General features: G+C 34.7%; 4 protein-coding genes, 2 long non-coding RNA genes and 1 pseudogene across 7 annotated transcripts; 4 read left to right on the forward strand and 3 right to left on the reverse strand.

Annotated features, from left to right (window-relative positions):
- Positions 1–4,758: 4,758 nt before the first annotated feature.
- LOC132062581 (protein TIFY 5A-like) lies at positions 4,759–6,599 on the forward strand. The gene is made up of 3 exons (XM_059455122.1): positions 4,759–5,067; positions 5,761–5,827; positions 6,050–6,599. The coding sequence occupies exons 1-3, from the start codon at positions 4,964–4,966 to the stop codon at positions 6,248–6,250; spliced, it is 372 nt and encodes a 123-aa protein (XP_059311105.1). The 5' UTR covers positions 4,759–4,963; the 3' UTR covers positions 6,251–6,599.
- A 3,529-nt stretch (positions 6,600–10,128) lies between these two features.
- Positions 10,129–13,400, forward strand: LOC132063659 (uncharacterized protein At2g34160-like). The gene is made up of 5 exons (XM_059456318.1): positions 10,129–10,382; positions 10,984–11,032; positions 11,339–11,401; positions 11,911–11,975; positions 12,465–13,400. Exons 1-5 carry the CDS (start codon positions 10,197–10,199, stop codon positions 12,612–12,614), a joined length of 513 nt encoding a protein of 170 aa, XP_059312301.1. The 5' UTR covers positions 10,129–10,196; the 3' UTR covers positions 12,615–13,400.
- Positions 13,244–19,115, reverse strand: LOC132063658 (myosin-binding protein 1-like). Of its 2 annotated transcripts, none has more exons than XM_059456317.1 (4): positions 19,020–19,115; positions 17,088–18,218; positions 15,247–16,603; positions 13,244–13,555 (listed from the first exon to the last, which is right to left on the reverse strand). In XM_059456317.1, the coding sequence occupies exons 2-3, from the start codon at positions 18,133–18,135 to the stop codon at positions 15,249–15,251; spliced, it is 2,403 nt and encodes an 800-aa protein (XP_059312300.1). In that variant the 5' UTR covers positions 18,136–18,218; positions 19,020–19,115; the 3' UTR covers positions 13,244–13,555; positions 15,247–15,248. The 2 variants fall into 2 exon arrangements, with proteins under 2 accessions (XP_059312300.1, XP_059312299.1); XM_059456316.1 differs by having other exon boundaries at positions 15,247–16,606.
- Positions 19,116–24,804: 5,689 nt separating this feature from the next.
- On the reverse strand, positions 24,805–26,292 carry LOC132062582 (uncharacterized). Its single transcript, XR_009416212.1, has 2 exons — positions 25,981–26,292; positions 24,805–25,066 (listed from the first exon to the last, which is right to left on the reverse strand). It is a non-coding gene; the product is annotated as an uncharacterized LOC132062582 (long non-coding RNA).
- A 9,360-nt stretch (positions 26,293–35,652) lies between these two features.
- LOC132063660 (uncharacterized) lies at positions 35,653–39,237 on the forward strand (annotated as a pseudogene).
- A 6,288-nt stretch (positions 39,238–45,525) lies between these two features.
- On the forward strand, positions 45,526–48,592 carry LOC132063661 (uncharacterized). Its single transcript, XR_009416438.1, has 2 exons — positions 45,526–45,646; positions 48,337–48,592. It is a non-coding gene; the product is annotated as an uncharacterized LOC132063661 (long non-coding RNA).
- A 1,188-nt stretch (positions 48,593–49,780) lies between these two features.
- LOC132063664 (flowering locus K homology domain-like) lies at positions 49,781–59,156 on the reverse strand. The gene is given in 7 exon segments (XM_059456321.1): positions 49,781–50,124; positions 50,127–50,145; positions 51,498–51,692; positions 52,865–53,152; positions 53,226–53,374; positions 57,163–57,415; positions 58,743–59,156. Coding segments are annotated over 7 exon segments (1,473 nt in total). The 3' UTR covers positions 49,781–49,969.
- Positions 59,157–72,089: the final 12,933 nt, after the last annotated feature.

Here is a 72,089-nt window from a genome sequence, read left to right on the forward strand (position 1 = left end):
ATATATTAATGTTTTATGCATTATGCTCGAAAACAAAAAAATGTAAATAATTTGAATTTTGGCGATTCACATTGATCACTCATACAAACTACTTTATATTTTTCATTTATATTTATTAATCTTTTTTTGTTTTAACAATTGATATTATTTCATAAAATTATATTACATGATTCAGAATACACGTGCAGGGCACGTGTCGAAAATCTAGTTAAATACGGAAAAGGGTTAAAAATGTCTCTAATGTATTGAAATGGTCTAAGTTTAGCATCATTCTATCCATTAGACCACAATTCAATTCCCTTTAGCCTTAACATTAAAAATGCACCTCCTTCCACTTAGCGGACCACAATTACTCTAACATTAATTTTCAGATTAAAAATGCTCATCCCTTTAACCGAAGACGACACATATGAGACCTAAATTAAATAGGCTATGCTGATTTATAATTGTGGCTTATAACCATAAATAACCCGACCTGCTATTCGATTTAACCCAAACAGCTAGAATCATTTGTTCGTATCCAATTCCTTTGATCGATGTTTCACGTTTTGTGACCGAATGGATTAAAAAAACAGTAATGTCTTCTTCATTTGAAAATGTAATTTTTCGTTAAAAACATGTGCAAACGAGCTTCAATCGAATCCACATATAGGTTCAGCTCAGCTTCTTCATCCTTTAATAATGGTAGATACTAAGAAATTCAGCCCCAATAATTCGGATTAGTCAAGTTATTTATGGTCGGGTCTAATACCACATGGACCAATATATATATGCCCATAACCTATTAAATAGGTTAAATTTGTCCTCATCTCAAAATTCCGTTAAAAGAAGGGGCATTTTTAGCCGTAAAGAGCAATTGGAGTCCAATAGGTGGGAGGAAGGGCATTTTTACCCTAAATATAACGTTAGAACAATTGTAATCTAATAGGTGAAATAAGGACAAATTTAACCTATTTCTAATAGGTTATGGGAATTTTTGACCTTTTATCGTATTAACTATACAACTAACTACAAATATAACCCTAAAACTGATCGACAAATTAAGTCGAACAATGTTAATAACACAATCTCAGAATATGCCGAATGAAAGTTCGGCAACCAGCAGTTACTAGCCATATATAACATGTTTAAAATGCATTCCACATACCTCCAGTTTTCTAAAAAAGGAAACTCAACATATCCCATCAAAAATTTGATGTTGTTTGCATGGTTGCTTATAAAAGGAAGCTTCAAGATGGGGGGATAAAAGAGTAGTTGACATCACAAAATTTTTGACATAAGTTTTGTTTGGTAAGCTTAGCACATGGTCTTTGTTACGTACTTAGCTAGAATTAAAGTGGAAGCATGTACCATGTTATATGCCACCACATGATTCACGTGCGTTTGTTACACAATACTAGCATAAAGGAACCTACACTGTGAAAAATATTTAAAGTCTTTTATTAAAATTTGATTTTAGACCACTAATTTTATTAAAAACGCTATAATTTAGCTTAAGACAAGCAATGATGGATCTAGAATTAGGCCTCATTTATTTTCATTAAGATTAAGACGTCTGAATCTGAATGCACATCTGAATGATTAGGATGTTGTGTTTAGATCTAAACACTGAATGATTAAGACTGTTTGTTTTTCAACATCTGAACATGCATAATGTATTTATTTAAACATAATAAATATACAATTCAAATAAAAAGTAACTAAATATTAGAAAATAAATACAAATTTAATAAAATAAAAATAATATTTGATAAAAAAATGAATCATTTATGTTTGCTAGTAATGATGGAGATGTTTGTAGTGGTGGTAGGTGGGTTTTTTGGGGGTGGGGTGGGGGGTTGATAGGTTGGGGTGGGTGGTCGTGGTGCGGTGGGTTTGAGGGTAGGGTGAGGGTTTTTGGAGGTTAAGGTAGGTGGGTGAGACGGGGGTATGGGGTAGGGGTAGTGAATGGGGTGGGGTTGGGTGGGTAGGTGGGGGTTCGGGTGGAGTTGGTAGTGGTGGTGGTGAGTTGGGGGGGTAGTGTTGGGGGTGGGTTGGTGATGGTGGGTTGGTTGGTTGTGTGGTTGGGATAAGGTGGGTAGTGTTGGGTAGGTGGGGGTGAGGGTTGGGGTGGTGGCGAGTGGGAGGGAGGGGGTAGGGTTGGGGGTGGGTGGTGGGAGGGGTGGAGCTGGTGATAAAATTATCCGTACAAAATACCTCTTAATGATATTAAGACTTTGTTCTAGATCTTAATGATTAAGACCTATTCAGATCAAATAAGTGCTTAGATCTTAATGTAAATAAATGCACTTAATGACCTAAGGTCTGAACCATTCAGATTCAGACCTCCATTAAGTGCAAACAAATGAGGCCTTAGCTTTTATAGAATATATATTTTTTCATGAGATAAAACTTTATGTTGGTTTATTATACTTTTTCGTTCAATGTTTAAAGCCTATGAGGGCGTTTATTGTAGATTTATGATATTGGAACCAATAGAGAAATAAAACAAGAAAATTTAGTCCTCAGAAATAACCTTGAACTGCTATTGAGTTCACCTTCAGATAATCAAACTTCTCAACTAGTAAAATCTAAAAGAAAAAATTCAAGCCAAGTAAGTTTTTAAGGTGGTCTGAGAATACCATATGATAGTGATTTTTTACTCTTATTTACTTTCTTAGTTGTCTTTAGTTTATTTTTCACTGGAGAGTAGTAATTAAAGCATCTTTTTGAAAGATTATCATAAAGTAGGAAACACAAGTTATAATTAGCGCTAAGTAGGCGTTTGAACATGCAATTTGTAGCTCAAATTAGAAGTTTTGATTTGAAATCATGTACTGTTTGTTTACGACATTCGAATTAAATTTCAATCTTAATTTGAAATTATGATTTCAAATCCCAAATTTACCTAAAAGGTAGAATTTAAATTCCAAGTTTGTGATTATTTTTTAAAAACTTAAAAGTTGATCTCTAAGTTTATATTTTGCCTAAAAAGACCCATAATTTTAAATTTTGCAAGAAAAGATTGCTCTACATGAAGAGATTGTATGTACCATGTGGAGAATATCTAGTTACTAGGTAGTACCATTGTTGATTTATTGGACCTATGGATCTTTATAAAATAATACTATGTGTTTGAAAGTTTGTAATTATATGTAATTGCAAGTATTTATTTATAAAAAGGAACATGAAGATATGCGATTTATTAATGTGACGCCTTAGGATATTCTCATACCCTGTTTATGAACTATGGTTTACTCTAAGACTAAATAACAGTTGGAGAATTTTTTATAATTTTCACAAATTTTAGGGTTTTCATACTTAAAAGAAAAAGTACAATCTTTGAGATCCAAATTGCATGTCCAAATAAATTTCAATTTCAAATCAACCTGATTTCATCAATGATTTCAAATCAACGGGCCCTAAGAACTATTTTTGAAATTCAAATATGTCATGTTTGTCAAGATTAAGATATTTTAGAAACGTTAAATGAGTTGGCCATAAAGGTAGTTACCAAGTAAGCTTAAGATTGTCAACATCGAATTAAAGTGAAAATGAAAGAATTCAATTCCTTTTTTTCTTTGCAACTGAAAGCCCTAACAGACCTCTTAATTCTTTGCACTTCAAACAACTAGCTTTCCATAATAGGAAAGTCTTTCAAGAGTGGTTGAACTTGACAACTCAATGCTTATCCAAGAAGCATTATTGGGAAAGTGGGAAATATGATACATGTGATGAAATGCCCAATCCCTTTAAAGTAATTAATAGCCTTTATCAATACAATTAACAACTTGTGTTAAATGTGACCTTATGTCTGTTTTTGGCAAGTTTTGCCCTAATTAATCCACAAAATGGGGATAATATATGTCATCAAAAGAATAAAATCAACTAAAAAAGAACAGCCCTCCCTATTCTTGGAAAGGAATCATTTGTCCCAAGTTGATGAGAAAATTAATAGAGATTTTTTTAGATCCTTATCGAGTTTAAGAGGTTGTGGAATTATATAAGTAGTTAAAATGTTATACTAATAATGACAAAACTCATTAGGGACTTAGGGTGATCATTTTGTGGGATATGAGAGAGAGACTAATATTGGAACCTTAGGGGTTAATTAGTGTACTAATCATTAGGTTTATCAATTAATTCCTCAGGCCCAAGATATATGACTTTTTAGCTTAGGCACACCTCATAAGAAATTTACTTAACTCTAGAAAATAAGTGGTATTTTTACTCAATTACCCTTAATTAAACAGTGAATATTTAACATGGTTTCTGGTTTAATTATGTAAAAACCACTTCTCTAAATATGGATATATTTAAAATCTTCCGGATTATGTAAAAAATCATTTATTTTGGAGAGCTAAAAACATCATATAATATGAACCGGAGGGAGTAATGTCTTTAATAGAGATTTACCTATAATAAGAGGTGGACGGATCAAAATTTCAAATTAATTTATTAATAAGTTCAATTTTTAGCATTAAGCTCATTATACATTTGAAATTATGGGTTCTCCGAAGTTAATATTCATTGTAATTTCAGTGGTTTTTATATATATATATATTTATGCTCACTGTCAAAAATATATACTATATGTTACATCAGCCATTACTAATATTACAACATAACCTACTAGTTTATACCAATGTGCGAGAATGACGTGATGTAGGTGAGTGAGTGGGCAGGGGGAATTAGGCATGTGGGCAACATGTTCTACATGACATATATTTATATAGTGATGTATCTTGACTTTGTTTGTAACAATTTTTCATGGATTCTGAACCTAACAATCTCTATTTAGATAGTACTATTCTCTAGCTGTCTCTTCCTCTACTTGTTTTTCATTGCAAGTAAATGCTGCCATCCACCACCAAAAGCTGAGCTTTCCCACACATTATAAAGCTCTGGAAAAAGGCCTTTAATTCCTTCTTCAACTTATAGGCAAATGAAGACTTAAGAATTGAAGTAGAAAGGAAAATTAACAATGGGCATGAAGAGGAAGCCCAGACTTAGCCTTCAACTTTTCCCTCTATTGGCTTCCTCATCCTCCTCTTCTTCTTCTTCTGAGTTGTGCACTGATCACTCTTTGTAAGTCTATTGATTGCATCTTAATATTTTCACTTACCCATCCCCAAATCCTTCCAACTCACATAAACGCATATAGACAATCAAAAGGTTATAGTGTTAATACGATTGAAGTTGTTTTTTCATGAAAAATATTTTTCAGAGAATAATTATATGCTTTGCGGTACTGTTTGGTCTGAGAAAATTTTGAAAGAATATATATTGAAAATAGATAATGATATCTAAAATGGAAGAGCGTGTAATGTCTAGGTATTAGTTGGAGCGAATAATATAAAAGTTAACACTTAAGAAGTTAAGATAGTGGTAAGAAACAAAAAGAATTGCCCATAACTCAGAGAAGTCAATTTTCACGGGAAAAGTTTTCCTCAAAAAGTATATTTTGGTAACTAAACATAAGACCTCCTCATACAAAACATTTTCTTGAAAAATGACTCCTTCCGTCATATATGAATTAAACACACCGCTATATATATATGGTCTTTATTCTTTTCAACTTAAGTGATTAATTATTAGTTTTTCAACTATTAAGAGTAGCTAAGTACATTCCTTTTCTTAAAGAGTAGAGTACTATTTTTGATGTTGTTGTTATTGTTATTATTATTATTCAATGGTAGTTCTTTGGTAGAACACCTAGCATATATTAAGACAATAACTTTTGGTTTCACATAAATGCATGGCAATCTACTGGTCCACAAGAAACAAGCAGATCACAATTCTCTGCAACACACAAGCTGCGGTTTCATGTGATACATCTGAACTCCAGGTAAGCTATCTTATCTTTCTAGAACATTACTCATCAATTATCTAAATTTTATGCTCAATCAAACATGCCAAGTAAAATCAAATGGAGGGAATACTTTTTAGTTATCCTTTAATTTTCATTGTTATTAATGGATTTCTTTCTAATCTTCTGTTGATTATTATTAATTCTAAAATGTAGTTCTGATCTCTGTTTAATTTGTTGTTGGATTTTTTTGAAGCATAGGCCTTGGCCATATTATGGCATGCAAGAAGAGAAATGGAAGAAAAATATAATATTAGTGGATCAAATTCGAGAACACCATCTCTGCAATTTCAATTGCATAGACCTTATGGATTGTCTCTGAGAAAGTCTCTTCAAAGGTTTCTGCAAAAAAGAAGAGGCAGGATTCAAACAGCCACTCCCTACCAAAACCAAGGAAAATGATCAAGGAGATCGTGACAAAGTTTGTCCTGATTTTCTTATCTTATTTGAATTTTTTATTCCGGAAGGAGGCGCAAATATTTACCACAATTGGTTTTTATTTTTCCTAAAAGGAAAATTGTTTTTTTTTGTTTTTTGTTTTTTTGAGGAAATGAATTTGGAATTCTATACATTGAGGATCTTTCCTTTTCACTTTATAATAACATTCACAATGTAGTCATTTATGGTTGGAGAGTCATGTTTAGGGTGAGAATTTATTCGTTTGATAATTTTGTAGTATCTTCTACTCTGTAATTGTTTATCTCCTCCCATATGGATGTAGATAAATTGAAGAAACCACGTTATATTATTATCATTTGATATATTTCGTTTTTGTTTCTGATTTTTATTGTTATTGAAAGTTTTCTTTGCTAACTTCCGCATGACACCTGATTATTTCGATTCCAAGGGAGCGATGACCTCTATGCATTTCATGAGATAAAAAATAAAAATAAAAAGCCTAACCATCAATAAGGATTATAAGGAAGAATAAGAAGAAAAGGGGAAGATAAAGATGATTAATAGACAAATTCAAAATTTAGAGTTTAATGATTTAAAATGAGTGTCAATCTTATTATGTGTATATTTTAAATATTTTTTATGTGTATCAATAATTTGAGCCGAAAGCATATTGAGTTCAATTGAATCTACCGAATTCAGCCTCTCCAAATGATGATGTCAATTCCTAATCAAAATTCTTTTGTCGTAATTATCCGCAGATGATTATGATGTTGAAGTTAAGTTAACAAAATGATTTTTTTTTAGCTTTCTGAACATAGTACTTAGTAGTCCTTTTCTTTTTTGTCCTTTCAATATTTGACTCATTTTATTTTACATTTATATAAACCTCCATTTATAATATCTACATCATATAATAGGTCACTTGGAGGTGTAACAATAATAGTGAAGTGCATGATCATCAACAGATAATAATCGTTTCCCTACTTTAAGGATTTGAACAAGTAAATTTGAGAATTCGTGCCACAGATCTAGTTGTGGAGTTAATATACATATTTGTACTGCAAACAAAATTTTAATCTTTTATATCTTGATCAAATTTATACAAGATCATATCTAAAATTCACTACCTTCTCGTAAACATTACATAGTTTGTTCATAATATGGCACATGATAGTTCCAAATTAACCCGTATTGACTATGATTGTTTACTACAACTGACATAAGACCATATCCACCGAATAATAATATTAATACGGCCAAGGAGGTTGAAAAACAGGAGTTTGATATTGATCCCAAAAATTATCGAGCAAAGTCCTCATGATTAGCAGTTGTATAAGAACCACAGGCCCCAAACCACTTCGTGCATGAATTATTATGAACGATGTGATGGCGTCTAGAAGACTGATAATTGAGGCGCCTTGGAGTGTTTTGCCGATTATAGCCTTGTTGTAGTCTACCTAGAAATAAGAATTTTTAATTAAAGCAAACATTAGGAAGAATTTTTAAACTTTGAGCTGAAAATATTCAAACTTTTAGGCCATTGAGAACTCAATTGAACTATTGTCATTCTAATAAACAAAAATTAATCCCAGCGGTTTAATTACTAAGCGGTTGAACCTACAAAACTAAAAATCCAAAAAGGGAAACAAAATGGACGGCAACATAACAAATTGAAATCACAAATTAAATGACCATAAAAATGAAGTTAAAAGTTCGAATAACGAGATGTCAAATGGATCTGAAGCACGCCTAGTTTCACATTTCACTTTCGTGGAGAAGACAACAGGGTTAGTTGGGTTTCTTTTTATTACAGGGTTGGATTTAATGGGTGGGTCGGGTTTAACGTATGAAAATAAATATGGCCCGAAAATACAGTAAATGGACAAATATGACCCTAAAGTTGAATGTTCTTTGAGTTTGAGTAGAAAATAACGTAAGGAGGATACTTTTGAAACAAAAATTGCAAAAATGCTTTTTTTTTTTTAATTGAAAGAGCAAAAAGGCACAGAAAATACCACTCCATATTCAAGACCAAAAACACAAAGTTCTTGTTAATTGAAAGAAAAATAACTTCTCCTATTTATGAGCACACTCATTTTCATATAGTTTAAAAAATACACCATATGTATTTGAAAACAAAATTGTTTAATTTTTGCTACAAAATGAAAGTCGTGTCACAAGACGTGAGTATACCACTTTCATGCATGCTATCAAGAACTTTTAACTAATTAACCGATGGACATTCTTCTCGATCCAAATATTTTTATTCATTACGGTTATGCAAGGGCGGCTAAATAAAATTAGCGGCATAAAGACAACTTTTAATAAAAAGCCTTAAATATTTTAAATAGAATTTATGTATAAATAAATATATGAAAAGAAATTAGTGGCGTTGTTGTTTATGTACTTATTGTTTATAGTGTACTTTTACAAAATATAACCTTTAAGCTTACAACAAACATCTGATAGTAATATTATTACTTATGTTGGTCATGTTAATCTAAGTTGATAAGATGATAGTCATGTGTTTACAATACATTGCGTTGGATCTTGTTCTAAGAAACTGTATTTACTAAAATGAAGATTTCATTATTAGATAAAATATTCTATTGTTAAAGGAAGAAAAAATCTTTCTTTCCTTTAGATTTTGTACCTTTTTTCCTACAATTTTGAATATTTCTTTAAACAAAATAAAAATCATAAGTTCATTAAAAAAACTGGGACTTAGAGCAAAACTTTTACTAGCCTCTCCCTTGAACCGTCTCAGGTGATGAGGCATTCCTTATCATCTTTTTGGCACTGAAAAATTCATCTAAATGACTTTCTAAAAAAGTTGGGCTAAGCTGAATGAGACTTTGCAGCATTATTTTCATAACTTAAATGATCGTTTAAGCATTTAAATTTATTTGAATTAATTGAAAATGAAAAAACAATGGAATGGGAAATATTAAAGACCAAAAGCATGATGTTTTCCCGATATTTAAGAGAGGGCTAAAGTCATAAGCAGCCCCCTAAATTTGTCCACATCTTTTAACTTGACACTCAAACTTGTTCCTATTGAACACTTCAATCTTAACAAACCTGTATCTATTAGACATAAAATGATATATGTTAAAAAATGGTCTGTGTAACTCCGCAAATATTATAGCAAATGGACGAATGAAATGATGACACGTGGCCAAAAAGAGTGAAAAAAAAAAAAGTAAAACTATTTAAATAATCTAAAAAGATATTCCAAGAGAAAAGGGAAAAGAAAAACTTATTTTTGAATTGAACCTCACCTGAACACTCCTCTAAAAATAATTAATGAGTAATTATTATTTGGACTTATTTTACGCACTTAAAGAGAGTGAAGAACACTTTTTTGTCATATGAGCATTTTGTGTCTAATAGGTATACATTTGTTAAAATTGAAATGTTTAATAGGAATATATCCGAGTTCGAGGGTCAAAGTGAAAAATGCCAACAAGTTAGAGGGCGCTTATGACTTTAGCCTAAACAATGTAATATATACCACTTGCTGTCAAGAGTTTTAAATTAATCAATGGACAGTCTTCACCCGTTTATATTCTCCAAAATGCAACTGAAACTTTTTTCTCAAGTAAAATAAGGTTGTTTTGGATGATAAATTAATAATCTTAAATAGTCCCGAAGTAGAAGCAAGACCAGAAAAATCACTAGTAGGTCTAGTAACATGCATAACCACTGTTCTTATTTTTTTCAAATGCTTTAACAACCAACCATTAGTACTTGTTTGTCCTAATTAACTACCAATGGATGTTTACTTGGTCAAAAGACACGTACGGTATGGAATTGTTTCCTATTGAATCGGGCCTCTCTATTCCTATCTTTATTTAACTGTCTCTTATACTAGTTTTCCAAGCTAGATTAGAATAAGTGACAAATTAATTAAGGGGTAAAGAGAAAGTGTGTCATTAAGAGAGAACTAATGACAATTGAAACAATGGCACCTGTAGCAGCACCAACACCAGCAGCCACAGCAGTAGCACCAGCATCAGCACCAGCAGCTGCACCAGCAACCAACAACAATAACAATGAGGCTCAGAAAAAGAGTAACAGAATTCAAGTGTCGAACACCAAGAAACCCCTCTTCTTTTATGTCAACCTTGCTAAGGTATACAACCTCATTTATTTTTTCGTCGAGCACTGGCAGATCTAGAATATAGATGCAATGAGTTTGACAGAACTCACTGACTCTAAACTATGAATTTGTTGATGCTAGTCTTATGTAACTAAAAGAATCAAAAGCTATACCTTCAAAAATTACATGCATGCTACCAGAATTATATTGCTCGGACTCTTCAAAAATGCCACTAAATGCTTATCGATCCTTCAAAGTTAGTGCATTGGAGGATCCACGCACAACAACATTTTTGGAGAGCCCGTGCAACATAATTCTGGTAACATGCATGTAATTTTTGAAGGTATAGCTTTTGATTCTTTTAGTTACTTTCCTCATCTTTGACACACAGCTGGATCACGATTAAAGGGGATTGATTACTCATCCAATTAATCCACTTGATCCACTATTTTCTAAGGAATAAATGTTTTTTAACATCTTATGATCTTTTTTTTTCTTCTTTAATTTTAACAAAAGGTAAGGAAAAGAAAAGGAAAGTTTCTTTAAATCTCTTTCTAGTGCATAAATCTTTTGAAGTATGTAGTGATAGAATGCTAGTGCTAGGATTATATACTTCATTTTCCAACTTGTGCAGAGGTACATGCAGCAGCATAATGAGGTTGAGCTTTCTGCTTTGGGAATGGGTAACAATCTTCAATCTCTTTTTTGATTTTGTTTTTAAGTTGTTCTTCTTTTTTCTTTTTCTTTTTCTTTTTCTTTTTTTTCTGTTTTTGTCAAACTTGATTATCTCGATCATAAGGCCATTTCTATGTTAAATAAACAAATCAGTTTATTTCCAATTTGTACCAAACTCAAACAGAACAAAAGGACAAAAAGGATGATAGAAGATACTTTAGCTTACTTTTTTAGCATGATTGTTTATTTCTGATGTTGATTCGAATGTAATAGATTTTGTTTTTGCTAATTTGTTTATGTCAAATTGTCAATAGCCATCACTACGGTTGTCACAGTTGCTGAGATTTTGAAGAATGGTGGATTTGCCTTGGAGAAGAGTAAGTAATTGTGTTTACTCTTTTTAGGTACATTGAAAAAACTAAATAAATTTCTTAATATCGTTCAAAAGCAACATGGTTAAGTATGCTAGGAAAAGAGCTCCATATTTTTGAGCGTGTCTTCCAAGATTAGCAAATCTTGTGCATGCTTGAGCCCTTCGTTCGGTAGAAAATCTGCACATTTGTTTGCGTCCCTCCAGATGTGTGATAGTGGCGTTGTTCACTTCCAACAAATATCAACAATCTTGCACATGCACATTTATCGTTTAATTTTGGTTAAGAGATTGAATTCTTACTTTAATTTGTAACTCTTATGGTTAAATTATTTGATCCAATATAAACACAACAGAAGTAAAAAATTTCCCTACCTAACACATTACATAGTTTTAGATGACAGGAAAACATACTTATTTAGCTTTTGACAATTAAAAAAAAAAATGGTATAGAGATTTTAAAAGTATTCATTTCTTGGCCAGCTAACTAATATAGTTCTCATGAATTTGATGCAGAAGTTTTAACATCCACAGTTGGAATGAAAGATGAGGCCAAAGGCCGCATGGTTCAGAAAGCAAGAGTAAGCAATTTATTCTTTAATTTGTTCCTTTTAATTGTTGTATTATGTTTTCTTTTCTTTTTTTCTTCTGTTTTTTTTTTCTCTTCCCTGTACAAAGCATACGTACTACTAACCAATTTGCATCACTATTCTGCATTTTTGCTATTATCTCTTACATTCTTTCCTAATCCCTCTTTAAACATCTCTCTGAAAAGATCATCTTAATAACAACTTTATTATTTTTATGATCAACGTTAATCCTCCAAAAAATGTTGTTGCACATGTATCAGATCTAATCCTCCAAAAAATGTTGTTGCACATGTATCGGATCCTCCAAAAATGCATAATATTTGGAGGATCTGACACAGATGCAACAACTTTTTGGATGATCCGAGCAACATAGGTTATGACAATTGCCATGTGGTCCATATTTTTGTCGGATCTCCTGCAAAGCGGGAGCTTAGTGCACCGAGCTCCCTTTATGATGACGGAAATTTTGTGAATTTGCAGATTGAGATAGTGTTGACGAAGAGCGAGAAGTTCGACAAGCTGATGACACCAAACAACAATAATAGTGACCGTGCAGTAGCACAAGATGGTGCAGCAACCAACAAGAATACTACTATTGCCAATGACAATAAGGAGCAAACCAAGAAGTAGAATTACTTCTTGTCTATGCTCAAATCTCATTCTTACTGTATCTCAGTCTAGATATGAGGATGCTACATATCATACTATTCTGCTATTATTTCTTATTATACTTTTTATTATTATTACTACTATTAAGTTTAAGTTAGAGAGGCTAAACACAGAGTGACAGCAAAGGCAACCCTCAACAAGAGTGTTGTTTGTGAGTTGTGGCTTTTTAGGATTTGCCTCCATATAACTTATAGAGTTTGTCACATTTTGCAGTTCCCTTTTTCAAACTTGTATCTCCCAAAGATACAGCACATATATAATATGATTGCTGTTTTGTTAGTTTAATTCTGCTGCCTCTACACATTGCTCTAGCCATTTTGTTTGGATACTTTATTTTCTCCATTCTTTAGTTTTTCTGTTTTGAGCTATGTTGCTCAGACTCTTCAAAAGTAATATCGTACGTGTGACTGACCAAAATGCACAACTTTTGGATGATCCGACAGGCCCCTAGACATTTTGGAAGAGTCCGAGCACACATGTTTTCCAAAAAAGTAGGGGATTCTACTTTTTTCATAGTTTTATTAAAGGAAAGCCATCCTGACTGAAGAAATCTGAAAAACAAGAATAATAGCAGATTAGATAGAACAAAGTTTATCACAACAAATTCAATAATCCACTATATTAAAATCAGGACTCAAGCCACTCCAGCAGAACTTTACATCAAATTCTCTTGAATTTCAACTTTACATGCAATCTTTACTCAAACCTATGTAGTAAAATGAATCAAAAAGGGGGGAAAAAAAAAAAGGAAGGATGAAAAAGCAAGAAATCATTGGAAAAACATATCACACAATGCTAAATTGCTGCTTGTAGCCTTCTACTAATGGGAGAAACCATGTTCACAGTTCACCCAGAAACTGTACACTTCATGCAGTAGGAGAAAGAACCATCTTTAACTTAATCTGCAAAGAATTCAAAATGAATATGTCAAATAGAATCTTTTGCAGCACCTAAAGCAGGGAAAATTTAATAAAAAATAAAAGCATAAAACGCGGAAATGGGGCAACGAAATAACAAGGAATTCAACTGATATGCAAAGTAGGATTCGGGGAGTGGACGACTTCAAGCATATATATTAGTTTCAGTCCGGACTTCTGTTTATGACTGCATTTCCCAAGTCAGGAGTCTTTATCAATATCAACATGCAAAATCACTGGTTTGAAGAGGGAATTTGCTTACAATTACCGAGACTCGAGATAACAAAATTTCCATGGTGCAAGATTTCAGGAAAGGCTATCTCTAATCAATCGGGCTAGTATCAGTAGAAAATGACCATATTTACAGCATAACACAACAAGTGAAATATCCACCATGCCATTTTTCAGGAAAACAATAAATTCCTAAAGACGTATATTGCAAATCAAGCAACTATTTTGTTATACGAACTAATTTATGTGGGATTCTTTGTGCTAAACTTAATACTCCCTCCATTTCAAAATAAGTGGTGTTTTTAGTTTGGCACACCTCTTGAGAAAATTACTCATTCATAGAAAGTAAGATGTATGTTACTAACTTAATAGGTACCTTGAAAAAGATGTAGCTCTTCAGTAGTTTCTTGGTTATGTAAAACTCTCTGTGTTTAAATAAGGGTAAGATTGGAATAACATAATTAATGCCTCCTTGATTATGTGAAACACCACTTATTTTAAAACAAAATGAAAAGGTAAAAACACCGGTTATTTTGAAAAAAGTCTTAACCTTTCTCACACTTCCAAAATAATCAATGAAATCGCATCAACTCAAAACTATGACCTACATTACCCCCAAGGGCTTTGGTTCCCACAGCAAAGGTAGTAGGTGAAACAAGTATGAAATTCAAGTGGAGAATGGTATAATGAACGGTCTACCAAATCTCAAAGAGTTATCAGTCATGAAACAAAGTACTTTGATCTTGATTTCAAATTATATATGGAAAAAGAACTCATTTGAAAATTTATTTCTTCGGAAGATGCAGCAATAGAAGTTTCACTATATTATTTGCAAGAATCTTTGAACCTGTTGACCATACTTGCAAGAATCGAAGAATGTCTCTATCTTCTCCTATCTCATTGATTTTTCTGTAACTTTAATGCCTACAAACCATTACTTCTAGCATATTAGCATTACTCTTGAATTTCTCGTTACACTCGTAAGTCCATAACGTACAGCATATCGAAGGTATGAGCCTTCAGTGCAGAAAATTCAACACCTAAAAGCCCAAAATTTCTACTGCTATTGGTGCCAGATGTCCATTTGCACAACTTCAATTGTTGTAATTTCACAAAATGATAGAATTCATCGCATCTTTATTGACCTCATAAGCTAATCAAACTGAAACAAGAAAGCAAAGAAACATATGGACTACGACAGAACATGCCATGCATAAGACGTTGTAATCAATTTTCACCTACATTAGATGAGATTTTCTAGAAGAACAGAGTAAGGCAAGACAAGCCATAGGGAAAATAAGGTGTTGCCAACTGAAAGTCATATACCCTAAATGAACATACTGCACAGCTAATTACCAGTCATTGGAAAATCAAACTTCCATAACCCTAAGGAAAACTAACTCCTAGTAATAAGTAGATAGATGTGCCATTCATAAGGTATTCACCTTTATTTCCGTGCAAGTTCACCACTTGATCTATCCAAAATAAAATGCAACTGCCGTAAGTGACCAGAAATCTCCTCAATGAGTCGAGATCCCTCATCTCCATCCCTCGGTGAGTTGATGGAATGCATAAGAAAGCTGTGTTCTATCCCAAGTGCTTTCAGTCTGCTGCTCAAAACTGATAAATCAACTTTCAGATTCTCCATTGTGTCTGCGATTGGCTCTAGGTGCACATTTGGCTCTATTTCGCCATTATTTCTAGAAGACTCCTTATGATCTGAGTCTTTAGGATTGCCCACTTCAACCCACTCATCTGCTGAAAACTCGGAGTTAACATTAGCAATGACTTGGCCAGCCTCATGCTTAGAGAGCAACTGGAGCTTTTCTTCCAATATGTCCAAACAAATCATAATTTGTTCTCTGCTCCCCTTATCTATGTTATCGACTCCAGATGATGTCTTCATCTCACAATTTCTACTGCCGCTAGTTGGTTTATCAGCATTTACATCACCAGGAACAGTTGAACTGCCATCACTGCATATTGTATGAGCTTGCTTAGCTTTATTTGAACCATAACTGGCCTCAAGCGCATCCTCAAAGAGAGCCATGTTTCCAAGTTTCTTCTTGTAAAGTTCAAGTTCAGCTTCTAAATCTTGAATCTCTTTCTCCTTTTGTGCAAGTAGATCATTTGCCTTCTCCAGTGCTTCATTGTCATATTCAGCTTGTTCTTCCATCATTCTTAGGCATTGCAAAGCTTCCATGTGAAGTGCTGCCTTCTCCTCTTGTAATCTTGTAATCATTGCCATTGCCTGATTCGCAGCAACTGAGGACGCGTTTCTCTCTTCCTCCAACTCTTTATAGAGAGCTGCCATTAGTTTTCTATCATACTCAACCTGTCGTTTTAAGCGATCAGACACACTCTCACCTTCGATTTCACTCACTGCGCTTCCTTCCAGAGACAAACCAGATTCATTTCTCTCAAGCGAGATCCTTTTGTGAAGTAGCTGCATTCCAATAATTTCCTCACCATTTACAGACACCCTCGGGCTCATCTCACTCAATATAGTATCGGTACCACGAGCAGCAGACAGTTGTCTAAGTAGGACTTTTAGATCTTCACTCATTCGTGTAGAATCCTTGAATGACCTCTGCTCCAAAAACTTACCAGACAATTGCCTTGCTCTATTGCCAACAGCTAGCTTATAAGCATCGCCTAGATCAAAAGAACCAGCTGTTTGTAATCTAACCTCATTTGGGTCTGATTTAGAATCCAGTTCTGTTTCCCTCTTTGGGATATCTTCACTTCTTGCCCTGGGGACTTCCCCACAACCTTCAACAACTTGGTTGCTAGTCTCACCTGCTGCTGTAGAAATCATAGCAAGATTTATAAATACAGAAAATAGTGAGGTAAATCATTATTAAAGGTGGAAAATACACTTGATAAACCAACCTCAATTTTACTTAAAGCTATTCAATAGCTCTTTGCGTGTTACATGAAAATAAATAAACTGGAAGAAATTGAATGATTTCAGTTAATTGAAAAAGTAGTTGAATGATACCAGATAATTATGCTGCTGCAATAGTTTCCAAGTAGGAAGACAATTAACAAAAGTAACAGTTTAAAGAACAAAAATGGAAAAAATGTGAACTCCATTAATAATTTACTTTTCTTAATCTTCTTCCTATTTAGAAGTTCAAAAGAGAGGGCAAGCTTAGTACAGCAAAAGTTCAAGAAATTACTCACTCTAATGCATTTTGATCTTGGGGAACAAAAAAAAGATATAGAGCACTCACTAAAATGGATAACAAAAAGAGAAATGAAACAATAAGGAAACAGAACTTACAGGTCTCTCTTGCTACGTCAACAAGAATATCGTTGACACTGGACAAGGGGATGACTTCATCGAAACTTATAAGATCAGATGGGACAGATACATCAGTCTTCTGTTCAGTCTGCTGCCAGTTAAATTCCTCTAAACCAAGCGCAACACCTCCAGTTGAGGTCACAACAGACGCAAAATCTCTAGCCTTTAAGTCTATTTCTGGATCAAGAACTGATGGCTCAACCACTGAAGCCGAATGTATTAATTTCTCAGTAGCAAAGTCATCAGTGACAGTAAAAATCTGAGGTTCCGGATGCAAACATCTATCAGAAGAATCATCTATCGAATAGTCCCTTGCACGGATTAGAGGCCTAGCACAATCACTATCCGAGTGAGCAGCTTCTGATTCAGAATCGGAATTAACCTTGACCTTTTTGTACTCCAAATGAGGCAAAGGAACCACGACTGATGTAGATGGTTCGTTTGCAGACTCCTTCGTGTCACCCCCCTCTTGTCCATTAGTCAGTTCAGCTGCATCAGCGCACGAAGATGTAATCTTGAACAACTTTTGGGCATATCCCCTAGAAACACATTCCTCTTTACAACAATAACATTTTCTTATTCCCGAAGAACTCTTGGTTTGCTCCTCATCAGCAAGGTGAGGATCTGCCCCAAGTTTCCCGACCAGTAATCTATAGGTTTCAACATTCGACTTATTTACTGTGGCAAATGAGAAAAGGCAATTCTCGCACATCCCATGAACATCAACAAGGTTGCTGTGAGAATGACAAAGAACTAATGAAGATATCTTCAACTTATGACCAGGGCAGATTAATTCCCAGTAAAATCCAGCCCTTTTCTTGCCAAGAACATGATCCAGCCTCGAGCAAAGCAAACATGGAACTTGCAATTGGCAATACTGGGCAAATTTTGTAACTAAGTAGGCGAAACCACCGTCAATAAACAGAAAAATCATGAGCATCCATTCAAGGAATGCTGAAGTTAAAGCTGATGTTATAGTAATAGGACCTTTAATTTTTCCTTTACTAAAGGCCCCCTTTACATCCATAGTTGTGCAATGTTTGAATGATAATTGAACACAGCTACCAAGAAATTTTTTAAACTTTGGCACAACGAAATCTGTGATGCACCCTGCAATGAAACAGTAAAAATATGTCAAGAAAACACGAACAGACTTCAAACGCATGTGATTCAGTTCAATTACACAAAAAAAAAGTTGCCTAAAATCAATTTACAGAACATTAGTATCATTTTTCATGTGTCACCATATTATCTTGAACTACAAAATACCAAAGGTAGATTCCAAAAAACATAGAAAGGAAACTCAAAAGTTTCCATTTCTCAGATGAAGGAAACAAAAAATGTAATAGTACAAGATGCATAATTCATCAGACACTAGATGTGCAAGTCACTTATCACTAGTTATACAACTGCAACATAAAGTCCGAGCTTCTGCTTCAACATATTATGCCATATTAATTCAATCCAAAATCACCAAATATCAACTTTTACCGCCATTTTTACTTGCTACAGACTTTCCAAACCCAAAAAACTTCTATTGGGGTTCATTCTTAGAAGCCAAACAATCAAACCACATAATTATAGTAACTTAAGTGCTCAAATTAATCCAAATAAAAAACACCAGTTCTCAAACAAGATACAACACCCCAATAACATAGACAGAATCTGCCACAGACATCAAAAAAAATCTCAACAAACAGTCCTAGCAAAGCCTATAGAACAAAAAAAAACAGGAATCTTTTTTTTTTTCCAAGAATTTGATCACCAATATAATTAATTAAAAAAAAAAAAAAGAGCTTTTGCACATATATAGCAGCAATTTCAAGGTAAAAAGTAAAGGAAAGCAGCAGATCATGATTAACAAATGAAACTGTGTTCAATTTTATGGATACAAGAAACTGAAAAATATACCTCAAAGGACAGCCCTTTGTAAAAAAATTCCAAAAGCCTCAAACGAAAAAATGGAGAGATCAGACACATAATATTATATATATGGGGTACATTACATGTACCTATTTAATACTTTAACATATAGTTTGAACGTTTCTGTCGGATATGCACGTTGTTATCAACAGTGAAGTAAATGAACTAAATTGCATAAACGTCCCTCAAGTATTCAATAGCTCAATTTTAGTACTCATCTTTAAGTAGTCTAATTCAACTTTAGTTTTTCTTTTTCCACGCATTCACTTTAGTCAAATAGGGGATTTTGGAAGTCATATATTTTCTTTCTTGATAATTGAAACATCAGCAAATACTATCGGTTAGTAATTGTCTTGGTATTTTAAAAGTCACATCTTCTTCAAAACAAATAAGTATGAACTAATGAAATGACATTTCCAAAGTATTTTGAACTAAGAGTTACACAAAAAAAAAGGAAAAAACTAAAAATGCCTCCTTATACTCTAAAAAGTGGGATTATAAGACCCGAATTCATACCTACCAAAACATATATCTAAGAGTCAAGTAATATCACATTACTTCATCCGTCCAGGTCCAATTTTAGTTGTCAAAGTTAATAAAAAGAATTACTCTTCCCCATTCACTTTCACTTGTCCACATACCAAAAATAGATTTTCACTTTTACTTATTCACTTTGGCATATAAAGAGAAAAATAATTTATGTTTCATGTTTTGCCCATAGCATAATTACTAATCTCAAATCAAATTTTTTTCCAAATCATTAAGACGGTACACTAATTAATATGGGTATCATAGTAAATTATGCACTTCATTTATTATTTCTTAAGAAGCGTTTAAAATTCATTGTGGACAAGTAAAAATGAAGAGTCCATGACATTTTGCACCCTTAATGTGTGCTCTGTTTTGTGATTTGTACCCTATTTGTTTTTATGACTTGCACCCTAATCTTTTCAAGTTTTTGCAAAACAGTAAAACTACTCTTTTTATAAATAATACATGAGGGCAAAATGGCGAATACAAATAAAAAATCATTTTTCTAAAATTTATTTATTTTAACTTAAAAGTATAGATGGAACTGAAAATCTTCCCGCCATCTATCATTAAAACGTAAATATCACTGAAGACATCATCACTGCTAAATCATCCATGGATAAAAGCAAGGAGAATTGAAGATCCTTCAAAGAAGAAAATATTGAAAGGTAAGAAATTTAAGGTAGGTTTAATATCAATCTTCTTTAATTTGTCACTGGAGTATTGAATTACCAAACCTTCTTGTTTGCAACCCAAAAAGACAGGTTTCCAGATCTATCAAGCCTTCAAACAATTGTAGATTTTTTTTTTTTTGGTTAAAAACAATTGTAGATACTATCATGTAAAACAAAAACAACAAAGATCAATTCAATTTAATTTTTAACTTTATTTTAGATAAAACTAGCATTATTTAAAAGCTACAAGTGTTTCTCTTCAGTTTAATAAAGCATAATGAAAACTAGGCTCAATTGCACATCACAGTGCAAAGTTTCCAAGTGTTGTCTTCACCAATTTGATATAAGAATAGATTGGCATAAACATGTAACAATACGAGGAATTATAAGTTTGTGAAACTGAAAGCTAAAGAAAGAAAACATTGTCTCTAAATTCCCTTGAGTCTATGTTGTTCCACTCTTTGGAACAAATTGAACAACAGTACTCAAGGAATCAATTTTTTTTTTCTCGAGTCATTGTTTACTAACTCCACCATTTGATTTCTACTCTGCAAAGAAAAAAATATACTTGTTAAAGACTTGACATGTAGTGGAACTATGCTATTTTTGAAGTTAAAAACAATAGATGTTACCTTGTGCCCTATTTGCAGGGGAACGAGACAAAAAAGAATTGTTTCAGTCATTTTTAGATTGAATATTATTTCTTTTTTATTATTTAATGATTTTTTATTTGTATTCCCCATTTTGCCCTCATGTGTTATTCATAAAAGAGTAGTATTATTGTTTTGCATAAATTTGAAGAGGTTAGAGTGCAAGTCATAAAAAATAAAAAATAAAAATAGGGTGCAATTCACAAAATTAGGCACACATTAAGGATGCAAAATGCCACGGACTCAAAAATGAATGGACAGAGTAGTATTTTACAAAATCAAGATAGAATTAATTAATTTTTTTCATTTTCCTTTACTATTAATTGTTCGTCAAAGTAATCAGTATTAATTACATTAGAAATGTAGCATAAATTTTAAGAGTTCAAATAAGTAATTGATTGATGTTATGCTTGTTCAAATGCCAAAAAAATTAGCATAGCCTTGTTCTTTTAAACATTTAGTCTTACTTATGAATAGAAAGGTAAATTAGCAATAAAACACTTTCTATTTATGATTTGTTAAGGCATGCAAAAGGGAAACGGTCAACTAAAATGGAATGAAATTAGTACTAATAAACTTGAAAACTTGCTCACCATTTGCAAACCTAATGCAAAATAATTATTCAACTAAATTACACGTTGGTTGTACACAATTACTCAAAATCTATTTTCTACATTTTATTATTGCACTGTCTTTCTTTTTTCATGTCTTTTATTATTTGTAAATCTGCACACAACAGAAATTCAGGATGTGCTCGGTTAGAGGAAAATATTTACCTTAGTCAAATTTTTTGAAAAATATTTTTTTAGGAAAATAAGTGTCTTAACAATGAGGAAAATAACTTCCCTAATAAAAGCAAGGAAAACAAGTTTCACAAGTGGTATTCCACATTAGTTATCTCCTCCCCACCCTTGAACGCATCTCATCGTTACTCCCATCCCCATCCCCACCCCGCCCCCACCAACCACCCCCACTACTATAGTATTTGTCTAGATTATATATAAATATTTTTTGCCTACATACTGAATACAAGAAAATAAGTAAGAAATTCACTTATTTCTTGGAAAACATTTTCCTTTATACCACCGACCACCCTTAATTTCAAATATTCTACTATTGTGGAACATAATAATTTAAGGGCTTAAATCTGCATACAACAGAACTTAAGGGAACGACTGCAATATATATATAAGTAGAAGAGAGGTGTAATTACAATTTTAATAGAAGTTAGAGGGTTTATTGGAAGAGCCGACAATGACAGAAAGTCGGCTTTCCAATTCCAAATTGTTACAATTGGGCGGCTACCGAAAGGTGGCCCATATCAACCAATTCAAAAGTAATGGCTTTACAACAAATGAGATCATAGATTCTTCTATTTTTTTGCCCTTTTTCACATCTCTTTTGTTTTATTGAAAAAGAAAGAATTATTGGTTTTGGTTGCCATATCATTTCATCATGTATTGTATTTGAGTGGCTTACGACTTGAGAATTTTTTTGCTAAGTATTCACTTACGTATTACTTTTTTTTTTCCCAGAGTTATTGATGCATTCCTCCTGAGAATAAAGATGAGGGATTTTTTCACGGGAAAATTTGGTCTTCTTCTTTTTTGCCCGAATTCGTTGATTGTTCCGTACTTAGAGGGCGTGAAAAGTGAAGATTTTGACCGAATGAATAGGGATTAATTGAGAATGAGCGCTTTTTTCATTTGTTGAGCGCTGATTGTTAGCGTTGTCTGTCTATAATGATAGATGATCAAATTTCATTCAACTTCTTCTTTGAATTGAAATTAAGATTTTTACCTATCCTTCTATTTGCTTACTATATAAGGATTGATCAAAACAATAAATTTGATAATCCTACATTTTTTGAACTTAGGGCTCGATTACTAGTACAGATTTTACCTTACATTTATTCAATGCGAAGTTCCAATCTTGCATGTTTATATTATACCATCTTATCACATATTATTGGTTCACTCTGATCACTTATATAAGATTTCATTCTATGAAAAATAGTCAACTTTTCTACCTTCTCTTTCATTATTCATGGATCCATATGTGCGCTAGTTGAAGGTATTTAAATAAAAAATTTATAATATCGTTTTCTTTTAACATGTTTACGTGAACTAAGTGTTAGCTATATGAATCCTTTTACTACACTACGAGTTGGGGAGGGGGGTGTAGAAGGTAGAAAATTCACCAAGTGAGCTAGCCATTAGCCACGATTTATATAATTTTAAAGTGAAGCGATATTTTACAAATTTTTTTTAGCTAAACTGGAAATAGGCCGTTTGCAGAGTCTTGCATTAGAAATGATTTAGCCCCATTTCAAGGCAAATAATTTCCGTGCCCGACACTAGGAACCATAACCAATTCAATATCTCTAAAGTTAAGATCTCCGCTGTAAATACTTTCCTATTCGGTGTTCACATTAGGGTTCGATTAAATTCAGATTTGCACTGGAAAGTCTTATATTGGGGGTAAAGTGCTTTCTAACAAAGGCGATTTTGTATCCAGAGACTCGAACCCTAGATCTTTGGTTAAGTATAAAGGAGTATTTACCACTCCACCACAATTATCGTTAGTTTTCAAATACCATTATGTGTGCCCCGGAGTACGTCTTACTAACCCCCAGTGACAACAAGTATAACAGTAATACAGTAACTATTCGCCTTAAATAGGACTCCAAAAAATAATCACTTTATGCTCAATACAGATGGTTCGTCTCTCGGCAATCCGCAAACATGTGACACTGGATGAGTATTCAGGATCAGGAATTGTGTATTGTTGTGCAGGACTGTTGTTGTGGTGACTAGATTTTAGGTTGCATGAAAGGACTTCCGGCTACTACTAACACAATAGCAAAGATTATTGCTCTCCTCCAAGAATTGCGAGTTGTTGTGGAACAAAACCTTCAACCTTCGAGAATTCGAATAGACTCCAAAATAGGTAAAAATCTGTTGCTTCACCCAAATGACACTTACAAATCTTATTTAAATGAATGCAGGTTGATGAAGAGATCGACTACTAGGGACACTATTTTATGGACCAAATTTATGGTTCCTAAACGTGCTTTAGGGATCAGAAATTTTCCAGTCGCTAAAACTCTTTAAGGACCAATGACTTGACCTTGTCGCTATTGACCTTTAGCGGTGGAGCCTATAGACGGGTAGCGACCAGATTTTATCGGTCGCTATTGACCTTTAGGACCAGTTTTCCCGTCGCTAATGATTGTTACGGTTCTTTAAGGATAAATACCGACGGAACCGAACCCAAACTTCAACAAAACCGAACCGAACCGAACTAGTTTGGTTCGGTGTTTGTGTCCACCGTAAAAAACCGAAAACCGAAATGACCGAAATTTGATAAAAGAACCAAAAAACCGAACCAGAAATTTAATACATTACCCAAAAAAAAATTAAAATAGTCCATTAAGTTTAAAGCAAAAAAAAACCAATTGTAATAAGTCCTCTTTTGCATTCCGAGAAAATCAAATATCCTTAATAAAGAAAGGTAACTAGGATGTGTCTTTAGGATTAAAGTCCTTTATGTGTTTTCTTAATTATTCTTACGGTATGTATATAACACCTAGTAATCCTATATCATGATTATATCTTGTGTATTTGTTTGATTTTGATTTCAATTTAAGTTTTATGTTTTATTGCTTTTGAGAATATGAATTAGTGTCAATAGAATCGCTTCTAATATTATATCAAAAAAACCGAATTAAAAAGAAACCAAATCGAACCGAACTTTAAAAAATCAAAACCGACCGAACCAGTTTGGTTCTTTTCAAACCGAAGTTTGATAAAACCGAACCGAAAAACCGAACGCCCACCCCTAGTTCTGGTCCTTAAAGAGTCTTCGCTATCATATGTATTTTAAAATTATACAGTATTTAGTATAGAATCACATGCACACATAAAGAAGAGATCAATAGATCACTTTTCTTATACAACTAAGCATATACATGTATAAATTTGGTAATTAATCACAAAAAATGTACATCACGCTATATATATAACCATAATGCATATGTCATGGTACTGTTTACAACAACCCTCTTAGCAAAAATATAAATTTTTTTTCCCCTAACAATCCTAGCAAAATGATAACAAATTCTCGAGCTATGAAGTCTTCAAAACTTGCATCTTGACTTGTAAGCTCATCTCTTCAAACCCTGTAAAAATTGAAAAGTAAATTTTTTTAAAAGACCATAAAGATCGGATTAAGTATCTGAAAGATAACAACAATGAGAGGAACATCTGAATATTGCATAGTTCCATCTCCTTCAAAGCATATCAATTTCATATTTAGTCTAATTACATTTTTCAAATAAAGATTAATGTAAAATCACTTATCCAAATACATTGTACAAGTAACAATACTTTTAGAAGTTTCGATACTAAGACAGAGTACTTAGAGTGCAAGTTCGGAATGGAGTCAAATAGAAGACGAGGACGTGCGGTGGATACTCGGATACTCGTGTCATCCCGAAGAAAGAAAGTTTCAAGTACCTGGGGTCGATCATCCAAGGGACTGGCGAGATTGACGACGATGTCACACATCTTCGGGATGGATGAAATTCGCATCGGTGTTGTGTACACTTTAGCCTCCCCTACCACCGGACCGGGTATGTTGTTGTTGATAATGTAAATTCATTTAACAATCGGCAATAAACTTCCTTCTTCCACTGAGATACAATCTGAAAGTAACCAAATATAGTTTAAATCTCTACAATCCGTTCATACTTAATGCATAAAATATAAGCTAACACATACTGAATACAATAGCTACTAAAGTTAATCATTCTCGATATGTCTTTGTACAAATAGAAGAATTTGTGTCTATAGCTAAAATATCAACTAAAGCGAGATGTTTTCATTCCCTTATCCTCCTCACTCTCCAAGCACTAGCCTTAACACCTAACCCTAGCCACCATCCTCACATTGAGCCCAATACTCCCACTTTAATCCCTCACACTGCAACAATCAATATCCAGTAGAATTGGTACAACATATTATCATTCTCTATAATCAATATTCATTAAAAAAGAAATTTCTGGTTGTCAAGAAAAAAAGAAAAGAGACAAACATGTACAGATTGACAACTCGTCATCACGGGCGCCGATTTGTGAGTCTTCAGCCTTTGGGAGAGATATTTGGAAGAGTTGATTTTTAAGAATTTTACATGCTTTCAAATTAAAAAACATATACAGAGGATAAGGTTTCATTTTGGGAAAAATACGGGAGAGAAAGAGAGGTGAGGGATAATTAACATGAGTTTAGTCTTTTATATTAGTGTGGTGAGGCCTCTCGCTCCCGCTGAGCTTAGCTTATTAGGACGGGATTTTTATCTTTTTAGAGACCCGATTTAAACCTTCGTGAGTTTAGGATATAAAAATGAGAATTAGAGACCAGAAGAAAATCTTGTCCCTATAAGTTATATTTAGGGACCAAATTTTACTCTGTCGTTAAATGTCGATCTCTGATGGGCCTTTTTCTTGTAGTGGGATCCATCCTTTGGGCATAGCTACATGGAGCAAAACTGGGTGGCGGCTTTGCTTGTTAAGGAAGGAGCAAGAAGATAGCTTTTTGATGACTTCTTTTTGAGGGGCAATCCATAGGAATGCCCTTATTTTGGGGTGGTCTTTAATTTTTGCCCCTCAAATTGGTGATCTTTAATTTTTGTCCTTCGCCTAATAACACGAGATTGGGGTTCAAACCCCAAATTTCGGTAAAAAAAAAAAAAAAAAAAAATCGCAGCGAGTTTTGTAGCAAAGTTAGCCTCGATTGCTAATTTTGAATGGAAAATTGCACTGCTCGCATGCAAAAGTTTTGCATGCAAAACTTGCGAATTCAAACCTCTGTCTTGAAAAATTTCTTCTTTTTTCTTACTGAGGTGTGATTCGAACCCAAAACCTTGAGATATAAGGCGAAGGACAAAAATTAAAGACCACCAATTTGAGGGACAAAAATTAAAGACCAGTGCTTTTGAAGGGCAATCCGCACAAAAAAATGCTCCTTCTTTATGCAAATTCGCCTCCTGTTATGAACTACTTTTGGTAGAAACATTTCTACTTCGGTTTGTAATATTAACCTATATGGCTTGGCTCCTACCCATCGGGTCCAGCATAACGCAAACTCATGTTATGATGCTTTTAGCTAATTTTTAATATAATTATCTTTGATTACCAAACATAAAAGTCCCAAGTGTATAAACTGATCTTTCAAATTTGACTAATGCAAAAGATAATTTTTTTAATCACTGTGGGCTTGACGTCAAAGGTTAACAGCATTTTCTCAAGATGGCAGCTAAATTTTTTTTATCATTCTAAATAATTTATAATTTATCTTTTTTTAAAAAAAAATTAAAATTATTAATATTAGGAAGTACGATTAGTTCTGGAGAGGAATGAGGGTCTTAATCATGTGGAGGGTTTTTAACTTTCACCCAGTAATTCTAAATGAGAAGATGCAGTTAAATTTTAATCTTGCAAGAGATGTGTAACAAACTGTAATATATCTATTTTCAAGTGTTCATAATCTTTTAAAAGGTAAATATTAAAATAGCGAACATATTATTCTTAAAATGCATAAACTTGTTCTTGAATGAAATTCCCCTAAATCGAATAGTTCCAATGGATGCGTCTCCTAAATGCCAACGGCAGCTCTCTCTAATTTTCGATCGTGACATTTGCTTTAAAAAAAAAAAAAAAAAAAAAAGTTCAACCTACATATAAACTATGTTTAAAAATTATAGATACAATGTATGGTAGTTAAATTCTCTCTAGCTTGTGACATATTAACAACATTTGGATGCAGTGGTCGAGCATGTTCTATTCATTCTATCAATTTGTTTTTTGGTCTAGTGGAAAACAGCAAATTAATTAACTAAAAAAAACTTAGCTTAAATCCGCTAGTAGAAGAAATTTCGTGTCCTTAGACACATGACTCCAGAGTATCAAATGCCTCTTCATGATTGTGGCCCTCATTTGCTAGAAATCAGCACACTGATTTGCCTCCCTCCAGATTTATCTAATTGTGGCCCTATTGGCTTGTAGCAAGGTCGGTGCCTCTTTTCATATATATTAAAAGAAAAATATTGCCATAATTGATTATTTATGGTTACATGGACATTTAAATTTATAGAACACATTCGTCCAAATAAATATTTTGAGCTAATTAATTACTAAACTAAATAGATATGAATTTAATTAAAAGCCCAACTTCATTGAACTAATCTATTTAATTGGACAACAAATGATGAGCCTACCTTATAGCCGAAGATATTATTTTATCCTAAAAATCTAAATTTATGCACGTGTCAAATAATGTGCAAGCCAAGTCAAATCATGAAGGAGCCCGCAGAATCAATCCACGTGCCAATGATGTGGCATGCCAAGTTAAATCAAAAGAGCGATGAAAAAAAGTCATACGTGTAAGTAACATGTTATAGTCAATCACGTATGACCTTTCCCACTGCTTCAACCTAAATGGACCCTGATTCAAGTCAACCAATCAATTAAAAGAAAAGAATTTGTCCGCATGATGTATAATTCCTTGCTCCACACTATAAATAGGTTGTCATAACCAATAAGCGAGGTCAAAATTCAAAACACGAAGCAAGTGAGAACACAGGGATGAAGGTTACTATTTTCTGTAGAAGTTGCAAGCACTCAAGTATTTCTTTACAAGTTTCATGTTGTCACACCCCGATCTCACTAGGGTGTGATGGGCACGACCAATAATCGGGCGAAGCGAACCATTCGACTCTTACTACGTACAAATTTTTTCTACGTCAAGTGTGCATACTAAGATTCTTTGAAATATTCCTTTGTTGCTTTTAAATCAAATAAAATATGTATCGTACGAACTTGTGTCATAGTACAAACCGACTCTCGAAACCCCGCCCCGTGTCTGTAGTCTCTAACTTCAAACAAGACATCATGGCATGGCACGCTGACTCGGCGACACTCCGGGACAATTGGAGTTTGCCAACTTGACGCCGGAACGTCTCTATCATGGCTTCTAGCCGTCGTCGGGTGTACACGCCGCGACGCAACGCCTTGACCCCGAAGAAGAGGGGTCGATGCGAGCATTGTCTTGAGTATGTAAGCATGAATAGTAACATAATAGGAGATATAGCTATGAGTAGCAACATAATAAAAGTTGTGCTCGTCGGTAATACGAGAATGGACGCCTGAACATGGCATGTGTTTGTAAAAAAATGGTGCGTACATCTCGAGTACCTCTTAGGGCGGAGTCGTGCGTACTTCTTGTTACTCTTTACATACATACATACATACATAGTGTCCGCCGTCACATAATATCATTGGCCCGCGTCCCGGACAACATTAACCGATATGGGATTTGCTGAACCAATGCGCGATTTTGCAGACAATGCGGGATTTGCCTAAACCAATGCGGGATTTGCCTAAACCGGTGCGGTGATTTGCCTAAACCCAATGTGGAATTTTGTCCCGTCACGTTGGGTTTGCCTCCCACCACCGGGTTTGCCCCTTGTGAATTGGGTTGGCCCCAATCGCTTCGTGGCGCACCTACCTCGAAGGAACAATAATCATAAGGCGAGACCAACAATGGAGTAACATCATAAAAGAAAAACATGGAATAGGATCGTACGATATCGTTTCATATACTTCTTCTTGTATCTGGCATCATCATTATCATCATAAAATCATAGTCGTTGTTTTAATGATAAAAACTTTCAAAAAATCGTAAAACTTGAATTTTGGAGAAAAATGAATATTTTAGAAAACATTTATAAACTTTCAAGAAGAAAAATCGTGCTTTGAAACCTTTAGAATATAGTTTCATAACTAAGGAATAGAATTAACGATCAAAAACTAGTTTAACATTTTCATGCACTCGTTAGACTCTTGACTTAAGGCTCTTAGTCATGGAATCCTTGTCCATACGTACCATAACCATGTTCTTTCCTTTACATCGTCGTTATCATTGTCGTCATAGAAGTATTCTCGTTAAAGTAAATTCTGACACTTATCGTTTGATAAACGGAGCAATAAAGAAAAATACGGAACCGATGGGCCCACCTCGAGTCAAATGAGGTGGCGTACACAATTCATATGTTACATTCCAAGACATCACTTATGAGAGTTTTAAGATAGTCGGGTCCTATTTGTGCGAGTTCTAAATGTTTAAGAAACTTTTTCAACATTTCACACAATTTCTAGTTCAATTCTACTGAATGAATAGTAACTAATTTCAGTCTCGGATTTCTAGGAAAGGAATTGTCCCAGAGGCCGTGTCCAAACCTACTACGTCTAAGACATGCCAAGAAAAGAAGGGTGAGCTTTACATACCTTTTCCGCTCCTTCGCTTACTCCAAATCAGGGTTGCGAAATCCACCAAAATCTACGATTTGGTCATGTTTACCAAACATTAGTTAGAGTCTCCAAATCCAAATCTTGAATCAACATTTGTCTATAGAAATTTTGACATTTCACCGTAAATGCGCCGTCCCCGAGATTCTCACTGCTTCAAATCAACAACAACAACTAATGGAACTCGGCACAATATCAACAATAAAACCAACAATCATATCTCCAAATCTTCAATAATTTTACTCAAAACACCTTTAACATTAATAACTTGTTTACATGATCCAACGACATTTTGTTTAAATTCCGACCAACGCTACAACATAATCCGCAACCTCTCAAATTAAACGAAACATCAATAACACATTTCTAACCTTTAACTTCAAGAACTACATCAACAAACTACACGTCGACGACTTCATTCCAAGCTACCAAACCATCATAACATAACAAGGAGATGAATTCTTACCTTTCCTTCACAACTTCTCAACTTAGCTAAGGTTGGAGTTTTGCACCAAAGAGTAATTCTCTTGCTTCAACAATTATACCATGTTGGAGAGCATCTTTGAATTAGTAGAAATACCATGAGACAAAAATTTTTGGGCAAGATTTTTGATCTTCTCTTTCTCCTCCTTCTTGGCCGAATTGGCCCTTTTTTTTTTTTTTTTCTTTTCTTTCTTTCTTTCTTTCTCTCCACTCTTGTATTAAAATGATGACCATACACACATATATATGTTATTAGCTCCCAACATTTATCCATATTTATTCTTAAGTCCCTCAAATATGTTCACATGTTCCCTTTCTTTCCTTCTCTAGAAAATTCTTCCATTTTCTTGAAATTTTCTTAAGTCCACATAAGGAAGACTAAAGTGCCGTATCTGGCTTTGGTCCATATAATTCTTTCTTGTAATTCACACTTAGCCCCCCTTTCTTTCTTTTCTAGAATTTTCTTCCTTTTCTTGGAAATTAACAAAGAAGACTAAGTTTCTTCTTATGTGAACTTTGGCCCTTCAAGAATTTTCTTGAACTTTTGTGAAATTACCATTTTGCCCCTAGCCTTCCACATTATTCCCATGATGCCACTTTACAAATTTTCCTTTTTACCCTTAGCCTTTCTCAATATTTCCATACCTCCGATGTTCATAAATAATATTACTAACAACTCGTACATTAAAATTATTTCGAACATAGTCTTGTCTTAACTTCTCGCATTGTCTCGCAATATCGAACGCACGAAATACGGGCTATAACACATGTACTTGAAAATCAATTGTTTAATCAAACTTTTAAAAAATAAATAGTAAGTGATTTTGAGTACTTGAATAAGTTATTTCAAGGTTTCAATTAGAAATTGAAAAGGTATTTTTTTTTCTTTCTAAAAAGTGCTTTTTACTTTTATAGCAAGATTATCCACATAAAAGAATCATAGTTACAATAGTAGCAAATTTCATTTATCATAATTTGACACTTACATTATTTCTTGAAAGTATTGGTCAATCACAAATTATTAATGAAATCACTTTTGAAATGATTTAGTCAAATACAAATTAATAGGGCTGGGCGTTTGGTATTCGGTTCGGTATTTTCAAAGTTCGGGTTCGGTAATTCGGTAATCGGTAATTCAAAGCATATACCAAATACCGAACTTTCAAACTTCGGTTCGGTAATCGGTAAATCAAACTTCGGTTCGGTACGGTATTCGGTAATACCATATTTAAGTCAAAGTCCACTGTATTAGAATGCAAGTATACTATGCAAGGGGTCAATGTAATTAGTAACAACATGACAACATATTCTTAAAATTAATTGGGCAGAAATTGTATACCAAACTGGACAAAAGTTCCAGAATTGAAGACATTCTAATTAGATCTTTAAAAATCCTTAAGTTATTTAAACGACAACCCCAAAAAGTAGCTAGCAGTATTTGAGAAATCAGTGGCTAAATCCCCAGAACAGAAGCACTTCAAAGCCCGAACAATGAGACGGCGGTTACGCTGAAAGATGGTTTCTTGGCACAACGTTTCTCGTCGGCACATTCGGAGTTCGATTACTATCAATCTTGGTTACGATGGTTTCTTGGCTTACTCCTCGACGGACCCAAAATACAAATCGCTATAGCTCTTCGAACGCGATGTCTGCAAGGATTGAAGCCTAATTAAATGTAAATCAAATGCCTAACAAGATTCACTACTTGAACATAACGAGAACACATGAATGAACTAGCATTCTAGCAAGAAAATGAACACTATGCACCCGAGTGGCAAAATTGTTTTTCCATGATTATGCGCACCGAGTACATAAGGACTTTAATTTCTAAACTAGCATAATCGCAAAACATCAAAAGCTGTATGTCGATTTTGTATAGTTAAGCCTTTTTGAAAAGAAAATGAATGCGAAAAGGCTTGATGTGAATGAGCCCAGGGCTTTGGTCTACCAACATGACGTGGGGATTCTCGGTTATAAAAAAAAAAAGCCTTGATGTGCAAGAGTAAATACACGGAGATATGAAATACATTGGAAATGAAAAGCATGGGCTGTGGGGTTGGACTTGCAACATAATGGTGCCAACTCTACAGATAACATTAATAACTAAATATTATGCTAGCCCTTAGGAATCATTCTGGGAAAATAGACCAACTTAGACAAGGAAAATTAAATCTCTAAGCCACTTTCGACACCTCGACTCAAAAGCATATACTCAAGCAAAAAATGGAGAAAGGGATCACTGCCACATAAAACTTCAAACCGCTAATGCTTAAATATAAAACTAGAGGAAAACAATTTGAGAAAAAGGACATAGAAAGCTTAGCACAAAAGTTTAACATATCTCATTACCATTTAAATAATAAACGTCTTCTCATACTCGTATTAAGTTAAACTCATAGCAAGACATTTAAATACTTGGCAACCATTTGAACTTATATATAGCAAATATCAATAGCAACGAGATGTCAAACATGACTCTTTGTTAAAATGGATGAAGAACTAAAAGAAACTAACCCATTAATTTGAGCAAGATTGGCGAGATTAACTTACATGAAATAGAATTAAACTACTAACTCATACTAAATTTAAACAAATGGAAAACGAACGGGGAAGATGATTAAAATCTTTGGATGTATACAACACTTGAGAACAAACGTCATTTTGATCCTAAACACCTATTTTTGTAGAAAGTGAAGTCATAAAGGAAAATAACATATCCGACATGCGGAACACAATCTTAACAGCACAAAGACTTAAACTAAACTCAATATAAATGTACAAGGACACATTGAGAGAAGCCATAAACAGGGCATGCTTTACGAAAGCCAATAGTACAGCTAGAACAACTACGGAGCTGAATTAATTCATGGTGATAAACTTTAACAAATCATTTCGAATTTAAACATTTAACTTGACTACTTGTGAAGAGGTTCTAAGTTCTAACGGCTTGAAAATAAAACTACCGGATATTAAACATGGAGGACGAGAACGGAAACTAAAACAAAAGAAAAATACTAAAGACCACATCGAAATCAAAACAGGATTGAAAAGCAGACGAAATGCTAAATTACATAGCAAAAACTACTTATCTAGTTTAAACGAAATTAAAACTAATCTCCGCTAAATTTATATCTTTCTCTCCCAAAAAACAACAACAACGAAACATTGGATGTGTAAAACAAAATCAAAAAAATACAATACAGAAGCTATTAAAGAAGCTTAAATTAGTGAATCTCACCATACGGAGGCAGGAATGTGAGCTGGTCAAGTTTAGACTCGTTAAACACGTCAGAAACCAGTAATCGACTTCAAACGTTGTCGTTCACGCAAACAATGCCAGCGCCTTCTGAAAGGGGTGTTCGGGTCGGGTTAAGGGGTTTTTGGAGGCTGAGATGATACAGTTTTTGGAGGCTGAGATGAAATGGGTCGGGTTAAGGGGTTAGGGATGAAGGTGAAGTGATCGATAACGACGATGAGACGATGAGACGATGTCGGTTACTTAGGGATGAATAGGAACTGATCGATGACGACGATGAAGGATTGAAGGTGAAGTGTTGCGTTGGGGACTTGTGGTCTTGTACTCTTGGGGATTTTTACGGATACGGGCCGTTTTTGTTGGATTTCCGCATTTGGGCTATTGGCTATTGGATTTCGGACTTGAAATGTTTTACAATGGGCCTTTGCCTTTAGCCCCTTTTACTCGTACGGTATTGGTAATTTAATTTCGGTATTCGGTATTTTACAGAATTCCGAAAACATAATTGTAAATACCGAATACCGAAACCGAAATTCTAAATTTTATATTTCAGTACCAAATACCGAACCGAATTACCGAATACCGAATACCGAAATACCGAAATACCGAAATAGCCGGTTCGATTCGATGAATTCGGTTTTCGGATTTTTACGCCATTTTTACAAATTAATACTCTCCCAAAACACTTTGTAAGAAAGTATTTTCTTATAAAAATCACTTCTCAAATAAATTTGATTTCGGCAACCTGGCCAAACTGGCTAATAATCTCATACTTTCTTAAGGGCCTGTTTGGAAAGCCACCTGGTAATTGGAATTGGTGTAATTACACAATAGTGTAATTACAATGACTCGTTGTTTGTCATAACGTAATTACATTGTAATTACAAACGTCTTTGTTGCTTGCACAGGTAATGTTGTAATTACGAGTTAGTTTAATTTTAAAATAAAATTTAATTATAAAAAATTTGAAATTAATATTTAAAAAATATTTGCCTTTATAAATGATATTAAATTAGTTATTTAATAACACATTGTTTCTTGGAAATATATTAATTAATAATCATATATTTGTAACTAATATTGTAAAAAAATATTTGATGTATATTTTTCAAATTAATAATATTTAATTGCAATTAATTATAAAACTTAAAAGAAGACTTTTTTTGTGAGAACGTCATGAATTGGATGTTGACAAAAAGATAATATTTATAAATATAATGCCATAACATTATTCAAATGTTTGACACAAAAAATCCATCAAATGTAAGTGAAAAATAAGCAATACATGGCATGAAAGCAAATAACTTAAAATTGAAAATATAACCTAAATTCAAAATCAAAGAAAAAGTTTAACATAATGTCTTATGTCAAATTAAGCGTAAACTTAAGTAAATAATTGAAAAGAAAAGGGAAAATATAATCTATAACCCAATTTTAATTACCTGGGTGGCTTTCCAAACAGGCCTAAGGGTGGTAGACAAAGATAAAACCATCTCTCTCCAAATAAACATTATTAGAAAAGGAGAAAAAAAAAAAAGGGTTTAAGAAAATAAAGAATATTTGAAAGAAAACCAATGAATAATGTCCTTATAGAGGGGTGTAGGGACAAAACAAGAAAATAAGGGAAAACATAAAAACGAAAAAGGGGGTAGTATGGTAAGTACGGAACACAGAAGGAGGGGTGGGGTATCCCATTATGACCTAAATACCCATCGTTCCCAACGTTAGCCCTAAGCTTGCAATTCCCAACACAACCCTTACAACCTTCAATTCTCTTTGCCCTTGTATTTCTTCAGCCTCCTTCCTTCCCTTCCTTACCCTTACTCTTCTTTTCCGATTTTCCCCTTTCTCTCCTTGCCCTTTTTTTCTCTCCCTCTCTCTCTCTCTCTTTTTTTACCCGCCATATTCAAAATTCTGTACACCCTTTTCTTGGGGTTCCAATTTGGAACCCTTTTTTCTTGATCCTTAATCGATTTTGGACGAAATCTGAGATGGGTTTTCTGTTTTCTTTGTGTTTTGATTGGAAGAAGGTGGAATCTTGGAGTTTTTAGTGAACTTGGGTCTACTCGATCTTGACTTCTGGGGCTCTCTTAATTAATGGTGAGTTTGGTGTTTTATTGCTCCTTGAGTAGAGGTTTTATTGGAAACAGCCTCTCTATCTTGACGAGGTAGGGGTAAGGTCTGTGTACACTCTACCCTCCCCAACCCCACCTACCTGTGAAATTACACTGTTACGTTCTTATTGTTTGGTGTAAATTGGGTTCCTGTTGCTAATTTGGTTTGTGGGTTGTGTCGTTTTGATATGTAGAATGCTGGGATATTTGACTATATATTGTTTGTTTTAGGGATTTGTACAGTTTATTGTATTGAGACTTGTTGGTTTAATTTATGCTTGTAGCTGGAAGGAGCTGCTGTTTTATTGAGTTTGATCAGTGTTCTGGACTAATATAGTGCTGGGAGCAGGTCAGATTGATTTATCCAGTTTTTTACTTCTTGTTTTGGTTTTGTATACTGATAACAGGTTTGGGTTACTGTGCTTGTTTCTCCCTGCATACTATCTGGTCCAATATGCTAAATCATGAATTATGTGCACTTTTGAAGCAGGCTGTAGTGAAGTCACTTGAAGCAAAAAGTAGTTTTGATATCTGTTAGTCGCTAGCTGATTCTTTGTCTTCAGAATTGGTACTTCATCAAGTGAGAGAAGAGTTTGATCTTTCCTTGGTACATTTTCAAAGTTTGTGTTCACACATTGACAGGACATCCTATTGATTGAAGTGGTTACTTTTGCAAAGACGAATGGCGAACCATGAGTTGATCCCTGGCCAAAGTCAGGATTTGGCTGTTGATAGTGAGAACCAGGAAATAGTGTTTGACCACACTCATCAGGATATGGGCATAAGCCAGAACCACGGACTGGAACTAGCCCAGAACCAGAATCATGAGCATGAGATGGGTATAGCGGACAGCCAAAATCATCACGGGAATCACGAGCATCATGAGTATGAGCACGAGAATGGCTTACCAATGGAGCAAAAGCCTGAGCATGAAAACCAGGAGTTGCCTAATGAAAACAATGAGTTAGTTGTTTCTGAACAAGATGAGTTAGGCATTGAGGAAAACCAAGAACTTGATGATAACTTGGAATTAGCTGTGGTTGAGAACCATGATATGGGTGTTGAACCTGCACATGAATTTGAACTCCACGATGGCCAGATGGTTCTTGCTTCGTCAGCTCATGTCCTTCAGGCTCGACAACTTTCAATAGCACCTGATTATGAGTTACATGTGGGACAAGAATTCCCTGATGTCAAAAGCTGCAGAAGGGCTTTACGTGACACAGCCATTGCTCTTCATTTTGAGATTCAGACCATAAAATCTGATAAAACTCGTTTTACTGCTAAATGTGCCAGTGAGGGCTGCCCTTGGCGCATTCATGCTGCAAAACTTCCAGGTGTACCCACGTTCACAATCAGAACAATTCATGACAACCATACATGTGGAGGAATCGCGCATCTAGGCCATCAGCAAGCCTCAGTTCAGTGGGTGGCCAACTCGGTGGAGCAACGGCTCCGGGAAAACCCAAATTGCAAGCCAAAGGAGATCCTTGAAGAAATTCACCGGACTCATGGAATTACCCTGTCTTACAAGCAAGCTTGGCGTGGAAAGGAACGAATTATGGCTGCTATGCGCGGTTCCTTTGAAGAAGGTTATCGCCTTCTTCCTTCTTACTGTGAACAAGTTAAAAGGACAAATCCAGGGAGTATAGCATCAGTTTATGCAAACCCTGCTGATAATTGCTTTCAGCGGCTTTTTATATCATTTCAGGCTTCTATTTTGGTTTTCTAAATGCTTGTCGCCCTCTTCTTGGGCTTGACCGGACGTTCTTGAAAAGTAAATACCTTTGGTACTTTACTCTTAGCTACTGGTTTTGATGGTGATGACGCCTTTTTCCTCTAGCATTTGGTGTTGTTGATGAGAAAATGACATAACTGGATGTGGTTTCTCTCTGAACTTCGTACCTTGCTAGAGGTTAATACAGAAAACATGCAAGACTTACCATCTTGTCTGACAGGCAGAAGGGTATTGTAGATGGGGTTGAAGCAAATTTTCCCACTGCTTTCCATGGTTTTTGCATCGTCATTTGAGTGAAAGCTTCCGTAAGGAGTTCAACAATACAATGCTTGTTAACCTGTTGTGGGAAGCTGCACATGCTCTTACAGTCATTGAGTTCGAGGCTAAAAATTCTTGAGATGAGGAAATATCACAAGATGCTGCGTATTGGATTCGGCGGATCCCTCCACGATTGTGGGCCACAGCTTATTTTGAGGGATCAAGGTTTGGTCATTTGACTGCTAGCATAGTGGAACAATTGAATAATTGGATTCTAGAGGCCTCTGGACTTCCAATAATTCAGATGATGGAATGCATCAGGAGGCAGCTTATGACTTGGTTCAATGAACGACGAGAGATCTGTATGCAGTGGACATCAATTTTGGCGCCTACAGCGGGAGATGCGAGTCGCAGATGCTGTTGAGCGTGCCCGGACTTATCAGGTTCTTCGTGCTAATGAAGCTGAGTTTGAAGTGATATCTCATGAGGAGTACCAATATTGTTGATATCCGGAACCGTTGCTGCCTTTGTCGGGGCTGGCAACTCTATGGTTTGCCCTGTGCACATGCTGGCAGCACTACTTTCTTGCCGGCAAAATGTCCAATGGTTTACTGAGAGTTGCTTTACTGTTGCAACGTATCGGAAGACTTACCCCAAACGATACATCCTATTCCAGATAAATCATTATGGAAGGAGTTGACAGAGGGAGATCCAAATGCTGCCCAAGCAGTTGAGATTATTATAAACCCACCTAAGTCACTTCGGCCCCTGGTAGGCCAAGGAAGAAGCGAGTTAGAGCAGAAGACCGTGGTAGGGTGAAGCGAGTTGTGCATTGTACCCGTTGCAATCAGACTGGCCACTTCAGGACGACATGTGAGTCTAATTTGAGTTGTCTATGCAGACAATTCATTCAGTGCAAAAAAGAAGTCTGTGTGATATACCTTTTTCCTGTGGAGAATCCTTCTTATATTCTGCAAAAGGATATTTCTAGTTAGCTTCTCAGTCCAGTGATAACTTTTCATCTACTAGTCTAGCAAGCTTTATTGCCTTTTTTGGATTTGTTTAATAATACATTGCAACAGAGGATAGGGTTTGGTGATTATAACTATATATGATATGATGAAAATTGGCTTTCTTAGGTTGTGGATGCCATGCAATTTATGTCTTTGCACTCCCCTGCTCCCCTTGGCCTGGAATTTGTTATTAATAATAAAAAGATGCTATGCAGGTGCAGCAGACCCTTATTTTGTTATGTTCCAAACAAACGTTTGGTTAATGCTGAGGTCTAGTATCAAATGATGAAATTTCCTGTTTTGCAGTTGGTTATAATCTTGCGTATGCACACGTAGACAAGCATGGTCAATGGTGATCACTTCTTGTATTGTTGCGATTTTGATTAGTTGAGTCAGTGCCATTTGCCTTGCCTTGAGTATTGCTGTTTTGTTCTACTCCATCCTGATTAAAAAAAAAGAGTCCAATACCTATTCGAACCCTGTGACAAAATAGATAATTTGTTAGATTATCCCTAATTAAATAACGTTGAATTTGATCATATAACAACTTAATAACAAGTAAATCAAAAAATAAGGTTAATTTTCGATTTGATAAGCTGGACATTTTTTTTTACCCAAGAAAAAAGGTTAAGTGAATGACACTTTTTTTTTTTATTCGGAGGAGTGGTTGGTTGTCTATATTCTTTGGCATTTTTCTTTCCTTTTTATTATGCCAAACTGTTTTGTCATCCACGCGTGATCCAACTTCAAAAGAATTTTGCTGCAAGTTATTTATGGTCTTCAATCAATAACTGGATTCTGGACTTGGGTTGAAGTTACAAGTTTTATGTTGCACATAAGAAGTGGTCTAGTTGTCAATGAAGTCAAAATGCCATAGGAGACTAAGGTTCAAATTTCAACAAAGACTCGGTACTTTATGTAGAATGGGAGGTAGTAAAGTGCTCGATAGATTAATCAAAATACACGTACCGGGTCACTAATGAATTTATCCGGGACGTGTTAATAAATTAGTTGAGGTATATGATAAGGTGGCTCAAATAAAAATAATTATTCATTCAAGTATTTACATCAAATCAATTCAATATACCATAGTTAAGTGATTTAATGAAGTTAAAACATAAATTTATCATGGGTAAGTGAGACAAGTCTATATACAAACATATGAAACATATTTATCGATTTGGTGTAAATACTCTGCTGCTCAAACACCACCCTTATCTGAAAAGAGAAAAAGAAAAGGGGTTAACAAGTTATTGTACCTTTTGCACTTCATCTGTGTAACGTGAAAGTTTTTCTGCCTTTTTTAATTTATTTTTCAGATGAACGTTGTTGCTGACCCTGATTTGGTTGTTTTTTCAAAAAATTGGTAGAAACTAAAGCTAACTAATGAAGGGGTAGCAAGGAATAAGTTAACCTCAAAGAGGTAACCCAACGGCAAGAAAACAAATTTGGTAGAAATTAATGCCAACTAATGAAGTGATTTGCATCGAGGAAATAGAAGCCTGCATAGCCCAGAATTGTGATTTATAGTAGTACTAGTACCTTGTATCTAGTTTCTTATCATGTAAATTTCATTTAAAAAATATTACAAATATTGAATTAAGAAAATGAGAAGGTTTGGTCCTTACTATTCCTTCATTTTGATTTCTAACATTCTCATTTTATCCTAATAACAATCTCTTATACTAATAAAACATGTTTAAGATTACAAGATTCGAAGTCTTATATATTTTCTTAAATTTTGTGTCTAATTAGATTAAGACACATAATCTTCGCTTTTGACCATAAACACTTAGAGTTTGGTTCAAGTTTTTTAGGTGCAATTTTTACTATTTTTTTACTATATTTTTAGTGTCTAGTGCAATTCTTTATGTTTCATATTTTAGGATTTGAGGATCTTCTTAGTGTTTATTTCATCAAATCTAACGAACATAAATTTGCTAAATACATCTCGAAAATTAAAAGCATTAACTTTTTGACAAATTTAAAGGATCAAAACTATTGTGTATATGCTTAAAAGGAGAAAAAAGCTCGTTCAATATATACTTAAAGGGGCTATTTTAAACCTACTCTCAAACGTAAGGGAGCATTTTGTCATTTCCTAGCAAAAATGATAGAATTTGAGAGAGAAAATGATCAAAATAGTCCTTAAACATTTGGAGTAGGATTATTCTAGCCCTTCATATATACCATGTAGTCGAAGTTGTCCGTAGCGTATGAAAAAGGTGATTGTTTTTGCTCTATATATATCACATAACATCAAACTAAACCCGTCAATGGGCTTGAACTTTGACCGGACCGGTAACCGGCTACGGGAATCCCGGTTTCCGTTAAAAAAACGGAAACGGCCACGTTCCACTAAAAAAGCTCGAAACCGCAAGGCTATCTCGGTTCAACCACGTCCAAACCCCTTTTTTTTTTGTTTTTTGTATAGTATATATATATTATAGTATTTATTAGTATATTGTAGGCATATTTACATATGTTATATAAGTTTATAAGTAAAGTTTATATATTCTTGACTAACGATGCGCTAACGACAAGTCAAGAATACAACATATACGCGTATATATATATATATATATATATATATATATATGTGTGTGTGTGTGTGTGTGTGTGTGTGTGTGTGTGTGTGTGCGCGCGTGTGTTTAAGTTATATGTATACTATATATTATAAAATATATTCTTAAGTATATTTTAGTTATTTTTCAAGTATATAACTTTCTAGTTTTTAATTTAAGTAGATGTATATTATAAGTATATTCTTAATATATTTTTAGGATATTTCTAACTTAATATAAGTGTAAAAAATACGAACACAAAAATAAAGAAACTCAACGAGCCATATATTTTATTCATTCTTAGATAACATTTATTTGCAAGTTGTAGTTTTTTTTAACTTGCAAATAATACATGAGTCGCAAAGAAATAGTGAGATAATAAAATCACCAATTCTCAATCATTTGGTTAATTTCCCATATCATATTCGGCCATGGAGATATCTTCAAAGCCTTCCATTTGGTCCGGCCCACTTGCTATCAAATCTTCAATCTCTTCCTCTTCGCCTTCCTCCGCTTCTAAGTTTTGGTTACGTCGCTCGATCCAATCCAATCACGAATGCATTACTAGTAATGGTGCCAAAGCCGAATAATGAGTGTCTATGGTCTCCAATTTGTTGTCTTCCTTAGCTAAATGCACTCTCCCGAAGCCACGGTTGATACTTGAACCGTAAGGATATCTCGAGCCATTCTTGAGAGTATCGGATGACTTGCCTTGTATTTCTTCCACCATGCTAAGACGTCCAACTCATCTAGTTCCTTGATATCCACATTTGGTTGCATCGAATAAAAGTTATATTCATCAAGTTTACCTTTACAAGAAGAGTTGTTTGTGAATGTAAAACTTTTAAACGCGACAAACCCGACAAGCCCTTTTTTGCTACTTTGAGAAAATAGTAGGGCGTGGAGCAACGGTGTAACCCTGTTCTTCCAAATTAGAATAATGAGTAAAAAAATTTCTAAACTCGTCATCAATATAAAGTTAGAAGCTTGACTAGAGATGGTTGAACTCTTCAATTTCTAAAAATGTATAAATTTGACAACCAATGCTTTAGTATAAGACACTTTGAAACAAGGATTTAAAAGAGAACTCAATATAAATAAAGTTGGGATGTGGAAAAAAATACTTCTTAAATTTGATTATCATATCAAAAATAGCCGCTTGATAACCGAGTTTATATTTATACTCTTGTAAAACTCTAGCTATTTCCGCTAAGTAGGCTAAAATTCTGGTTACCGTAGGATAGAATTGTTTAGAAAAAGCAAAAGTTGCATTATAAAATTTTTCTAAGAGTTCAACATATTCCTTAACATCTTCCCAATGCGTAAAATTTAACCAATCATCATTATTAATATTATATTTGTTGTGAACTTGTTGTATTTATAATCCTATACTCATATGCTTGTTGTAGATAATGTAAGTGTAGTTCCACCTAATCTCAATTTCTACTCTGAATTTTTCAGTCTAAGGTTATTTTCCACACAAGCATTCTTAAAATCTCTAAGTCTTCCACAATAAGCATTACAAAAGAAACGCAACCGCATCTCTAACTTTTTGAATAGAATCGTCAAAACACACAAGACCATCTTTAACAATTAAGTTTAAAATGTGACAACTACATCTCACATGAAAAATATTTTTTAGCGGAGGGTTTAATTCTCTTTTTAAAAAACCAATCGCCTTTGTATTATTAGAAGCATTATCTAAAGCAATACAAAGTGTTTTTCTATAAATGTTAAAAAATCTCATAATAGTAGACATTGAATCCGCTAAAATTTTTCTATCGTGACGACCTTTTCCTTCATTATATAAAAAAGCTATAATTCTTTTTTTGCATAACCCAATTGTCATCAACCCAATGATATGTAATAGCAAAGAATCTAACTTGTTAAGACTAAGACCCAAATCGACGGTAAGAGAAACATTACAATTTAAAGAATTAAATACATGGCGCAAATAAAATCTATATTTTTTATACAAATCTATAACATCCGCTCTACAAGTGCTTCACTAGAATACCCTCAAATAACGGATTATAACAACGTTGAATGTAAATAACAAACCCCAAACCCGAAGGAAAGGAAAATGGTAAACAATCATAAGATACCATTTTAGCTATTTCTACATGCTCTTTTTTCTTGTCATACTTAAAATTTTTACCTAAGTTCGTGTGCGTCGTCATTTGAATACCCCCACATTTGAACCCGTTTGCTCTCTCCAAACATCCATATGCTTCTTTCTCATATGACCATTTAGTGTACCGTTCCACCATCCCAATTCCTTTCGCTAAAAACAAATACTTGTCCACATGTAGTACATTTAATCGTTTGGCTTTCCCTATCCTTAGTCATAAATTTTTAAATTTTAGCGGTTGGCTTACAAGTTCTAGGCGGTTTGTCTTGTGTATGTGATTGTGGCAGACATGTATCTCCTATGAAATTTTCGGGGCTTGTGTTTCATCATCATCATCATCAATTTCATTAAAAGCTATGTCTGTGATAATGTTGTTGCATTGCCTCATGACCTAAAAGTGGATTATTTCCATCAACATCAATACCTAAATTAGGTGTTTCTTCCACAAATGTTTCCTCATTAAGCCCACCCCTAACAATACCACTACTACCGACACCACGTCTAAATCTCTTCGCCATTATTAAATAGAATTAATTTAAATCACACTCAAATAAATCACAAGAAAATAAATTGTAACAAATTAAATTGCGTAAATTAAATTGCGAAAAATAAAGATAGAGTTGGAACGAAGGTACCAAATTACCGGACTAATTTCCAACAAAGTGAAGGCGGCTAGAATTGCAAATCCACCAAAGCTACTTCGGATTGTTGCAAAATCACTAATTCCACCAACAATATTATAATTGCAAAATTAATAATTGAAACTATAATAAGACTTTATAATATTTATTTGAGAGAAATTTAAAGTGGCTAATTATTAAAGTAACTATAATTGAGAGATTGAGATTTGAGAGAAAGAAGAGCAGTGAATTGGTGTGGATTGGTGTGGATTAATAATGAAAATGTTAAAAAAAAAAAGAGGGTTTATATATAGGGGTGGGATGGGTTAAAGTGTTAAAAAAAAAAAAGTTTACGGGGTTGGGGGGCAAAAAATGGGTTTGGTTAACCGTTCCGATTTTATTGTTTGCTTGCGCTATTGACCGTTTATGTCAAAGAGTGCAAATGGATGCGTGCAGATGCGGAAAAGGCCATTAAATAGTTCTATCCATACTGCTTCGTTATACTTTGGGAGCATTATGATCCTATACTTGTAGGTCAATTATACCCTTATGTCTAAATCCCAGATCATCCAGTTTCTTCAAAATTATTTTTCCCTCGGCTCTAATTTTTTTTTTAAAAAAAAAAAAAAAAATTAATCTCCATTTTCCTTTAATCCACTCCTATTATTATGTCATCTTACCTTTCTATATCAATTAAGAAACTTGTTGACGGTTTTCTTATCAAAAGAAAAGAAATGATAATATAATGGATTTAGAAGCCAATCGGTTCGATTTTATTGATCAAAACAAGCATTTATGATCAGATGTTTTATTGAACTTGATTCATTTATTCATTTGAGATAAGACCGAAATAGATTAGGGAAAATAAGTGGTTACGTCGGAAAAAGAGTGCTTAATGTATGATAAGGATCATTTTGGATCAAGTGAAGGAGTAAAATAGATGTCACTCCCGCTCTTTACATAAAAAATAGTGTCAGTACATTAAGGACCATTTTGATCATTGTCTTGAGTTATAAGAGGCCCACTTGTTTGGTTCCTGGGACTGTGTTTTTCTTTCCCCTTTTTAGGAGTGTTTAAGAAATCGGGTTAAAGAGAGAGAAGCAGAAGAATATCGGAAAGGATGATACACAGAAAATGGAGCTTGCTAACTGGTCCCGCTGCTATTCTCGGCGGTATCGTTGGTACTATTGTCGTTGCCAACTTTATCTTCGTTCAAAATGTAAGCCTCTCTATCTATTTTAGCTTCTGTTAGTTCTACGTCCCTTTTGGGACCATTTTTTTATTTGCGCGTTATCCTTGCTAATCTTTTCTGTATCTTTATGGAATGATTGTTGAAGCTCTTTCACGATTGATTTTTGTTTGAGTCTTTTAGATCGGGATTAGATTAGGGTTTTGTTGATATTCCATAAAAATGAAGACCTTAGCTTAATCGAAGGGCAGATGTAGATTGGGTTTAAGCGAATTTCGGATTAAGCTGTAATCTCACAACTTTCCGGGAATCTCAACCCCCAATTTCCGGCTTATTCTGTATTTTGTGGGATCCCGGCCCATATCCATGTTATACATGTGTTAGACACCATCAACATCTAGAAGAAACGAAGAGCGCGTGTAACCTAGTCACACAAAGGCGTCAGAAATTTGACTTAGGAGGTCTGGATGTATATATGGAAGAGGAAACCGATAAGGAGATTGTTTTGGGAGCTGCCTCGTAAAAAATGGTGTCGCAGAGGTGAATTTGAAGCCCAGAAGAGGGGGGGTTCTGTCTTCATTTACTGGTTGTTCGTTTTGATTCACATACATGGGCCAAGTGTACAGATGGGGTCTGAACTGCAGGCAGAGCCCTAAAATCATTATCCTGTAAAATGAAATTTATTGGGTAATGGGTTTTACATTTAGTTGATAACTTGTTTTCAAGTGTAGAAAAGAAAGAGTGGTCTTGTATCTGGGGAGGTGAATGGACTTGGAATTTTTTTCGATCCATAGACTGGGGTTAAAGGCTAAACTTGAGTTATTCAGGCTATGCTTATCTCATGCTCGAATGATCTTGTTTTGCTCTACATTTGGTTCCAGTTCAACGAATGGGAGGGAGTGGGTAAATGAGAGAAGCATTCATAGTTTTACATCCCTGAATGTTCAAATATTACTTCAACTTGCTTTGCACAAGTGGAATGGAAATGAAAGATGTATGCTTCTTTCTATTCAGTCAATTTCAAAGGGGAAGAAAGAGCTTCCCAACCCTCCGATTTTATTCCTTACAAATAATGTTGCTATTTTACTTCCTTTCCTCTTTTTCTGTATCTTGTTACCTCAACTAAATCTAATGTTATTGAATCCAGATTGAGCTCTTCATCAAAAAAGATTGAGTTTGAGCTGGTTCAAGTAGCTTTTGAGTTGAAGGTCATATCTGTTGAGATGAGCAGAACTGGGAGCTTAATTAAGCCTAGGTCATTCTTGTTTTTGCTTGTATGATGTGTCTCGCCTTTGTCTTTGAATCAAGTACCTAGCTGTCTTATTTGAGTAGGCTTACGTATAATAAAGAGCTAGGAGAAAAGTTAATAAAAGAGATGCCCAATCTCCAATGCTAAACCAAGTAACCATTTGCTCATCTCTGAAACTAAAAGGCCATAGGATAAATTTAGGGAGAGTCTTAAGAAGATGTAGAAGAATCTAAAGTTTTATTAGGGTTATTAGAAAGTTTCAATTTTTGTTTCAGTTCACATGTGCATTTTCCGCTGATTGCTTGTTCTGGAATACCCTCTCTCGTTTTCTCTATAATTCTCTTGTCACCTCTCTCTCATCCTCCACAAGTCCCAATCTTTTTCTTTATTGTTCAATCTTGAGCTATACCTGATCCTGCTGGACTTCTTTGCCGCCACTTTTTCATAGTTTCTGATAATTCTGCTAATAGTCCTCCTGTTTCTTACTACTGCGACTGTTTTGTTCTTTCATACTGTTTAAATCAACAGTCAACATCTTCATAGCCCACAGATAAGTGATGGTGATTTCCTGAATTCTCCACTTCTTTCAGCAAAATCTTGCAAATATTGTTAGCTTGCAGCCCTGTGAGACTGTCCAAAACTGCTGTGTGGGAGATGTAAGGCAAGTATGAAGATGGGATATATTCAGGGTCTCTCTGGTTAATCCACTGTCTTCTTTTATTCTACTAAAGCACAACAACTTAGTCATACTGGAAAAACTAAAAATGGAAATGCACCAAGCAAAGCAGTTTTTTAGTTGCAAGTACTTGGATACTGATGTCTGTTAAAGCTCAAGCCTATAGTTGAAGATATGTCTTACTTATAACCATTGCAATTGTTGTGGTGTATGGATTGGAGAAGACACTGATGAAGCCTGAAGATGTACTCCGGAGGAGGAATAAAGGAATATGTCATGGAGCAAGTATATAATTAGGAGATGCAAAAAAATTTTGTGTGTGTGTTGTGGGGTGGGGGGTTTGTTTAGGTTCTTACTGGAATGAAGCTGAACTGGACTTGTTTTTTGGTTGTTGTCTTTTAGGGGATGTTTCTGAAAAAAGGCATAGTCCCCAAGTTAAAGTTTGAAGTGACAATTTTTAGGCCTTTGTTTCATTGTTGAGTACTTGTATAAGTGACAATTTCCTTTCTCAGCTAAAATTTCAAGTGGTAAAAGGATAACATATATCGCTGCTTTCTATGATAGAATTTTGTGTCAGGTAGTGTTATTGACTGATAGATAAATAAATGAGTAATATGCTGTGCTTTCTTTTGCTGCAAAATCTCCGTTTCCTATTTTTTGGTTGCTAATAAGTTCTCTAAGCAAGAAATGTGCATTTTTGGTTGTTGATTTCGCAGATGTTACTTTAAAGGTGGAATTGATAGTTTGATGTCCTCCTCTTCGTTTGATGTGTTTTATTCAAATGTTAACTTGCAGGATCCATTCCTTAAGCCAGAACGGAAGCTGGAGAAGGCACCTTCAACCAAGTAAAAATAATTAGATGTGTGAGATTGTCTGGTTTGAGGTTTCCGCTTGTTAGGTCTGTCGTTACATTTTGGCCAAATAAAGTGAATATTTGACATCAGCTTGAATGTAGGTTTCCATTCGTTGTTTATGTTGACTTTGTTGTGGACTCATTCAAGTCTCTTCATAAAATATGAAACTATGCCCTCAAACAAAAGTTAGGTTGGAACTGGGCTTCTCCTGTTTTGTGATGCTTTATTCAGTTTATCCGGAGGTGGTGCGATAAATTTGGTATTGTCATCATTTTTATCTTTTTGGGGGGTTCTTTATGGGCTGTGTTTGCTTGCTTTCCCTGATGCAATGGGCTTAACTTGGCTAAAGAATATAATCTTGGAGGATTTTGCCTTATGCTCTCTGGCATTTGTCAAGGGCTTGGTCCAGTCAAATTATCTAAAGTATAGCGAAAGCTAGCTCAAAACGCGAAAAGTTAGAAGGGCTTCATTGTTCTATATGACCACTATTTAAAAGTATGGCCAGTGAGAGCGAAGAATAGGAAAAAGGATAAATCGCCCCCTTGAGTTGAATTGTAGAATTCTAAGCTAGGGCCTATCATTTCGTACGTGACCATGTACACATTTCCTCCCTCAATGATATAGTCTTTTCTTTGTGGGTGGAAATAAGTCTACAACTCCTACTTCCGCAAAAAAGAATTTGAACTTGACAACTTGAAGTTGGCTCATGACTGGTCATGGGCCATGACAATAAAGTTGAGCTTGAATTAGATTTTGCATTAAGTATGGTAGTTCGTTTTTTCTTTTAACAAATTAAAAAGCAGCCGAATTGTTTCTGGAAATTTCACAGGTAGATTTTCATGAAAACTAACACATTTTCATATAAACTAATCGAAAAAGCGGCGAACTTAAATTAATGCCAGCGCCATAGTGGTGTTTAATCTAAAGTTTTATGAGGTCTTTGATCCACTGTGGTATTAAGAATAATAAGAAAAGAGCCACAGAATTATTTTGTTTTATAAATACATTTTATTCCTTTCAAAGAATGTAATATTTAGAGCATGACAAGTATAACACACTAGTCTTTTTCAGACACGAACGAATATTATGTTGACAGTCCCAAATGAACTGAGATCCAAAGATGTCTACACAGAGGTGGCATGCATGAGCGTAGCACAGAGCTTTTAATTTGGATAAGGATAAAACATAACTTTCCCGTTTCTTTGATCTAGTAATACCATCTAAATAACTACGGCTTGAGAATCAAATAGGTCGAAACGAATATGCTGCTTCTGCCATCACTACAGATTGGGCATATATAATATATTTCCTAGTTGACGAGCAAATAAGAAATTACTCCAGTGTTCAAGATTAGTATATTACTCGTCGAGAGGTGCAAATAGATAGAGAAGAAACAGGACAACAATAATATAAGCACTTTGTAGATCAAAGGTTGTAACGAGCCTAATGCGTACAACACTCTATGTATAGAAATTCCATGTCACTAGGCCTAAATGAAGAGTACAACAATACAAAACATCCTCGTGAAAGGATTATTAGTTTTGTTCACCAAATTAAATGCAGATAGATCCAGTTCAATAGCCATAATTGTTACCATACACTGAACCATAGCCCCCAGATTGCCCTGGAATGCCTGCATTTGAAGGGGCAGATGAATACATAGAAGGAGCAGGAGCTCCATAGGGGTTGTAGCCTTGATCAACTGGTGGACCTGTCTGTGCTGGAGGTGCCCCGCATCTGCCATGAAATTCTGCAACACAAAAATAAATCTTAATTTTTATTTTTTTTTTTAATCAAGAAAAATAATGTTTAATATAGCCAGAAGCACAAATTGCGGCTAAACGAAGAAAATCAGGTTTAACACAGCAAGAGCTTCAAAGTCGAATGGAACACAGAAAAGATGGCATTTTGCGTGCCCTCAGTGGAAAGTCTCATGCATATGCACATTTCAGACGGAAAACATTACCATTTGGGAAGTCAAACTATTTTTAATTGCATACGACTTTTCCAAATATTTTTATTTATAAAATATGCAGACTTGTACCATCTTCATTTAGGTCGCAAATATGTAAGAAATTTAATTCCAAAAATATGAAGAACCAATGACCAAATTCACATAAAAGATTAGATGCTGCGACCCGTATCTTAGGGGTTGGGTTCGGATGCCGTCATTTTTTGGACAGAGACTTTGTTATCGTCAATTACAACCTCAGCTAGCAAAACATGGATGCCAAACAAGAGCGCGAACGCCCTCATTTGGAAGGAAAAAAGGCATTCCGTATTATATGTACCCCTTAATATCGAATTAGTTAGGATCAGCTGTGGAAGATCTGAAACACAAATCATGAGTAGGCATACATTTGCTCAACTCCTTCACATTTTCCTGGAGCCTTCGCAGCCCAAAGATACTCACGAAAGACCCTTTTTCTAGCAATTCATACCACTACAAAACACTATCAGCCTACTCTCTCGAGCCTGGATTCATATGATTTTTCCTCCACCACTTTATTTGATTACACATGATTTTCCTCCACTTTATTTGATTAGTGACCAAAAAATATGCATAGTCAGAAAACTTGTTTCACATTCTCGTTGCCGCATGCGGAGCTCAAGTTTTGTAAATCAAATCACTAAGACCACTTCCCAATGATTTTGTTCTGGCTAAAGATATTATTCTGAAAGCTCAGTGGAGAAGGTAATGTAAACAATGTTATGATATTGAGGGTAGAGTCTGAGAAGCTGAGCTAAAAGACTCTCTATAAAAATAGAATTAAAATTCTTGGGTTTAGGAGGAATATACGTTTTGACCTATCGTTGAAAAATGTTTCCTATAAGCCACAGGCTTGAGATGTAGGGGAATCCATCAGCAAGGTCTTTTACATCTGATCACCTTTCAATGTTTATATAACACGTTTGAACTACCACGGTGATTCTGCGCATAAGTAGAACCCCAAAATTTGAGCTGAAAGGGAAAGATGCTTAGGGGGTTGGGAATAGCACTGTAGCATGTACCACATTATTTTGCAATCAATTAAATAATAAATGCAGAAGATAAATCAGAAAATACAATTGAATGATTAAAAAGCCAAGCAAGAATTTTACCTGTATCAATTGTTGTGCTGTTTGGACTTGAGAAGCAGTTCCATTGATCTCAACAGTCATCTCGCCAGGAACTCCCTTTGTTTCCTGTATGGTAACAGTAGCACCACTAACCCGTCGGATGTAGCTTATGCTTGCACCATTTGTTCCAATCACAGCATCAGCAAAGGCCAGTGGGATCTGCATCTGCTGTGTAATCTACAAAATCACGCCGTCCGATAAAGCAAAAATCAGCAGACGAATTTCTTTCTTTTTCCCATTTTTATTTACAGCACTTCATCAAAACCATTTTTGCAAGCTAAAAAATATTTCTCAAGAGCCATTTCTTAATTCTCAGCTAAGTATTCAATTAATAAAGTATTAGTGAAAGGCTTGTGCATAATGCAGTAATTCAATTGGGCACCAATCAAATAAAAAATGCTACGACAAGCCCTTAAATCTGTAAAAGTGCGAGAAGAAAAACCAGAAAACATCAAGAAATCAAGTTTGCTTAACCATCAAAGTACCAAGAAAGGCCGCAACAGAAGCTCAGAGAAACAAGAATCAAAGAATAAAAGAGCAGGGAAAAAAGAAGCCTAGAAAATCAAGTAACTAATTGAGCAGTCCTCGTGAAAAAAATACGAAGAAATGAGTCCGCAAATTTATTCTCCCTATGTTGTATCTAACACAATTACTATTTAGAAAGTCAAAAGGCTTTTTTTCAACTACAATTTTTTTCAAAAATGATCCAAGCAACTTCAACTATACAAAATTGTGATTTATAGTACACTAACATAATTCCAACCATGTAAAATTTCTTATTACAAAATTAACATATTTATGTCCGAAGTCAAACAAAGTCAGATATGTTGATCCTCTGACTCCAAAAACCTGCCAGGGAGTGTACTTCTTAAGAAATCTAAGAGTTGTTCCACTAGCCATGGTTAGCAGAACTACCTGGGAATTTTGGCCTACCATTTCTTGCTACACTAAATAAACTGCATTATAGTACATCCAGATTGCATTAATTATCATCCAGATGCTACAATTTCTTTATATAGCTAGTTAAGGGACAGGGAGCTGACATGCATATTGTTACAAAAACATGAGGCATTTATAAATGATTTCATCCCTGTTTCTGGATTCCCGCCCATCTTTTAGCACATGACTAACAACCTTTTGGTGTCTTTCAACAGAAAGTTGGAAAAGAGAAATGGTTGTGGTGGGGGGTGAGGGTATTCTTGTTGAGATGTATAATTGAACCTTTAGCTTATTAAAAAAAAACGATGAATTGTTTTCCTCATGTAAGAAATCTAACCAAGTCCATTAACATGAAGTCTCACCCCATTTCTTGTTACATACCTCAGTGTGTTTACGGTAACAAAACATACCTGAGTAACAAGAGATGGTGCTGCTGGGTTGTTGGATGATGAATGCATTGACATTGGAGCTTCTCTTCCGTATGCAGAAATGCCTTGATGAGGTTGTTTTTCCATAGGAGGTGGCATATCAGCTGGTGGGTAATAACTATCATGTTGCCTGGATGGTGGCATGAAATGTGGACTATTTCCATATCCCGGACCTCCAGCAGCGCTTTGTGGGAAAGCTTGGGGAGGAGGACCCCAAGACTGGGGAGGTGGTGGCATGTGGTGTTCCACTGGTGGATTTGGCATTTGCATCTAAGCAACAAAGAAGTTCCATTAAAAGATGCTAAACTCCTGACCTAAAATATCTAACTAAAAGGAGGCTTACTTGCATCTCAAATACTGGGATTATGCCACGATCGACCAAAAATTTCCTCAGGTGAGAAGCAATTAACTCAACTGCCTTGTGTACACCAGCAGGTTCCCCTACTACTTCAACTATCCTATCATCTTGAAGTGCGAAAATGGGAAGGTCCTCTGCAATGATATGTAAGCATCACAAGAAAGGATTAAGACCACATGAACTAGTTTAAGGCGCAGTTAAAGATGCAAATTGAACAAAACGGCCCTGAAGAATAGTTCATGATGAAAGTAGAGAGCTATAGTACCAATTAAGGACCTCGCGATCTCCAAATCCAGCTGAACTTAACCACGGGAATTACTGTAGTTAACTCCTCTAGTATTAACTTAAAGATAAATAATAAACATGCACTATAGGCATGTGAGTTTTCCACATTCTAGTTTATTTCATGTTTTAGCTTTCCAATTAACAAGTTATTTTCATGTTTTTACCTCTTTTTTTATAACCAATTTTATTTCATGTTTTTTACCTTGATACCATTATGTGAAGAAGTTTTAGTTCAATCTCAGGTTTAAGGTTTCCGAAGAAGGATGAGACCAAATTCAATTGGCAAAAGTTCAAGTTTTGGAAAAAAAACTTCTAAGCTTAGCGAATTCTAATTCAGTGTGCTCAAGCCTACGCATACAAACAGTACACATACCTAGAGTACAAAAAGATTAGATGCCTCCTTGAGCTAGGAGGATCACCACGTGTTCTTGAGCCAAAGTGTGGAACAATGTAGTCCTACACGCAATGAGATGTAAGAGGTCCTGACTGTAAATCCAAAATTAGACCAGAATGACCACAGAACAAGACCACAGCATTGGCATCAAATTCATTCGGAGATGCTTCACTAACGTTTTCATACATAATGTTTGCTTTCTTTGCATTTGCTAGGAAGAGAAAGCGAAGATTAAGTATGAAATCGTTGGTGAAGAATCTCTGAATGAATTTGATGCCAAGCATTCCCTAAGTATTTCACTTCCTTGTTCTTTTATGTTTTGATTATCCTCTTCCCGCATTAGTTTTGGAGGGTTAGGGAAGGTCAGGAGATAAACATACTGTAGTAAAGTAGCATAGCAACATATTTTTGAAACTACATCTTCCAAACATCCATATGATGGTAACTTTTCGATCAGGATAGAATTTCATAGGTGTTAATGATTTTTGAAGCAACCACCTAGAGAATTTCATACTTGCTCTCATTACAAGTACATGGTCAATCCTAGATAACTGAAATTGGAGATCACCATCCACAGCAAGTCAACCAAAGTAGTGCAACATACATGAGATTCAATAATGATAAACCGACCATGAAAGCTTTGTATAAGCAAGCAAGTTACAAAATCAAGACTTGTGTGAGGAAGAAGTGCAGGGAGAACATTTGAAGGGTAATAGGCTAAGAGCATACTGACTGCCCTAGAAAATGAAAATCAACCAAAAGAGTTGTGATACAGTAGGTATCATGTCTCATTACTAAATCAGAAGAGACCAAAATTCCAAAACCAAAAATTTACAAGTATAAAGAAAATCAGCTTGTTGTTTCCCAACCGTTGACTTCTAAGCATATGTCTAATTCCCACTCATTGACCTTGTTGTTCCCACTTTATTTCAACTTTGCACCTTTCACGTGCTGACTTCCTTAACAAATCCAATTAGAATGACAGATCAACTATGGAAGATTTTCATTAGCCTAAGGGAAATCATGTGGTCATGTCCATGCCCAGGAGAGTCCACGAAAATTTCCAACTTGCTGGAGTAGAGATGGGAACCTGTCAGGACACTCTGAGAGATGGAAGATTGTTCCAGCTTGCACAATTGGAAGGAGAGAAATCAGAGATGTTTTGAGGACAATAGCAATTCCATTCAGATATTGAACATGATTGTTGAGTCCTTTTTTATTTTTTCGTGTAAACAAAAATACCTTCAAGAAGCAGAATTTATTCCTAAGGTGTTAGATTACTAATGAGAGTCTAGGTTATAGGAGCTCAGACTGGACAACTCACTGTAACTATAAAGGATCACACTATTTTGTGTAGTCCCTAGTTATAAATATACTACTCCCTCTGTTTCAATTTGTTTGACTTACTTTCCTTTTTAGTGCGTTTAAAAAAGAATGCCTCTTTCCTTTTTTGGCAACTCTTTAATTCCAACTTTCCACATGGCATGGCATGTTTAAGATCACAAGATTAAAGGGCATTTTGGTACATTATACATATCTTTAATTTAAGACCATAGGATTCAAAAGTCTTCTTTACTTTCTTAAACTCCGTGTCAAGTAAAAACCAGACAAATTGAAATGGAGGTAGTAATATGTTACCTTATCAAAAAAATGACTTTCATTAATTTTTTTAATAACCATGGTGTCCGGGCCAGCTTGCGCATACCTCGACTAATTCCACGGAATACCTGTAGCCTCCTACCAGGAACAGGTACCGGGTACTGTCCACCAAGGCTAGGACGGATGGGAAGAAATCACTGATTGTTTTTGTCTCTCTTTGGGACTTGAACCTGAGACCTCATGGTTCTCAACCCACTTCATTGACCACTAGGCCACACCCTTGGGTAAACATTCATAACATTATTGTTAAATAAAAATAACAAATATTTTTTAAGAAAAAGGCAATTTGTTCAATGACTCCTACAGCTTCCCAACAGTATATGGCGATCTTCATCTTGAATTCCACCCACCTTCAAACCAACTCTTTCTCCCTGCACTTACCGTCTTATCAACTAGGCAATACTTTTCCAAGCAACTATTCTTTCCTGGAAAAGACTTATACCCATATTTCATTTTGGAAGTCTTATTAAGAGGACTTTGTCTTCTGAACTGGCTACAGACCCCTGGAGATTGCAAAAGTCTAGTTTAGACATATCGCGTTCTTGCTATTCAAATTTATGATCTTTATTTATCCTTTAATTAGGATAACTCATTATTTTTACCCCATCTTTTTAGTAGACATTTATGTCAATGTAGGAGTAAGTTGGGAGTTAAGAAATCTAGTTTAGTCAACCCCAACTTTGCATCAAAAGATAGATCGTTTAATGTTTAGATGAAATGAGCCTGAATAAAGCTAAATGGATATAAAAGATTTATATAGTTCAGGGAAATGTTCAAATGTAAATAATGCATTACAGATTTGCAGCTTTAGCATTTATTGACTATAGCTTTTACATAAAAATCAATGTTTTTGTACAAGTTTTGGATCCACTGACACTTTAAATGGAGATAGAAGACACTAGCAACTTCATATATTTATTCAAATAGATCCCAGGGTGAAAGCAATACATAGAAAAGATAATTGATTATAGAAAAGGTAAGATAATTGATAATTGCCAAATTCACTGTAAACAAGTTCTACAAGAGGGAGATATTAGAACGGCCAGGTTATAAAATAGGGCCATGGAGACAGGTTTGGAAAAATCAGACTCCAGAAAAAATCAAATGCTTCTCCTGGTTGGTGGTAAGGAAAGCTTGTCTGACTTATGAGAGGCTAAAGAGAAAGGGGATGCAATACAAGCAGTCACCTCTTCTTACACTGCATAATCACAGCCCGGTTATGGTCTATGGGAAGTAAAAGCCAAAAGAAATGGTGCAGAAGAATCCCATCTTGCTGTGCATATGGTGGGCAATTTGGAGAGAGAGAAATGGAAGATGTTTTGAGGATAGTTTCACTTCTATTCAGAATATCAAAGGGAAATGTATCAGTACCCCTTTATTTTTGGTGTAAAGAAGACCTTGTAAATGATGCAACTCAATTAGTAGATCTGTTAGGCTCCCTGTAATGAGTTACTAGTAGTCAACTTTTTGGAAGTGGCCAGCATACCCTCAATAAGTTGAATGTCCCTCATACATGGGCTAGAGTGGTAAAATTCTTGTTACTAAGTTGAATAACAGAGATATCTAAAAAGCAAAGGAAAGAACCTGATCCAAGAACTCTAACAATGCAACTGGATGCTTCTTGAATGGACTTGACCGTTGTCCCTTGTTTTCCAATAAGACTTCCAGCCTGTGCAGCTGGCACAAGCAGCTTTGTTGAGACCTTTCCAGCTACAGTTGGAGGAGGGTGAGAAGAATCACTCTCCAGGCCATCCACAATGCGTCTATGAACCCTCAGAAGACCATCCATGGCAGGTGGAAGAGAGGCGTCAGGGTCCTCCTTGGCAGATACCATTACCTTTCAGCATAGCAACAAACAAATACAATTAATAAGAACTTAACCTTCCTTAACCAAAAAAAAAAAAAAAAAGTTTAAGTTAACTGCAGCAGTACAAGCTTCCATATCATGAATTTGAAGAATGTAGGTTCTCTTCCATTAGTGATATATATACATCTATATAAAGTATGTACTCTTTCATCACTTTATATACATAGCTATATAAAAAGAGAGAATTTTATATTTTTCATTATTATAGATAATACACTTAAGAATTTTATTTTTAATAAGAAAAACAATACTGTGTATGATCTATACTAATGAAAAATATTTTAGAATTGTAAAAAGACGAATATTTTTGAATTCTTGTTAATAGAAGATGCACATAATTAAAAAGTTTTTGAAGACTGGAACTTGTTCGGCGCCCCTTGTCCTAGAAAGAAAGTTGCTGTATATTATATGCTTTTATGTTAGATACTCCTGTGTCAAATCATCTGCCTTACTTCTATGTTGGGTCGTCCCAGATTTCCTCCCTTTTCAGACAATAGGAACTTTTTCTCTATTATTCTTGATACTTGTGATTATCATTACAAAATGCACTTCCATGTATGTCAAACATTCCAGAGAATCCGTCCATGTTTCCTTCTCTATCACATTCAATTTCGGAGCTAGCTCATGACCTGAAATTTAGTGTTAGTTGCTACTAGAGGATAGCCACATGGCAGCAATCTCAAGACCTATATCCTAACATTATAACCTTCTCGTTTCATTAACCATCAATCACCAAATGTCCCCATTTCACTCTCAAACCCAGTAGCAGTCACCTATTTTACAACTCAAACTTATAAATAGGTACTAATTTTGACCAACTACGCAAGCAGTATTAATGAGGAATATTAGTTAGAGAGTTTCACATCCAGCAAAAGTTAATTTCACCAGGAAGTATCATACCTACACAAACACAAGAGAGGAAGAGAACAAGATGGGAAGGAAGACAAAAAAACACCATGAGGGTACCATCCAGAATCCTTTTAACCCAGTTTTTCTTAAGATCCTTTGACCCAGTTTTTTATCTGTTCTGGAAGTGCATTTTCCCAATATATTGTAATATTTTTGGGGGTAGGGCGGGGACAGAGGGAGATGATACAAAAAAAAAAAAAAAATTAAACGTAGAAAAGGAAAAACATGCCTTGTCAAAAACCAAAAAAAAAATTACCTTGTCAAAGAAAAGGAAAAACATGGATTATAAGCAAGGCAACAAAAAGTCACGGAAGAAGATGCAGTGGAATTTGAGAAGTATCTTGTCTACAAGAATATGTAAGTACACAGGAAAATAGTTGGGACTTACTGCTCTCTCAGAAGTTCCTGGAGGACCATCGAGAACCTTAATACGAGCTTTTGATTCTTCAACAATTTTTTTGATAAATTCTCCTTTGCGTCCAATAAGGCCACCTACTTTTTGTGAAGGGACTAGTATGCGAAAAACACTTTCCCCAGGCCACCCTGGCCACCTCTCACCGCCACCTCCAGTAGCAGCAACATTTTCTTGTTCTTGTTCCTGTTCTTGTTTTTGTTCCTGTTCCTGAACTTGTTCTTGTTCCTGTTCCTGTTCCTGTTCCTGTTCTTGCTTTGCCTCAAGGAGTGATGGTTCTTCTTTCACCTCAAGGAGTGAGTTCTCTGGTGCTCCCTCATTCTCATGTTGATTAAGGCTTTGATCAAGTTCCTCCATAGTCTCTTGTTTGATAACATCAAGTTCCTCCATAATCTCTTTACTGTAAAATAGAGATAATATTGTCAAGGGGTGTGGGTGCATTTATATAGAAAAAGGTTCCACTTCAAAAAGTACATTACTTACCAATCTTTTTTTTTGATAAATTCATTACTTAACGATCTTAGTCAGCACCATCAAAACTAACACTATTCTTAACGATCTTAATCAGCACCATCAAAACTAACACTATTCTTACTTTTGCTAACCATTGCCCCCCAAAAAGCTCATAAAGTTAACTTGTTAATACAATAGCAGCAACTAAACTATCAGCAAAAAATAGGAATTTGTTTTAAACAGCAACAACTAAATTAGGAATTCATTTCAAAACTAAAAGAGAATGTAAGGGAAAATGGTGCCTCTTCCAGTTTTTTTTTTCTTTTCTTTTTTTAAAAAAAAAATTTAGATAAGGTAATATAAATTACATTAACCAAGTACCAAGAAGGTACTGGAAGCAAACAACTTACAACAAAACTAAAACAATTACACTCTCAAAGCTTCTATAAAGTTCATAAACTCTCCCACACTTTCTACCATATCACCCCTACACCAGGAAGCTTTGTGCTTAAACTGTAAAAGAAATCCCATAGGGTTCACAGGCTAAGAGCAAATAAGGATCGTCTTTAAAAAAGTTCATGAGGAGTGAACCATCCTCATCAGTGAAACAAATCAAATTCCTTAAACAAAAGTTAGAACCGATTGGTGCACTAAGAACACAACAAAACAAATAAATCTTGGAAGAGGAGCTATGACGTTACAACCAACTCGGTTGGAACTGTACATCATTCATTAGTACATAATTCACACTCCATGATCAAAGAATCAATGTTTGTCCCTTTCCAGTCTGCCAGAACATGATGCCCATTCTCCCAATCAAATGTTTATAACATACTACTTAACACAAATATTACATGGGACCCGATTTCTAAATTTCAATGAAAATTATTCTTTTTCTAGTTCAAGCTATAAATAAAGAAGTAAGTAGCGACCACATTTGTTCCCCCACTTAAGATTCAAAAACAAGATAGCTCTCACTCAAGATAGTTGACACTATGCAGTGTTGTCTTTGCATCTTTTTTTCTTTTTCTTCTTAATTTCAGATAAATGACCTGCACATGCATCTCAATACTATATAGTTCAGCATAGGCATATCGCAAGCTACAACAATTCACCCATTATTCTTTGAAAGAACTATAACACCAAAGGTAAACAAGAATTGCATCTTAGATCAAGACCCCAGCTACAATATCGGCTCTACCAAAGCTCTCTTGGTTTGAACTTGTCCTCGTCTATAACTCCTAAACATTAATTTAGTCTAACCTAATCTTATCCAAAAACTTATTAGCCTAACCTAATCTGAATAATGAAAAAAATTAGCGTTACACAAACTTGGTTTGTTTACCAGTTTACTGTACATAACTACATGCTGATCTTTTTGATGAGAACTACATGCTGATCTTTTGAATACGTAGCTCCAGTATCATCAGAAACAAAGTCAGTCCAATAAAAGATTTTGATTCAAGTAGCTTTTTCACCCTCACATGTCCTGAATTCAAAACCTACCACTCTCTCATATCCTTCTTGATGAGTTATGGCTAAGAGGCCAAACGGATATTCAGTAATCACTGTTACCCTTATTACTCTTACCTGCTTTATTTTCAGCATAGAACCCATAAACCAAACTGACCTTGAAAAAGTTAAACTATAACGAAATCCCACCACGAAACTAGTATGAAGAGACGCACACCTTGACCCTGCTCAAAAGAGATTGACTAATCATTGTTTCTCTCTTTACTCCACTTTCTCTAGTGTCCTTTACTAAAGTCAGAAACCATACATACTAGGAACTTAGGGTACAGGAAAACCCCATCAGAAAACTAGTATAAAAACACAGGCATCATAACTTAGTTTTAGCAATATCAAAAATCAAACGAGCATAATGACAATTAGAAAACCATTTTCCACAATGAAATAGTAATTCAAACCAGATAGAACTTCAACATTGACACAACAAAACCCAATCACAAATTTCATACAAGTAGACCAGACAAACGAACTAGTTCAGAAATTACCAAAACTAAACCAAGCAAAAATCAGAATTAGAACACTAACACATAAAGCAACACTAATTCAAAAAGAGTTATAATCACTGCAATAAATTTCCATTGTCAAAAGAGCTTAAAACTTCTAGCAAATCCCACACGAAACCACCCCAACTAGTTCAATAACTACCAAAATCATAACAGACAACATGAGAATTAGAACACTAATTCAACAAGAGTTATAACCACTGCCACTAAATTTAAATACCAAGAAGCCCTTAAAACTTATAACAAATGCCACACGTAACCACCCCAACCAATTCAAAAGCTACTCAAAATCATAACAGACAACATGAGAATTAGAACATTAACACATAATGCAACAACAATTATTAGAGAGAGAGAGAGAGAGGTAAAAAAATATCAAGAAAATAGTGACCCATAAAAAATAAAGCAACAATCTCGCAAATTATCAACCGGAAGAACACTATAAACAAAGAATTGAGTATGTGCCCTTTTAACAACTATAAAACTTGGAGCCAAAAAGGAACATACCCAAAAACCCTAATTGTGAATATATACAAATATAGCAGTGTAATGTAGAGTTGCACAGATTTACTTACATGGAATATAGTGAGAGAGTAGTGACTTCAAAGGGAGAGAGAAACAACAAGTAGTTATTTTTTGAAGAAGAGAAGACTATTGTTTCGCTTCGACCAAATTTAGGTTTTGGCCAGATTTATTATCATGTTTATGTACTTTTCGACTCTATATGTTTCTCTATGTCGTCTGTTTGTTTGTTTGTTTTTATTCTTCAACGGGAGGAGAATAATAAGCCCCCGTTTTGCCATAAAAATTATTCATTTTATTCCGAATTTTTTTTTCACTTTTTTTCGGAATTAGTGTTTGACCATAAAAATTCCGAATATAATTTAAAATTATATTTCAGAATATCAAAAACTCAAAAAACTTTTATTTTTCAAAAATAATTCATTTTTTTACAATTACATTTCACTAAAAACTACAATTTCAAAAACTATGGCCAACTCCAACTCCAACTCCAAAATTCCAAAAAAAAAATAAAAAAAAATTGATATCTATGGACAAACGGGGCCTAAATAGAATAAAAGTACTTGGACCCATTTGGATCGCTTATTCGGGTGTTCGGCAAAATAAAAAAATACTTAAAATAGTTTTAAAAATGCTTAAAATAAGGTAAAAGTAAGAAGCTGGGACCCCAACTTTTTTCTTTTTGGCTTAAATGTCATTTGGTTTAACCAATAATTTTACTTTTTATGTCTTATATTTTCTTCTAATTTCAATATTACCCTAACTACTAAAAAAAGTGCTTAATAACACTTGTGAACCAAACACATCAACAACTTATTTTCAGCTTCGGTACTTTTATCCAAACACGTAACTGCTTATTTATAAAATAATTTTCGACACTTAAAAAGTACTTTAAACACTTATATTTAAAAAACATTTTTTTCAGCTAATCCAAACGGGCTCTTGGTCTTTTTGCCCTTTTATTTTGTTACCTTCCCTCAAATGAAAAATAATCTCAATACAGATTTCTTTCTAGAATATTTTTTCACTTTTTTCACTTTATGGTGTTTGGTCATAAAAATTCCAAATGAAGTTGTATTTGACATTTGAAAAACAACCAAAAATTATTTTGCACTTTTTTTTTCTTCACTTTTTTCACTTTAAATACATTCAAACAACCAAATATTCTTTGTAAAAACTATAACCAAACACAACTCCATCTTCAACTCTCTAACTTCAACTCCAACTCCAAAATACCAAATAAAGTGAAAAATATTTGGTTTTCATGGCCAAACGCCTACTAAAACTTTGATTTCTATTATATATATAAGCGTGAAAGAGGGACCGACAGAGCATTGACTGTTTATACCAAAAGTAATAAATTGTACACGTAATGAATGTTTGTACCAAAAGCGATATAACTTGTACACTTTAACCAATTACTTTTTTATCCCACGTGGACATATGTCATATAGTATTTAATATTTATTCCCTTCTTATGTATAGACGTATGCACTTCAATTTTAATTCTCCGACACATTTATTACCTTTGTGCGCTTTTACTTGTTCACTTTTGACTTTTCACGTTCTTGCTGAATATTTATTGTCTTCTCATGTATAGACGTATGCAGTTCAATTTTAATTCTCCTACACATTTATTTCCTCCGTGCACTTTTACCTGTTCACTTTTGACTTTTCACGTTCTTTAAAAATTAATAAATCTCACGTGGACATATATCATAGTACTGAATATTTATTCTCTTCTCATGGATACACGCATGCACTTCAATTTTAATTCTCCGACACATATTTATTTCCTCTGTGCACTTTTACTTGTTCACTTTTGACTTTTCACGTTCTTCTTTGAATATTTATTCTCTTTTCGTGGATACATGTATGCACTTCAATTTTAATTCTCCGACACATATTTATTTCCTCCATGAACTTTTACTTGTTCACTTTTGACTTTTCACGTTCTTTAAGAATTAATAAATGAAGTACTCCCTCCGTCCCATATTTACTTGGCCACATTACTTGAATTAATTCACGTTTCTTTCACTAATAACTTTTACGTTCTTTAAGAATTAAATCTATCGTCCCATATTACTTGGCCACTTACTAAAAATATATGTCTATTTTTCTATTCTATATTTTTCTTTATTATATGTAAAAGCCCAAGGTGGACGAACACAACAACAATAAGTTATATAAAAACCAACTGAAATTGTACTCTTAGCAGAGACTAACATGTGTACATTTTAGAAGTTGAACATTAATTATACCTCTTGTGCGTTTACTTTTTAAGTCCCCACGGGTCTGCCGTGTCTTAATTGTTCTTTCATTTCCTTCATTTGGCATATACTCTCTCTGTCTCAATTTAAGTGTCTATATTTGACCAGACACGGAGTGTAAGAAATAAAGATAGACTTTCAAATCTTGTGGTTCTAAATTAAAAATGTGTACAATATAATAAAATATCCTTTGAATCTTGTGATTATAAACTTGACATGTAGGATATTTGAATTGTCAACTTACTAAATATAAAAAGAGGCGGACATAACTAAAATTAGACAATTTTTTTTTATTTAACAACAAACGCCCAAGGTGGACGAACACAGGAACAATAAGTTATACAAAAATCAACTAAAATTGTACTCTAAGCCGGGACTAACATGTGTACATTTCAGAAGTTTAACATTAATACTACCTCTTGGATGTTTAATTTTTAAGTCTCTACGTATCCGCAGTGTCTCAATTGTCCTTTCATTTTCTTCATTGGGTATAATACTCCCTCTGTCTCAATTTAAGTGTCTACGTCTAACTAGACACAGAGTTTAAGAAATAAAGATAGACTTTTGAATCTTGTGGTTCTAAATTAAAAATGTGTATAATATAATAAAATATCTTTTGAATCTTGTGATTATAAACTTGACATGTAGGATATTTGAATTGTCAACTTACTAAATATAAAAAGAGGCGGACATATCCAAAATAATAGAAATTTTAACAACAATTAAGAAATTAAGGAGAAAAATAAGAGGAAAAGAAAAAAATATGGAGAATCGCAGTATCTTTTGTAAAATATACAAACCATAAAGACTAACTAAAGTGAGTAATCAAATTAATCATGTTGGATCCCGTGCATTAGACGGGCATAGTTTGCTAGTTTGGGATAAAGCTTTGAACCACTAGTATAACATTTGATTTTAAACTCTATTATCACCAACATCGACATAGATTCTATAAAAATTTATGTACATTATCTAATAAATAGTTTAACAATAACAGTTTCTTCAAGTTGCCATTAACAAGTTTTTATATTTTTATATTTACCACATAGGATAGTCCCTTGTTATTCACACATAAGAATATGCGTAAGTATAGCTAATATATGAACCAAACAATCCCCTAATAATTGCTGCTATTTCAAAAATTAAAAAGAGGCTATTGTTTAAAGTACTACTCCCTCGGAGTACAAGAGTCAAGTATTTAATTTTTATATGAATTTGGACATTACTGTCATAATGTTTAAAATATATTTCAGGAAAATATATTGAAATTTATAAATTATACATTTTTGTTTAAAATATTCTAAATTACTGTAAATAAATAAAAAACTATTTTGTATCTAATATAATCTTTTTGGGGGCTCAAATACTATACTAAACGTCATGTAATTTTTTTTTATTTTTTATGACAAGGGAACTCGCAACCGCTATCCTCCGGTATTGAGAAAGAAACGATCTTGACTGAGAAAGAAAAGATTTTGACGAGTTTAAGTTCATCAACAATGGTGGAAAGTTCTCAGTTGAAGAAGATAGGTGATAGGGTTTCAAATGACCAAACTTCGAACTTGTTGAAGTGTTTAGACTTGTCCCCAACAAGTCACATCTACGTGGACATGATCTAGCCGTACAAAGGGCCAAAGATGAAAGAAGTAATCTGGACCGTCCACATCAGTCCAATACAACTCATGATACAGCTGTGATTAAAATTATTCCAGAAGGTTCCAATTGTCACGTGAGAAGCACACAAATGAACATAGAAATGAATAATTTTGTTACATAGATATTTTCTTGTAGCCAATTAGAATTAGACAAAATAGCATAGGATTTAAATATTGCTTTATTAAATTCAGTCCCAGTCCTGTATAAATACATGTATTGCTGTATAGATGAATACAGGGAGACAATTTCCCAAATATCATTCTTAAATAAAACCTACATGGTATCAGAGCAGTGATCAAATCCCCAAGAAATCTGTGAATTTCTTTCTTGTTTAACCAATGGTTGAAGGTACTACTTCTGCTATCAACACAACAACTGTATCTGGAATGGTGTTGGTTAATAACCTATTTGATGGAAAAGATTATCAAGGATGGAGGAGATCCATCCTTACTGCCTTGTCAGCCAAGAATAAGCTTGGTTTTATCACTGGATCTCATGTTACCCCTGCTGATGATTCTCCAGATCTGCAAGCTTGGAGTGGTGCAATGATATGGTAACAACTTGGCTCTTGAATTCCTTTGTCAAAAGAAATAGCAGACAGTGTTATTTATTCAAGAACAACAAAGAAGATATGGATAAGTTTGGAAAACAGATTTGGGCAAAGTAATGGTGCCAAACTGTACCATTTAAAGAAAGAACTTAGCAGGTTGACACAAGGAACTAACAATATTCTTTGGATACTTCACAAAGCTCAAAAGGCTTTAGGATGAACTTGATTCACTAAATTCAAACATTAGATGTACTTGTGTTTGTAAATGTGAAGGAAAACACAAACTAGAGAAATCTATGGAGTATGAGAGGCTCATAGATTTTCTTATGGGTTTGAATGACACTTATGCACAGGCTAGCGGGAATATTTTGATGATTAACCCCTTGCCTGATATTAATCATGCATATTCTCTTATTCTACAGGATGAAAATCAGAGAGAAAGCTACATGAGTCCAATGATTTCATCTGATTCCTCTTCATTCATGGTTGGAAATATGAATCAATACAAAGGTGGAAAACAAACTCAAAGATTTGTGGGGAATCCACAAAGAAATGTGAATTCATATCCCAAAAACAACAACATTCAACAACAACAAAGATTTCCAAAACAAAATTAGAGATTTAAAGGAAAAAAGGGCTGAATATAACCCTAATGTTTCTTGTGCTCATTGTGGAAGAACAGGTCATACTATAGATGATTGTTTCAGTTTGCATGGTTTTCCAGATGATTTTCAATTTACCAATAACAATACCAATGATAAGGGTTATCAAGGAAAAATTAGAGGAAATGGTGCAATGGCCATAGAAGAATTAGAAGTAAGAAACAACAATTATGAATGCAACAACCAGCAACAATATAACAAGGAACAATACAATCAGTTTGTTCAAATGTTCAAACAAATGAAAGTGGAAGAGGCAGCTAGCACAAATGCAAGATCTGAAATCAATGCCAATGCAGTAGCTGGTACAATTTTAAAGTATATTGGTTCATGTTTTTTAGTTCTAAATTCCAGCACCTGGATCATTGATTCAAGTGCTTTAGAGCATATGTGTTACAATTCTGATTTTTTTTACTGTTATGACACCTCTTAAAATTCCTTTGACTATTAATCTTCCTAATTGTCAAACTATTCTAGTTACTCATATAAGAACAATTTCTGTCCTTTCTAATGTTGCTTTAAAGAATGTTTTATATGTTCTAAGTTTCAAATACAATCTCATGTCAGTTCATAAATTTTGTAGTCAAGTTGTATGTACTATCTTTTTCACTTCAAATGACTGTATGGTGCAGGGCCCCTTAATGAGGACACCTCAAGTGTTTGGTGAAGCCAAGGAGGCTTTCTACTTGTTCTAGCCTAATCTTCAAGCTTCTAGTTTAAATCTTAGCAAGACTATTTCCCTAAAGTCAGATGTTGTTCCTGACAGTTCTAGTCAATTTTCAATTCCAGTTCTAGTTCCTAGTTCATCTAGTTCAATTTCCTTTCCTGTCTATACAAATGCAACATTTGATGTAAAACATTGGCACATTAGACTAGGGCATTTTCCTTTATCATCAATGAAAAATGTCAGTTTCCTTTCAGTTCCTTCAACTTTTGATTGTGTTTGTGATATTTGTCCTAAAGCAAGACAGTCTAGACTTCCTTTTCCTATCAGTTAAGTTTCTACTAAATGCACATTTGAACTTATTCACATTGATACTTAGTGGGGGCCTTATAAAGTTCCCACATATAACAATTATAGATATTTTCTTACAATAGTTGATGATTATAGTAGGGGGACTTGGACTTATTTGCTAACTACCAAGAGTAATACATTTTCAGTTTTACAATCTTTCCTACAAATGGTTGAAAGGCAATTCAACACTAAAGTTAAAGTGATAAGATCAGATAATGCTTTAAAACTGGGAAGAAGTGTAGTTGCTACTGATTTTTTCACTTCACAAGGTATTATCCATCAAACTTCATGTGTTGCTTCCCCTCAACAAAATGGGATAGTTGAGAGGAAGTATAGGCATCTCCTCAACAAAATGGGATAGTTGAGAGGAAGTATAGGCATCTCCTTGAGATTGCCAGAGCCCTATTATTTCAATCACAGGTTCCTTTAATCTACTGGGGAGAGTGTATACTTACAGCCACATTTCTGATTAATAGATTCCCATCCAAAGTTCTTCATGGAAAAATCCCCTTATCAAGTTCTTTATGCAAAAACCCCATCTTATCAGTATTTGAAATATTTTGGATGTTTGGTTTATGCAAGTACTTTGGCACAAGGAAGAGGGAAGTTTGAACCAAGGGTTGTAGCTTATGTCTTTCTAGGTTATCCTAGTAATCAAAAGGGTTACAAGCTTTTAAATTTGTCAACTAGAAACATATTTGTTTCTAGGGATGTTTATTTCATGAAGAAATATTTCCCTTTGTTACTACTACTAATTTGTCTACTTCTCCACCTATTTTCCCTCCTCACATCTCTACAGATTAAGATCATCCATCTTTTGAAAAAAATCACCTATCTTCTGATATTGCATCTCGTTTCGACAATGGCTCTTCTACACCTGATCCCACAATCCCACCTGATCCACCCAATTCCCCTATCATAGCACTAACCTCACCTCCTAATTCTTCTATTTCACCTATTTCACCACCTGCTATCCCTGTTAGACAGTCTGAGAGAACCAACAAAGGATCTTTGCCTGCTCATCTCAAAGATTACTATTGCAACTATTGCAATACCATTTTTCTTAGTCCTATCACTGATTTCTGTTTTGCTACCCCACTTAAACTTTCTGTTCTTTCAATCATTAATCTCTCACTACTTACTCAACTTCTTCTCAAATCAGTTTCTCAACACATAGAACCTACTAGTTATCATCAAGCTTCTATTCACCCTGGTTGGCAAAAGGCTATGCAAGATAAAATAACAACATTACAATTTAATCACATATAGGATGTGGTTTCCCTTCCTCCTGACAGAAGGGCATTACCTTGTAAGTGGGTTTATAAGATTAAGCAACATGCTGATGGTTCCCTAGAAAGGTTAAAGGCAAGACTAGTGATCAAAGGTGACATTCAAAGAGAGGGAATAGATTTTAATGAAACCTTTTCCCCAGTGGTCAAGATGACCACTATCAGATGTTTATTATCTATTGCAACTAAGAAACATTGGACAGTATCAAAATTTAATGTCAATAATGCCTTCTTGCAAAGGGATTTGCAAGAAGAGGTGTACATGAAATTTCCAACTGGTTTAAATCCTCCTAATCCTAACTTGGTTTGCAGACTTAGAAAATCACTTTATGGGTTAAAGCAAGCCTCTAGGCAATGGTTTGTCAGGCTTGCTGGTGAACTTAGTTTTAAAGGTTATACTGCTTCTCTTAATGATTATTCTTTATTCTTTAAGAGGACAGGTGATCTAATTTCTATAGTGGCAGTCTACGTTGATGAAAAACTAATTACAAGAGATGATTGCAAAGAAATTCAGTCACTCAAGGCTTTTCTACACAAAGAATTCAAAGTCAAGGATCTTGGATATTTGCATTACTTTCTAGGTATGGAAATATTGCGGGAATTACAAGGAATTGTCATTACCAAAGAAAATATACCTTAGATCTTCTTCAGGTTTGATTCTCTCATTTGCATTCTGTTTCATCTCCCATGGACCCTTCTCAAAAGCTATCTGCAAGTTCAGGAACTCTAATGTCAGATCCTACTCATTATCGACATCTTGTAGCTAAACTTAATTATTTGACACACACAAGACCAGATTTATGTTTTGCAGTGTTGACTCTAAGTCAATATATGCAAAATCCCTGTGATAATAATTTTTCAGCTGCATTATAAGTGGTTCGTTACCTGAAAGGAACTCCCAATCAAGGGATTTTTCTGACTGCTTCACCTTCTTTCTCTATTGTTACTTTTTGTGATGCCGATTAGGCGTCTTGCAGAGATTCACGCCGGTGCGTCAGTGGTTTCTTCATAAGTATGGGTGGTTCTCCAATTTCTCGGAAGTCGAAAAAGGAGGACTCTATATCGTTGTCATCAGCTGAAGCTGAATACAGATCGATGCATAGATTGGTTGCGGAATTAACTTGGTTGACTCGATTACTCACAGATTTGTCGGTTCCCATTTGCCTTTACCCATTCCTATTCACTCGGATAGTCAAGCGGCGATTCATATTGCTCGAAATTCCATGTTTCCCGAGAGGATGAAACATGTCGAGCTTGACTGTCATTTTGATAGATAACAATATCTCTCCGGTCCCATTTCACTATCCTTTGTCTCTTCAAAAGACCAGTTGGCTGACATTTCACGAAGTCACTTTCTGGTCCTTCGCACAAACAAGTTCTTCCCAAGCTGGGTCTTACTTCGCTTCCCTCCATCTTGAGGGAGGATGTTGAGAAAGAAACGATCTTGACTGAGAGAGAAAAGATTTTGATGAGTTTAAGTTCATCAACAATGGTGGAAAGTTCTCAGTTGAAGAAGATAGGTGATAGGGTTTCAAATGACCAAACTTCGAACTTGTCGAAGTGTTTAGACTTGTCCCCAAACAAGTCACATCTACGTGGACATGATCTAGTCGTACAAAGGGCCAAAGATGAAAGACGTAATCTGGACCGTCCACATCAGTCCAATACAGCTCATGACATAGCTATGATTAAAATTATTCCAGAAGGTTCCAATTGTCACGTGAGAAGCACACAAATGAACATAGAAAGGAATAATTTTGTTACATAGATATTTTCTTGTAGCCAATTAGAATTAGACAAAATAGCATAAGATTTAAATATTGCTTTATTAAATTCAGTCCCAGTCCTGTATAAATACATGTATTGCTGTATAGATGAATACAAGGAGAAAATTTCCCAAATATAATTCTTAAATAAAACCTATATCCGGGCACAAGGTAAACCCCGCTTCCGTACAATAGCCCGCAAATCACACATGAGAGATAACCCGTACTAGGCAAGCCCTGACGAGATGCACAAATTTTTTATAATATTTTTGTCACGCCCCGAACCATGGCCCAGGCGTAACACGACACTCGGTGCTTGTTGCGTGTGACCGAGCGAACCACGTGGCTTGTCGAATCATCATAGTGCGGACATGAGCGAAAATATAACGTGAAATGCATGATGAACTTTTATAAAACATAGTAAGTCATAATATTAAACATAAGCACTTGGTTAAGTCATGAATGCGGATAATATCATAAATGAGCCAAACCGGCTAACCAACTCTGGAAGTCTAACATGTGACATTTGTCCAGCTATGAAACCTCTAACATGAGTACGAAACACGTAACATACTTAACAGACAAGGACAAACATACCTTTAGATGCAAAACTAAATAAAGAAAGACAATGCCTAAACCCGAATGAGATGGGGCTCACCAATAAGGCCGCACGTACGTGCGGATCCTAATGAGCGAGAGGCGTCGTCTCGTAAATCCGTACTGCGTCGTGAAATGCGCCCCCCGAAGCGATAAAAGGGGACGTCGGCACATTAAATGTCTTGGTATGTAAAAACGCTGAAAGAAATAACATGGGACATGGAATAACATGATAAGAACTGAAACTGAAAACCTGGACATGAAAATGAGCGTGAGCATGGGTACATATATATATATATAACATAAGTAAAACATGATAAGTAGGGAGAGCATTTCATAAATCGACCATGTGATATCACCACGTGGGTGACGCGGAGTCTGCAGTACCTACGCCGGACCAGCAAAGCCCCCGTACCTTGCCGGGGTATAAGGTGGTAACGTGCCTAATGGATCCGTTAAGATAAAATTAAGGTATCGTCCTAGCCCGGGGCGGAGCGATCCTTGTCCTTACGG

This window comes from Lycium ferocissimum, chromosome 7 (genome assembly GCF_029784015.1).
Source record: "Lycium ferocissimum isolate CSIRO_LF1 chromosome 7, AGI_CSIRO_Lferr_CH_V1, whole genome shotgun sequence".
NCBI classification, from domain to species: Eukaryota; Viridiplantae; Streptophyta; class Magnoliopsida; order Solanales; family Solanaceae; genus Lycium; species Lycium ferocissimum.

Excerpts from the sequence above, each read along its gene's own strand:
- LOC132062581 (XM_059455122.1), top strand. The coding sequence starts at position 4,964 with ATGGGCATGAAGAGGAAGCCCAGACTTAGCCTTCAACTTTTCCCTCTA. Across the intron at positions 5,068-5,760 it reads TTGTGCACTGATCACTCTTT|AAACAAGCAGATCACAATTC; the intron begins GTAAGTCTATTG and ends CTGGTCCACAAG. Across the intron at positions 5,828-6,049 it reads GTGATACATCTGAACTCCAG|GCCTTGGCCATATTATGGCA; the intron begins GTAAGCTATCTT and ends TTTGAAGCATAG.
- LOC132063659 (XM_059456318.1), top strand. The coding sequence starts at position 10,197 with ATGACAATTGAAACAATGGCACCTGTAGCAGCACCAACACCAGCAGCC. Across the intron at positions 10,383-10,983 it reads TTTATGTCAACCTTGCTAAG|AGGTACATGCAGCAGCATAA; the intron begins GTATACAACCTC and ends CAACTTGTGCAG. Across the intron at positions 11,976-12,464 it reads GCATGGTTCAGAAAGCAAGA|ATTGAGATAGTGTTGACGAA; the intron begins GTAAGCAATTTA and ends GTGAATTTGCAG.
- LOC132063658 (XM_059456316.1), bottom strand. The coding sequence starts at position 18,135 with ATGGATGTAAAGGGGGCCTTTAGTAAAGGAAAAATTAAAGGTCCTATT. Across the intron at positions 16,607-17,087 it reads TGACGTAGCAAGAGAGACCT|CAGCAGGTGAGACTAGCAAC; the intron begins GTAAGTTCTGTT and ends TGATTTCTACAG.